This window comes from Salvia miltiorrhiza, chromosome 5 (assembly GCF_028751815.1).
Source record: "Salvia miltiorrhiza cultivar Shanhuang (shh) chromosome 5, IMPLAD_Smil_shh, whole genome shotgun sequence".
In the NCBI taxonomy this organism is placed as follows: Eukaryota; Viridiplantae; Streptophyta; class Magnoliopsida; order Lamiales; family Lamiaceae; genus Salvia; species Salvia miltiorrhiza.
This window is the reverse complement of record NC_080391.1, coordinates 24,307,393-24,372,249: the sequence shown is the minus strand read 5'-3', so window position 1 is coordinate 24,372,249 and position 64,857 is coordinate 24,307,393. Positions and strand designations below refer to the sequence as shown.

Below are 64,857 nucleotides of genomic sequence, written 5' to 3'. Positions count from 1 at the left end.
TTTTAATTATAGTTGTTAAGTGCCAGTTATAATTTATTCAATCACAATCATAGAATATTTTTACTATATATGATTAATTCTATTTGGTGAATATATTTGAAAGATGACTAGATATATATAATTTATAAATTTATCTACGAAAAAAATAATTTAAAAATATACACCATTTATATGGTTATAATATATATATATATATATATATATAATAAAGCACAATTCAATCTAATCAAGTGTTTCTGTCTTACTTCAAATGATGATCGAGTAATATGTTCTTGTGTTGTGAAATCCAAAAGCTCGTTTAATTATATATTCAAGAACCACTATGCTACTACAAAAATTTTGACACTTGGTTAGATGTTTAAAAAATTTAGAAATTAATTATTTTTAAATAAAGTAGTGCTCCCTCCGTCCCGCCGAGCTTGAGGCGTTTCTTTTGGGCAGAGAAATTAAGAAGTTGTAGATTAGTGTTTTAAGTGTGTAGTATAAAAGTGATAAAGTAGGAGAGATAATGTAATAAGTAATAAAGTAGGAGAGAGAATGTGATAAAGTGATAAAGTAGAAGAGAGAATGTAATAAGGGGTGCAATTAGTTTTGTAAATTAGTGCTTTAAATTGCCTAATTTTTGCCGAAAAAGGAAATGACTCAAGCTCGGTGGGACAGCCCAAAAAGGAATACGACTCAAGCTCGGTGGGACGGGGGGGAGTATATTATATTTTCAAAAAATTACATAAATAAAAGTTATAAAAGTAAGGCAATCACTATATATATTTGTTCTTTAATTTAAAAACATTGTATATAAATGATAATGAATCGCAGTTCAATTGATAAGACGGTTCTCATCCAATCTTAAAGTCAGTGGATCGACTCATGCGTGCATGTGTACGTTCCTGAACCCTCTGCCCTTGGCAAAACATTGAACTCTTTGTTTATAGTTAATAATTATTAAAAATTATGAATTAATTATATTTAATAAAGTATAGTTTATTTTCGTCAAGTTACGATATTAAAAAATACAAAACTAATACAATCACTATAGGTAAGTCGTTATTCGTATATATTAAGAGATAACTTTTTAATGCATTAAGAAATCCACAATAAAGTATCAAAAGTATATATGTTGGCGATCACTAAAGGTAAGTCGTTATTCATATATATTAGTGAGCAAGAAAAATATATACTTCAACTGTAGCAATTGTACAAGAGGTGACAATTTGATTTACATGTAGTATTTATTTTTATTTAATATAGTAACATATTTTAAAATTTTTGACTCTATTTTTAGTTAATAAATATAAAAAATTATGAATTGATTATATTTAATAGGGTTAATTACGCCAAAAATCATGAACTATACCCTCATTTTCAACTTTTCCATGAACTTTTTTTTTATCAAAAATTCCCCGAATTTAATGCGTTGAACAATTTTTCCATGACTTTCAAAAATCCCCAAATTGAGTGCTGATATGGCATAGCCGGCGGCGAAAAGAAGCGAAGTTGTTTAGTTGGGGGTAAAACGACGTCGTTTTGAGCCCAAACCTCTCTCTCTCTGTTGGGGGTCGAGCTCGCCGGAAGTCGAACAACAACAGTCGAGCCCAACCATGCAATGGCCGGTGGTGGTGGATCTACGAGCCCACTGTTCGATCTGGGAGACGGCGAATCTACGGGGGTGGTTGGTGGCGGGCGGCAGATCTAGTGATGGTGGTGGGGGAGGAAGGTGGAGAGAGAGGGGGCGGTGGCGTGCGTCGAGAAAATTCATCCCTCCGGTGATTTCTTCTACACCATCCCCATTGTCGCCGCCGTTCTACACCGTCGATTCCTCTTCTCCACCTCCGCCTCAATCACGAGTCACCGGCAGACACCACCTGAATCGGAAACAACCCTAATTGCTCGATCCATGGAAACAACCCTAATTGCTCGACATCTGGAATGGCAGCGACAGCGGAGGCACGGCGGAGGAGGTAGGGTTTTGACCAAGGTGTCTGCTGAAATTGGGGGCAGCGAGCACAACAACGGCGTCCCCTTCGCGTCCCTTCGCCTCCCCGTCTCTCACCGCCGATCTTCGTGTCTGAGATTGAGGGAGGCGGCCCTTCGCTTCACCGGAGAAAATCATGGATTTTTTGTTTTGTTGTTTATTTTTTTCCAAGTAAGAGTCATGTCACCTCGGTATTACCACGTAGGCGCCATGTCAGCTTGGTATTGCCACATAGGCGACAGCTGAGCCCGGAACTTCACCGGAGGAAAAAGTCATGGTAAAATTGTTCAACACATTAAATTCAGGGAATTTTTTATTAGAAAAAAAAAAGTTCATGAAAAAGTTAGAAATGAGGGTGTAGTTCATGATTTTTGGCGTAATTAACCCTATTTAATATGGTATAATTTATTATCCATGTCACCCATGTTCACACAAGTCACAAAGGAAGTGGTTGCGATATTTTGAGATTCAAAATGAAATTCAACAAATTAGAGAGATTATTATTTAAGTTAGAGCATCCACAGTGGGGTGACCTGATAGCTGACCTGATAGAGGGGGAACCACATTGGGTCAAGGAGGCTGCAGTGAGATGGCATGATAGCTGACCTGATTTTTTTAATTTTAATTTTTGTATTTTTTCATTTAATTTTAATTGCACACATTTAAATAACACAATTTACTTAAAATTAAACTTCATTAATTTTAAAAATCCTAAAAATTACATAAAAAAAAACCTAAGACATAATTTAAAATTACTTAATTAAAACCTAAAAATATAATTAAAACCTATCTAGTCTCCACCCCCCCATTTGTCGAGCTAGGATCTTCGCTACTCGTTGCTTGTGTCATTCTAGCTGCTCCGGAGTCATGTTGGAAGTCTTCATGAATAAGATCTGATCGTCGTGGATTTTCCTCTTCAGCTCGTTCTTCTTGGTGTACTCGCCGATCATTTTTTGCAGCTTGTTGTCCGATCTATCCAACCTCTCTGTGTATTGCGGTGGAGGCTCCGAGCTTTGCGACGTCTTCTCCTTTCCCTTCACCGCTCTCGCCGCTGCCTTATTTCCAATTGGCTGGGAAGACGTGATCTCATCTCCCAACACTGAAGTGGTGAAGTCGCCCGTCTCCGATGTCTTCGTCCTCTTTGAGGAATGGGCGTCGCCCTCAAGGTACATGGACTTGAACCTCCAGTTGATTCGGAGCGTCCTCCATGCATTCCAGTAGTTGAAGGGGCCAGAAGTTGGGCTTCTACCTTGGAAGATGACTTGGGCCTTCTGTTGGAGCATGTCGTCGGAATGACCGGAAGGCCACTTCGCGCAAACCTCCACCCAAACATTCTCTCACAACTTCACCTCCGCAACCACTCGGGGGCGAAGTGTCCCTTTATTTGGCGGGGTTTCAAGGCGACGCCGAGGAGGGCGTTCACCCGCTCTAGAATCCAGCCCCCATTAGGTCCCGGAAGGTCTAGAATAGGTGTATGGGGGGAGGGGGGGAAATACACCTATAGGCTATTTTTTAAAAACAAACACAACCTTTTGACTGAAGAAGAAGTTAAAGAACCTTTAGTTACAAAGGTTGAAGACTGATACTGAATCTCTCTTCAGTAAAGAGATATCAGTTAAGTGTGAGGCTTTAACCTATATACGCGAGGCTTCAGTCTTGTTGTAAAACAGAGGAGTGTTCTGAATCTTACTAACTATCCAAATATTTATCAGTTAGACTAATAATACTGGAAGCGGAAAACTTTTCTTTTGAAATAACCTTTGTGATTAACACGTTGTCAAGATTTTGGTTTCACTTTGCAATTAATCAGTTTCAGTTAAAAATAAGTTTGAGCACAGATAGGAAAGTGAGAACTGAAAGCGATAAAAGATAAAGGGATTTTTACGTGGTTCGGAACAAGTTGCTACGTCCACGGTCAGTTGATCACACTAACAAACACTATAGACTTATACTTACAGGTGCACAACAAACCTTACAACTGAAAATCAAATTTTCAATACCAACACACTGGGTTGGATTTCTCGCTCACTCTTAGCACGCTAAGACACAACAATGCCTTTGCTAGTGCTGGCTAAGATCTCTTGGAGTCAGAACACTGGTCTGAACTCCGCACTTTACTCAAACACTCATTTCAATTCGTTGAAAGGAGGTTCAAAAACTACCAACTAGATCACAGAGAACAGGCTCTCTGTAATCGGTAACTTAGGCTTTGGATAAATAAGTATTTGCCTAAGGTTCTAAGAGAATGTATGTAATCAGCAATAGACTAATTTTGGCTTTAGGATTTTCTTCTTCTATTCAAACTTTGGAAGGCTTTGAATGGCTGAATTGCAAATTTGGCAGCGTTTCAGCTTGTGTATTTGAATCGGTGAAGATTGGAGTGATCCTCGAGCTCTATTTATAGGAGAGGTCTTGAATAGATCTGTTGGCGGAGATGGTATTCAAGAATTCATCCATTGTGAGAGTAATTCGAATTTAGCTGAGGCTTCAATCTTCGAGGTTCCTTCTTTGGTGAGAAACGGCGTGTCAGGTATAGGAGCTAAGGCGCCTCTGAAAAGTAATCACCGAAAAGGAACGCTCTGCAAAGAAAGGACGATCCTTTGTATCTCTACATTTAATGCGGCTGTACTTGAAGTGCGTGGCTTCCTTTAAGCTTCTGGAGATTCAGTCCGAGGAAGAATATCAACTAATACTTGACTTTAGTATCAGTCCTCTAAATCCACGTAGCATGCATCGATGAATCAGTTAAGACTGATTCTTCAGTTGAGAAACTCGTTCAGTCAAACATCAGTATTTGACTCTGTCATTTATTGCAAACATTAGTCGAGTTATTCAGTCTTCAGTCTTCAGAACACTAAACAAACTAGAAAGTGATCTCCAACATTTGAGTTAGAAAGGTTCTAGTCTATTACAAAGAAAATCTAAGGATTCTGGTATCATCAAAACTAGGGTTATGATATTTCATTAAGTTCCCAACAGCCCCAATAGGCCTCTCCCTTTTGATCGACACCCCGGACGGCATCGTTCGTCTCCTCTGCCTAAACACGGACAATAAGGTCCGTCTCCTCGAAGGTGTAGGTATGCCGAGCGGCCCTTCCTTCCTCCGGCGCCTTCTCTTTGAAGGCCATAGCCTTCCGCCCACTACAAGAAACTGGGCGATTAGCGACGGAAAATTCCGTCGCTAATCCCTGATTTTCCGTCGCTATTTTTAATCACCGACGGACGGCCGACGGAGGCCGTCTGTCGCCGTAAAATAGGTCGCTAAATCGAATACCGACGGAATTTTGGTCCGTCGCTATTTTAGCGACGAAAATAACGACGGTTCGACCGTCGGCCGAAAAACGACGACGAAATCGTCGTCAGTCAATAGCGACGGAAATAGCGACGGAAAATTCCGTCGCTATTTAGTGACGGACTGAAATTCCGTCGCTGTTTGCTCGCCCAATATTTAACGACGGACGACGATTCCGTCGTTATTTGTCCGCCCAATATTTAGCGACGGACTTAAATTCCGTCGCTAATTTTAAAAAAAAAATAATTTTTTTTTTAAAATTTGCTCTATCCAGTTATCGACGTCCTGTTATACACTTTTATTCTACTATATTATCAATACACCAATCACCAAAAACACAAAATCAATCAAATATTAAAATACTAAAATATCATTCACATATAGTCATAACATAACAAAATATTCAAGTGTTAAGAAACATAATAGAAATAGTCAAGTATTCAAAGTACAGAAACACAACATAATCAAAGAAGGCCCTAAAGGCTCAGACATCCTACACTTTTTTGCTATCTCTGATTTGGCTTTGAATTCATCAGAGTCCCAGTACTTAAGCCAATTAGGCCAGTCATCCGCGTGAATAAAAGAAGGCCTCTTGTTCTTCTTTTTCTTGATGTCGAAAACAAAATCCTTATACCTCCGTGCAGCAACCTCTAACCAAAGCTTATAGACATCTGCCTCTATCGCCGGATCCCATGTGAAATGTTTCTATTCAAACAACAAACAAAATATATTTATAAACACTAACTAATATGTATATGTATTTTGTAAAACAACTTGAATTAAATTATATTCGTACCTTAAATTCCTCAAAGTACGATGTCTTGATTGCAGGTGGAGTGAGTTTCCAATTGAAACCTTCTGGATTTTTAACTTGCTTGAAAATCTTAGTGACTGTGCCTGGAACCATCCCCAAGGGATGTAATTGGCTACAATTAACATTCAAAGTCATTAGTAATAAAACTAACATTTAATAATTCATAAGATTGTGTAACAATAAAAATTATACCCATGTCGTATGACGAGTGTAGTACGTCCAGTGGTGGGAGCCTCTGATGCCGCAGTAGGAACCGTTCTTTGCTATGTGATACTGGACATTGTTTTTAGTATGGAAACGTATATTATCACATTTCCTACACGGACACCTAATTTTTTCCCCATCCATTAAATCTCGTCTACTGCTAGCGTAGTCAATGAAACCTTGAAGACCTCTTTGAAAATCGGGATTCAAAGCTCCATCAGGTAGAAAACGTCGATACATCCACTCACGATTTTCACTCATTTCTACAATTTTGGTTCATTTAAGTGTGTTAGAAATTTTATATCTACATATTTTTAGAGTTTTATTAATCTTTAAGTCTATAGATACTATGATAATATAACACATGTTCAACACAAATTCTATAAATCAAATACAAAAACAAATACGCGGCTCCAAGCCATCACCACAGCAACAAAATGGGATGGAACACAGCCATCCCCCAACCTAATCTCCATTTACTACCTAGATACATGCTCGTCTAATATATACAAATAAAAAAAAATCCTAGATACATGCTCATCTAAAATTTAAAATTTTAACTATGACTACCATTTGAGCCATAGTACCAAAACAAGGGATAATAGAATAAAAACTTACTTGTTTTTTCTTATTCTCGTTGACTTCTTCCTTTCTTCCTCACAAATTAAGAATCACCCTAACAATCTCAACCTGAAAATAAATGAGTCAAGTTATTCATATTTTGACTTTATACAAATTCATTCCACCTCTTCTAGTAATATACATGAGTCGAGCTTCAGTGCACTAATAGACTTGTTAAAAAGTGAAAATATAAAATTAAATTCTTATTATACTTTAATTAATAAAAAGAAAAGTATATTAAAACTACAATTAACTTTATTTGTTAAAAGAAAATGATGAATTTATGAGGAGCAACTCAACTCAATTGGATTACACACTAATAATAGGAGGAGGAGTTAGTAGTCCAACCATTAAGGCTCCTGCTTCAACAGCGGCAGGAAATGCTGATGGATCAACAGAAGAAACACACACCTGCAACACATACAATAAACAAAATTCAAGCATTTCTATCTAATATAAACTAGGAATTTAGACTATGTCCATAGATAAATTGCAATATTGCAAATGAAATAAGATAGATAACTGTATTTAGGAGTGTCATACTCATCAACTAACCTCAAAAACTAGAAAAATCTTACAGCTGAGTTATTACGAAGAAATACAGTTATAGATATTTGAAAGGTAAAAAGAACCGGTTATGTTTAGTCAACATGAATATTGTTCTTTTTATTTTAGTTTTAAACTTTTAATACTTGGAAAATTATTATTGACACAAGTATTTAAAATACATAATAATCAAAGTTTGATTTATTTATTTATTTTCTTCATTTATTTGAAGTAACCGAGAAAATGAATAAATCTTACCGGAAGGGCAGTCAAGCGCGTTGCAAGTCTCACAGGCAATATCTACACGAGTTGCACCTCCCTAACAAGAATCAAAATTGATTTCCGCCTAAATCCAATTTTGTCCCATAAAAACTTGATTTGCAGATTCTGGCAGGCAGATACTAAACAAAAAAAAATTAATTTAATTTAGTTATCATAATTAACAGTTTAAAATTTAAAAACAAAAAAAAAGAGAAAGAACAAGCTCACCTCACCTGAACAGTGGCCGAGCGCGGTGCGGCGGTGCCGGAGCAGCTTCACGTGACCAGACGTCCAGCGGCGGTGGTGGGAGGGACCTTCTCCAGCGACGGCGGCGGCGTTCGACGTTTTGCGGCAGCGGCCGCGGCGTTCGGCTTTCTCCAGCAGCGGCGTTTTCCAGCAGCGGCGGCGTCCAATCGACGGCGTTCTCCAGTGGCGGCGGGGTCCGATCGACGGCGGGTTCCGATTGACGGCCTTCTGCAGCAGCGGCGCCGGGTCCGATTTGCAGTGGGAAAGAGAGATTTTGGGGCGGGGTCGCTTTTGAGGGAAAGAGAGATTTTGGGAAAATTAGAATGAATTTCTCTCATCCCGCGTCTATCTATTAAATAGGGCCCACCGACGGAAATTACGACGGATATGTCCGTCGCTGTTACCGACGGATCCTTTTTTCCGTCGTTACGCTATTTTTAATAACCGATAAATTTTAAAAAAATTAACGACGGAATTAAATTCCGTCGGTATCCGTAAAAAAATAAAAAAAATAAAATTTAAAATGAATCTACGACGGATTTATTCCGTCGGTATAAAATTCCGTCGTTGTTCCGTCGTTATTTCCATCGGAGAATTTCCCGGGAGGTATTCGCGCCATCTTGAACCGACTCTCGGAAAATCCGTCGGTAATTCCGTCGGTACTTAAAGACGGAACATGTTCCGTCGTTGATTCCGTCGGTAATTAAAGACGGAAAAAATTCCGTCGGTGATTCCGTCGGTGTCCGACACATTTTCTTGTAGTGGCCGCCCTCCTTTCTTGGGCTTCGACGCACTGTGGGTGGCCGGCGTCTCCTCATCGTCGCTTGGATGAGGTTCCTCCTTCAAGTTGATACCCGTCAAATCGGGATGATAATCGTATCCTTCGGAGAGGTCGGGAACTCAATTTGAGCTGTACCAATTGGGATTGTGTGGATCCATATTTTTTTGAGAGAATTTGATAGAGTAGATAGAAGAAAATTAGAGAAGATAGGAAAAGATGTGTGAAGAAGAAGAAGATATGAGTATTTAAATAAGAGAGAGAGAGAAAAAGGAAGGAACAGTCAAATAATCGATTTAAATAAAAATGTTTTTTTACAAACGGCAACGGCCGAATTTTCAAATTTCAATTTTTTTTAAATAAGCGCGTGCTCAGCACATGCCTTCTCCACCCAAAATCATGTCAGCCCCGATAGATCGGGGCACACTCGAGACAGGCGAGGCTGCAGTGGGTGACCCGATAGCTGGGTGACTCGAGTCCCCCCTGTCGGATCCCCACAGTGGATGCTCTTAGATTATAGATTCAATGAAATTCTACAATTCTTTTCGTAAGTAGTTTGAATGTATAGTCTCATTAAAACTTTGAAAATGTTGACCACCATAGCTTCATTTATGTTTTTAGTGACATGAAAGAGTGGTGACATTATTTAATTACCTTCATATATAATTTGGGTTTGTGCAAACATATATAAATCGTATATGTAAGTTAATTTTTGGCTTTAAAATAAATTAAATTAAAGTATGTTAATTATAAAAAAAACCCCCCCAAAAAAAAAGCCAGACTCATGCATGTCATGAAAATAAATAGATTCATGTGTATTTACAAAATACATTATAAGCTAGTCAAACTTAAACTATAAATTTATTTAATGAAATTAATGTTCCCAATAAATATATATACATATTTAATTAATGTATTTTTTTTTGACTTGGGGGAGTTGGGGAGGGGGAGCAGTGGGGTTTGAACCCGAGACCTCACTGTTTACAGACAGAAGGTCGCACCGCTTGGTGTGCCATTGGGGACTACATATTTAATTAATGTATTAAAACTATAAAAGGGGTAAAAATATCTTAAACTAATTAATTTTTTGATTTAATCCGGATCAAATTGATCCAAATAGCAATGTCCTTAACCTATTTAACCTTTCTTAAAATCTATCATAATTCCAAATTCAAACACATTTGGAAGTTTGTAAACATGATAATCCCTTTTCCCCGAAATTGATGCTCATCTTTTCCCGAAATATAAAAGTTTTGCCGAAATTGCAAAACACATGAAGTTTTAACTTCTTTTTACCATTATCCCTTTCCGCAATCGCCAATAAATGGATTTTGGTGGCAACTTTTATTAGGAGAGGAATAGGTTCCTACTATTCTCTATTAGAAGGCAAACCTTTTGTTTGGAAGTTGGACTCTATAGTGAGAATGGAGGCTTTCGCAACGTTGCCGGAGGAGACCGTGTCGGAGATTCTGTCGCGTACTTGTCCACTCGACGCCTCAAGATTTGCGACGATTTCAAAAGGCTTCAAATCAGCGGCGGAAGCCGACTATGTTTGGGGCAGGTTTCTGCCGTCGGATTGGCCGGAGATGGTGTCGAGATCAGCAGCTCCAGTGGTCTACAGCTCCATGAAAGACCTTTACTTTAGGCTTTGTCACTCTCCGATTACTCTTGACGCTGGAAGAATGGTATGCATACATTTTCCCTTTGCCAACACTCTTTCATTAATTAGGTTATTTTATATAAATCTGACCCCATATTTAGTTTATCACTTGAAGATAATACATGATGTTTTCTATTTTCCGATAACAAAAATAAATATTAAAAATTACATGATATTTTCTACTACAATTCTGAATTCTTACATTTTTTATGTACCCGGTTAATGGTTATGTTTCTTGTGATATTGTGTATGGACGTTGTGCTTTTGCTACAAAAGGTTTTGATTTCCAATTTTTATTAGACCGTTAATTAGTACTTCATCCGTCGCACGACTCTTGACATGTTTTCTTTTTTGGGTCATCCCACGAATCTTGACACATTTTCAAATAAGGTAATAATTATTACATTCTCTTTCCTAATTTATCACTTTTACTACATTCTCTCTCATACTTTATCACTTATATTACCTCTTATCTCATACTTTATCACTTTTATACTTTATTAACTACACACTTAGAGCACTCCCAGCAGATCACCTAAATGCATCACTAACTCTAAATTTAGGCTAAAACAATTGAAAATGAGATAAAAAATGCATCCAACAGATCCCCTAAATTTGATGGGGCCCACAAAATTTTTTACACCCACTTAAATTTACACGCACCCTAAATTTATTTTAAGCTTATAATTAGTAGGGCCCACACATAATTATTGTTTTTATGTAGAAAATAGGAGATCTGGTGTATGCATTTATAAAATCGAGATCCTAAAATTAAATATGAAAGTTTTAGAGAGGAATATAGGAGCATAATTTTGGGATTTCTGCTGGAAGTGCTCTTAAAGCACTAATCTACAACTCCTTAATTCCCGTGTCGAAACCAAACATGTCAAGATTCGTGGGACGGAGGGAGTATATGTTCTAATTTAAGGAAAAAAAAAAAACAAAATATGGGTAAGAAAAAGAAATTGCAAATGCTTTCCGTAAAAGTTACAAATATTACCTACGAAGACTTATGTTTATGATGTTTAATTACTTTAGTAACAAGATGTATAAGCATATCATCAATCATCTCCCACATGTATATGAGAAAACGGAAACACAGAAAGAAAATTTGGTGATGAACATGTTACATAGTATATATTTCTTGAGAAATTTGATGAATATATTTGTTGAAATCAGATATTCTGGCTTGAAAAAAGGAGTGGTAAAAAGTGTTATTTAATGGGAGCAAGAGAGCTGGGGATCACGTGGGCCGTTGATACCCCGTGGTACTGGGAATGGACATCTCATCCAGACTCAAGGTCAGGTCCTACTTCTCTCACTCTTTATTTTCATCCTAAGCGCTATTCATTTATGCAAATACTCAAAATGGTATATACCCCTTTTTATTTTTTTAATGGAATTAATCATGCCCACAAACTTCAATTACTTATGAGTTAATTGTCAGTAAATACAAATCTTGACACATTTGATTTTGGCACGGAAATTAAAGAATTGTAGATTAGTGTTTTAAGTGTGTAGTTAATAAAGTATAAATGTGATAAAGTAAGAGAGAGAATATAATAAAGTAGAAGAGAGAAGATAATACTCCCTCTGTCCCTGAAATAAGTTCATCTTTTTCCTTTTTGGGACGTCCCCCAAATAAGTTCATCTTTCTTTCTTTTCATTTTTGGACAACTACCCCACCACTAATAATACTTTATTTATTCTTATTTTTCACTTTTTCACCACTCCCAATACTAAATATAACACTTTTTCACTTTTTCACCACTCTCAATACTAATTATAACATACTTATTTTTCTCCACTATCAATACACTTTACCACTTTTCCTTAAAACCCGTGCCGTCCCCAAAGAGTAACTTATTTTGGGGACGGAGGGAGTAATTATTACCTTATTTGAAAACGTGTCAAGATTCGTGGGACGGCCCAAAAAGAAAAACGTGTCAAGATTCGTAGGACGGAGGGAGTATATTTTTGGAATTCGACCTGAGCCGAAAGTTCGCCAATTAATATATTGATTGTCTGAATTCTGATGGCAATCCGAAGGTACCGTTGGAAAACTCTTAACGTTATCTTTCTCATGATACTTATATTTCTGGCTTTTGATAATCGAAAGTGGTGAAAAAATGACATGAAAATTGAGGTCACAAAACTCTATATTTTTTCTTTTTTTCAACCACTTCCGGTGACCAAAACCCAACAATATAAACTTCATTAGAAAGATAACGTCAATAGCTTTCCAACGGTACCTTCAAATTTCCCATTAAAATTCAGACAATCAATTTATTGGCCAACAATTTTTTGGAGTCAGGTCAAATTCCAAAAAAATAAAAATTTATGTATTTTTTGATAAAAAAAAAATATATCAATCTGGTTAAAAACCAAATTTTTGATATAATTTGTGTATTTATAGGCAATTAATCCATTTCTTATTAAATATGAAAGTTTTTGTTCTCTCAAATTAGAGTATGTTGAACTAATTGTGAGAACAAAATTCAACAACTACTGTAAAAGCATAAATGCAGTGAAAAGTAAATTATGGATGCCATGAAATAATTTTATGCTGCAAATTGTCAATTAATTTACGGTCTGAATCCATTATAAAGATGTGAATTAAAATTTACTAAACTTGAAATTCCTCTTAATCAAGTAAAAACAACCATATGATAGAAATCATTTCTATTTAATATTTTTTTTTTTTTTTTTTTTTTTTTTGATCGGTCAAAGTCATGTTAGATGTTAGTAGTTAGTTCCCCATCCACTCCAAGAACCACCTTATCTCTCCATTCACCAAACTCCACCTTATATCTCCAATCACCAATTCGTTCCCAAGAGGGATCGAACCCGGGTCACTTCACTTAAGTGAGGACCCGGTGGCCAGTGGGCTAAGCCCCCTGGTTCTCTCCGTTCCTATTTAATATATCGCACGACTAACTAATATTCTCTCCGTTCCGTGAAACTTGAGCAATTTCTTTTCAACACGAATTTTGAGGAGTTAGTGTTTTGTGTGTTAAGTGTGATATATGAAAAAATGAAAAAAAAATGTATATCATTTAAGGAAAGTGCTCAAGCTTCGCGGGACAACCCAAAAAAGAATACTACTCAAGTTTTGCGGGACGGAGAGAGTAATACAAAGTAATTAGATTCTACTGAGCTAAATGTAACAAATGCTCATACAATATTTCTATCAACCTATCACACTCTAAGATTTACAATTCTCTTGTTCGAGGTGAATCAATTCACAAGGCTCTCACTTAAAATGAACTAAACTAATTAATTGTCAAAGTAAAATCATAGAATAGAACTCAACAACACCTCTATTCAATAATGACTATTGCACTTAGATAAATTTATATCGAATGCAATAAGTTCCAAGTCTTGAAGTTTATAGATGAAATGGCCGCAAAGATATGACAATCATTCTTTATGCTTGAGTTCGAAAGAAAGTACAAACTTGAGCCCAAAATCTTTTTAACTATCTCTCATATGTTCAAGCTTTTGACCAAGTCAATCTCGAATTATTCCTTTCTTATTGTAACCGTATAATATTGCTACATAAAATCAATACCAAACATATTAAAAAAAGAGGTGGTCTCCCGTGAAACCGGTTTCAAGGTGAAATCGGTTTTCCGAATGACACTACTTCAACATACAAATGACACTTTAAAATGTTATAGTGCCATTTGTAAGTTGAAGTAGTATAATTGTGAGACCAGTTTCACTGTGAAACCGGTTTTACATGCATGAGTTTTTGTGTATACACATTATTCATTTGATGATTAAGACAAAATCTGAATAAATAAAACATATAGACTTAATTTAACAAAATATACATCCTCTCACAAATTTACTTTTCAGTAACTGTACACGATTTACGAAGAGTAAACTAATACTCCCTCTTTCTCATTAGAGACTTGATCTGTTTTTCTTTTACGACTGTTTCAATAAATTACGAATTTTAAGCATATCACACGCACAAAACTTCCCCGTATGCAAAAAAGTCATAAAATGCGGGAAATGATTTAATTTGTAGATTCTCAGAAGTTGCTCAGCTTCAATCTGTTTGCTGGCTTGATATCCGAGGCAAGATAAACACGCGAATGCTTTCACCACACACCAAATATGGAGCTTATCTGGTGTTTAAGCTGGCGGAGAGGTGCAATGGGCTGCGATCAGCAAATGCGGTGGTGAGATTTGTGAATGAGGAGACGGATAGTGAAGCTGAAGGAAGAGCCGCCGTGGTGCACCTGCAACGAGGCCGCCGCCGCCGTAGAAACGAAGAAGTTGCAGTGCGGAGGAGTGATGGGTGGATGGAGATTGAGATGGGAAGCTTCTGTAGTGGAGAGGGAGATGAGAGAGATGAGGTTGAGGCAAGGCTCATGGAGATCAAGAACAATCATTGGAAGTCTGGCCTCATTGTTGAAGGCATTCATTTTCGACCAAAGCTTTCTTAACTACTTAATTTCGTTCTATCAAATGTTGTTATTGTTAAATCATTCGAATGAAGTAGATAAACTTTTGGAGAGTTATATTGTTGGACAAAAATGCAATATGCATGTCGACTTATATCAATATATAACGTGCATTGATGTTTTGTGGAAGTCCAATTAAAACGATTGCTAATTAAGTTTTAATTTGTACTATTTGAAGGTGATGATTAGAGAGATCATTAATTCTTTGGAACATATATATATATAGTCAGATGTTCAAGTAAGTACCACTAAATAAAATAAAAATAGAGAATCATTTTCAGTTATTTGATCAATAGAGAACTATTTTCAGCCATTTAATCACCAAAATCTATGGTGGAGGCATCATCTTGCTGAATGAATGCATCACTTGAGTTTGATTAATCCTGGAAGGAGTGGAAATTTTATTTTTTTGAGTGGAATTAAATTTAACAATAAATACATAATTAGTTATAACGATTTTCATGTGCTCACAAAAATTATTGTTCTCACTAAAACCGCACCATATTTTTTGTGAAATCATGAGAATAATGAATAAAACGGTATATAGTGATGAATAACGATATTTAACTGAAGAACCTTATTTCAAAAACATCTATATTTTTTTTAAGTTTGTAAATATTGAAATCTAATTACAATTTGTTTAGATTTTGAATTATGAAGTTTATAAATTTAAAGTGAAAAACTATTGTAATTATTAAAGAAATGTAAAAAATTATTTATTTGAAATACATAGTATAAGTATTTCTTTATCTAATTTTTTTCATGATTAAATTTAATAGAATATCAATGTTGGAAAGATAGATGAGCTAATATATGTATGGAGATTGAGACTTTTATTTAGATGATGAATTGATGAAGTTTAGTATAAATTTAATGTGGGATAAATGAAGAAAAATATAAAAATGCCATATAGTGTAGAATTGAGAATGAAATAAATATTAGTACTAAATTGTGAGAGTGCCATATAGGATAGAGAATAATGCAGAGCTCTTCAGCTATTTATATAATAGATAGATAGATTGAACCAAATCAAAATTGTTAATTCCATTCTTTGAAAGAGAAATTCTTGGACAAAAGAATATGTCATCTTCTAATTAAAATCATGATCATGGTATAGATGAATTTCAATGGGTTTCACTCAAAAGCTTTGGTGGTATGAAGAATGTTGTTACTCCCTCCGTCCACTAATTCAAGACCTACTTTCTTTTTTGGTCCGTCCACCAACTTAAGGCCTATATATTTTTAGTAAGTTTTTATTCATATTTTAATTGGTGGGACCCAATAAACAATATATTTTTTCTCCATTTAACTAATAAAAAATATATTTTGTGGGTCCCTTTCTCCACTAAACCAATAAATAATATATTTTGTGGGTCCCTTTCTCCACCCAACTAATAAAAGTATACTTTTTTCTTAAAACCCGTGTTTTACCTCCTAGGCCTTGAATTAGTGGACGGATGGAGTATCTCATTTTGTATTAATTAATTCTTACTTTTTATTGTAGTAAAATACACATTATTCATTTTCTAAAATATATATATCATCCACAATAAATATACCGTTGGAAAGCTATTGACGTTATACATTATTAATCCTATATAATACAAGCTGCAAGCAACATTATACTCAATAGTCAATTTTAATATCACAAACTCATAATGATATGATTAATATCTAATGCTGCACATAAATCCTCCATCATGTCTTATGTTAAATTTACATATTTTTTTTTTCTTATTTTTCTAATATCTATAGTTCCACATTGACTTTTAAAAAACTTCATTAAATGAAAACTGATATAATAAGGTATTTTTATATCCCAAAGAAAAACTAACATTTAACTAACAAAAATGACTTAGAATAATATAATTTGAAATGCACCACCAATTTAATTAATTTGGTCAAATTATGTTAATTAAAAAAATAATTTATATAGTAACTGTTTATATACTATGATCATAAAAATAATATAAAATAATTATAAAATCTTTGTCGAATTTCAACGAATTACACTATAATTATTGGAATAGGATCATGGAAACGCATGAAAGCTACTGCTCCATTTGATGAAAATTGTAGTACTTTGGTACATTTTTTAATGGGAATTTCCATCTCTATTGTAGTAGAGGAAGTCTTGGTCCCAGCTGGCGGGGTTTCGGCAAGCTTTTGAGGTGTGCGGTCTTAAAGATATCAGACAGAACGCTGAGTTTACTTGGCATAATAATCGACGGGGTGATGAGGCTATTTATGAATTTTAATAATTTTTATTAATTAAAAATAAATTAATTAAAACAATATTTTTTGAATTTTAATAAAAACATAATTAATTAAATGAAAGAAAGCAAAATAAATTACAAAGAGAACTCGCACATAGCGAAAGTCGAGGGCGGAGGTGAGATGGTAGAACCTAGGGATGGCAGTGGATCTTGGACCCGATCCAGATCCGTGGATCCAGATCCGTTTTTATGGATCTGGATCTCAATTTTTTGGACCCAACGGATCCGGATCTGGATCTGGATCTTAGTTTTGAAAATGGATCTGGATCTGGATCTTGGAATTTTAGATCCGGATCCGGCCCAGATCCGATCCATGGATCCGTTTTATTATATATATATATTTTATATTTTATATTTAGTTTGCTAATAATATTAATTAAATTAAAAATAATAAATAAATTATATTCAAAAAAATAAAAACTAAAAGTAATTAGATAAAAGTATTTTGTGTTATATTTTTCATGATGGAAATTAGATGTTGTTGATTTTGTGAAATTTTTTTAATTTAATTTAAAAATAGTAGATCCATGGATTTGGACCCGTGGACCCGCGGATCTGACGGATCTGGATCTGGATCCAAAATTTTCAGATCCAAGGATCTGGATCTGGTACATGAAAACGGATCTGGATCTGGTATTGGCCAGACCCGGTCCAGATCCAACCCGTTGCCATCCCTAGTAGAACCACAGGTCCACAACCCTAGGTCGTAAATTACTTGACTGAACATTGTCGAGTTGTAAGCATATTGTTTAGAAATATTCTTTTTTTTAATATACAATGAATAATATTGTTTGAAATGAAAATCAAATTTTACCGACTTTTTTTTTTTTGATAAATACCGACTTTAATGTTAAACTCATCTATATAATAGCGCTGGAGATGCCTCTCGGCTTATCTTGATTTTGTTGGTTTTGCTTCGTTTGGATCAAAATGTTGTGCAGAGTGTTGGACCAGCACGCACAACAACACAGAGTAAACAGTTGCGGAAAACTTGATGTGACACACTGTGTTTAGGAAACACACCAGTGCACACAGAGAAATATTGCAGTGTAAATAAAAATGGGAGAAGACACAAGGAGATACAAAAATTCTTCAAGTTATAAAGTATAACTTGAAGACGCCTCATGACAAAATGACTAAATCGAGAATGAACAACTCACGTTCAATACCTTTACAAGACTCTAGGTATTTAACACATGACACTCTCACTAAAAAACAAAACTCGGTTCAAGAGTAATACTCCGAAACCTTATAAAATTAAACAACGAGTGTTGACTCTGATGTCATCCCAACATACAGAATCACACTCGTACACAATTGCCCTACATGGCTTGATTTCTCTCTGTAAGCTCTGGTCTGAACTGAGACTTCTCCTTGGTATTTATAGATCTCTCAATCTTGTTCTCCAAGGCTTGAAGTCGTGGGAATGTAGTTGGATAAGTGGTCGTTGATGGTTTGTTGTATAGGCTCCACTTTGTCAACTTCTTTCCTTGAATGTAGGAGCTACTAACCACCTCCTATTTTCTCTCCCTGTTGGGTATCTTCGCCTAGCCAGGGTTACACCACTTGGTTCCCGAACCTCCTGTCTCCCCCACTCGTGCTCAAGCACTTGATCTTCCTCTGCTCGGGGCGACTTCCCTGCTCGCCGCGATTCCGGGGCGACTTCCCTGCTCGGAGCGAATTCTTTGATCGGCAGGGGATTCACGACTCCGCTGGCCTAGCAGCCTCGACCCCGCTGCACTGGAGAACTCCGCTGCGCTGGACTGGACACCGCCCCGTTGGACTCCTCCCCGCTGGAGTCGATTCCTCTGGCGCCTCGGTCCCGCTGGAGTCGATTCCTCTGGCGCCTCTTCTCTGATTCCTCTGGCGCCTCCTCTCTGCAACACACAAAGAAAGGCAGCAAGTAAAAGAGAAACAAGGGAAAGTCAGAGGAAAGAGAAACAAGGAGAGTTAGAGAAAGGGAAAAGGTGTCCTCGGGACACTTTGGCTCAGATTTTCCCACAGTAGGCAATGGCTCTTCCAACAGCTCAATGATCACGGCTCAAAGGGAACAGGAGAAACAGATCAGCACCCCAATCTCGATTGCACAGCCACCAGCAACAGGAATCCGATGGACAGGATTCCGATGGCTTGCACACTCACAAAGTATCACCAAACCAGGAAACCGATGGACAGGAATCCGGTGATACAAGCACTCAATCGAAGCGAAGTTCACACCCACAGTCACCACTCAGGAAACCATGAACAGGAATCCGGCGACACTTCAAGAAGGAATAGCAGAGCCTTCTATTTCAGACGGTGTGAAAACTTCCTTGCCATTGAAAGACTTGTAGCAGGGCTAAAAAGGTGTGGAGGTCATTGGGAAGGAGGGAGGAGCATTGAATTAGGAGGTGGGAATCGAGGAGACGGGCGGCGGAAAAGATGGAGCGGCGCAGATGGGATAGTGGGCTAGGTTTTTGGAAATGGGTCGGGTAGCAGATTTGGGCTAGAGGGGTTAAAGATCATTGGGCCAACTCTCCACATTCCACCTTTGGCACAATGATCATTAAGTCACCAGGGAAGAGCCTGCCTTTGATTCGAGCTTATCATCACAGCCATTTTTACTATCATCCTATCACAAAGACAAGACAATAGAGGGTGAGAGAAATATTAACATATTAATCTCAGTCTCAACACCAGAGACCAACCCAAGGGAAATCACCATTTCTCAAACCAAAAGGTTATCATTGAAGACACAACAGACCACACACACACTCAGCACACAAGGACACAGGACAAGACACAAGACAACAGAAAAAACATGCAGAGCACACAGATCAAAACAAAGCTCAACAACATAAACAAAGACAACACAAGAAAAGAAAAGACAAGGGACAAGCAGCCACAGAGGCTGAACTTGCCACACACACAAGCACAGAGACAGAACAGAGCAACAGACTCAACACAAAACATGGCACACATAAACAGAGCAAAGCTCAATCACAGAGCAGAGCTCGACACACAGAATACACAAAGACGTAAAACAAACTCAGAGCAGAGCTTCAACAGACAGAGCTCTGTCACAACAGAGACACAAAAGGTCATCCAAACTCTTTCTTAGCCTTAAACAACCATTTGCATTCAACAATAGGGCAGTTATCCGGTCTTTCAACAAGAACCCAAGTTTTGTTATTATGCAGAGAGTTTATTTAAGAGTTTATAGCAACAAGCAACTTATTAGGTTCAGCATGCATATTGGATTGATTATCCACCTCAAAAGGAACAGTGGGGGGAGGAAACATAAACTCGTACTTGTTTTGATAAAAAACATGGAAAGGTTCAGATTCTCCACCTCACTTGGAGCATCAGATTGTGAGGATTCAGTCAAACATGGTGTAAACACAAATTTTTGTATTTCAATTTGATAAAATACAAAATGCGTTACAAAGATAATTTGATAGATTTGAAGAAAGATTTATGCGGATTGCAATCTCTAGTTAATCCTCTGATTCTTCTCTTCTATTTGATTCTTGAACAAGCTCGAAGGTTCTTGAAATACTTGTTTTGATGACGCCAATCCAAAGGACTTAAGTCATGATTTTGGATTGAACATTGAACTTGATTTGATTTGAGAACATTCTTAGAATTTGTAAGAATGCCTTGAAGCTTTTGAACTTGATTTCTTTGGATACTTGAAGGTCACTTCAAAGATTTGCAGGAATACTTGAACATTTGAAGAAATACTCGAAGATTTGAAGATCCTTGAATACTTGAAGATTTTGAAGGATACTTGAAGATTTGAACGCTCAAATACTTGAAGATTCGAAGGATACTTGAATGTTGCCTTGAAGATCTTGAAGATTTGAAGGATACTTGATGAATACTTGAAGACTTGATAGAATTCTTGAACTTCTCAATCTTCCACTTCAACTTGTGATACTAGAGAGAATTCCTTATGCTCTTCGATCTTCCGCTCCTTCGAGTTGTGATAATGAGCACCCCAACACCTCTATTTATAGATTTTAGAGATGGGCTTCATGGGCTTTATGGGCTTTGGGCCTTCATGCATGGGCCTTAGGGCCTTAAGTGGCCAATAAGCCCATTAATTCATTTTATTAAATATTAATCATATATATCTATTTAATTAGGAATAAAATCCTATTTAATAAAATAGAAAATATAATTGAATATTTAATTCATGAATTTACACGTGGCACGATTTAATTCGACGACAATTTAATTGTCTACAAATTGCCCCATCGAGACTTGTTTATGGACGAAACGTCTTTGGTAATAGACGAGTCTCGAAATATATCTTGATAGTTTAAACTCTTATCGCGGAGTTCTTGATTTTGAATTTTGTAAATAGTTTATACTCGTATTTAGGAGTTCTTCATTTTCTTTGAATTTATAAATAGTTTATACTCGTATTTAGGAGTTCTTCATTTGATTTTGAAATTTTAAATAGTTTATACTCGTATTTAGGAGTTCTTGAATTTGAATTTTGTAAATAGTTTATACTCGTATTTAGGAGTTCTTGAATTTCTTTGGATTTATAAATAGTTTATACTCGTATTTAGGAGTTCTTCATTTTCTTTGAATTTATAAATAGTTTATACTCGTATTTAGGAGTTCTTCATTTTCTTTGAATTTATAAATAGTTTATACTCGTATTTAGGAGTTCTTCATTTGATTTTGAAATTTTAAATAGTTTATACTCGTATTTAGGAGTTCTTGAATTTGAATTTTGTAAATAGTTTATACTCGTATTTAGGAGTTCTTGAATTTCTTTGGATTTATAAATAGTTTATACTCGTATTTAGGAGTTCTTGAATTTCTTTGATTTTTTTTTTTTTTTGAACACATAATAATCATTATCCAGTTTTCTAACCATTCACTTCCACTTGCACAAAAATAGATTACATTATATATACATACTAGCCCCCATGAAAAAAAGAAGGTCCCCAAATCCACTACCAAAATCAGCATATCCCCACCACTAAACAGCTTTTATCATTAACCCATGCTCCACTAATCAAAATGGAGTGAAGTTCATAGTTGGAAGAATAGCTGGAACTCCACTCTTCGGCGGCTAAGTTCAGGGATTTGGTAGCTATCTCTACCTATAAATAAAGCCTATAGTCTCTTGTGAATAGCAACAACTGCTCTCCTTCTTCTTTCTTTTCTTTATTTCGTGTTCCATTTCTTCCTTTTTTTCTCTTCTGTCGCCGGTGGTTTGTTGGAAACAACAGTAGTAGAGAAGTCGTTGGCAACACACGACCGTGCTTCATCAAGGTAAAACTCCTTTATATAGTTTCTCTTATATTGTTGTCGAGCTTTTAAATTGTGCATAGCGTGGAGAGAAGCGGCAGTGAGAGTGGAGACCATGGGGTTGCGCATGTAGGAGGCGGCGGCGTCGATCTTCTTGGAGTAGTCGGCGGGGATGCCATCCCAGATGGTCCACATTCTGTCGACGTTAGCGTGATGGCAGTAGAACATAGGGTCCCTGCCGGCGGAGTAGAAGTTGCCCATGTCTTCGTTGAACTCGTTGTCGGGTCTCCGACCCACACGTGGATGCCGGTGTGGGACCCTCTCTCGGAAGTGCCTCCCAGGGGGAAGGCGTGCGGCGCGTCTCCAGCCCTGTATTCCGATCCACTTCATTTCCAGCAATGGAGGTTCCCACGATGCCGGAAGAGATCGTATTCCGATCCAAGCTACCCGACAAATACATTCCGAAGCATCTCCCGTTACACTCATACTGCTTCGAGAACATCTCCAAGTTCAGCTCGCGGCCGTGCATTATCAACAGCGCGACGGGCGACGTGTACACGTACGAGGAGGTGGAGATGACGGCGCGCAAGGTGGCGTCGGGGCTGAGCCAGGTTTGGGTCGGTGATGCCGCTGTTCAGGGCCAGATCCACCACGGCGGGGCGGCGGTGCAGTTGGTTGCGGTTCTGGTCGTAGAGCGCGGAGGCGGTGTTGTCGAAGGGGATCTTGGGATGGCGAGCATCGTGGTGGATCTGCATAGACTTGATGTTAGGGGCGGTGACCTTGCAGAGGGGGCACTCCAGCTTGGCGTGGCCGCCTTTCTCTCTTGCCCGTGCGATTGGCGAGGCCGGCCTTAGCGCCGCCGCGATTGGTGGTGGCGGCGTCGAGTTTCGCAGCGAGTTCCTTGGCGGTGTGCTTCTTCGGCTTAGCTTTCTCCAGTCATGGTGGTGATGGAGAATCGAGCGCAGCAGCTGGATCTTGATTTTTTTGGGGGCGAAAGAGATGGGGCTGTGAGGAGGCGCGGTGTGAGGAAGAAGAGGGGGAGATGAGCTTCTTTTAGTGGAAAAAGAGATGGGCCTCCTTTTTGGTGAAAAAATAAAAATAAAAAGTTTGGGCCTTTTTGTGAAGGATAGTGGGTTTTTTTTTTTTTGTGAAAGGAAAAAAATGGGCTTTCATTTTTAATGAGAGATGGGCTTTTATTTTCTTTTGTTTTCTCAAGGAGTAATAGATGGGTATTGGGCCTTCCTTTTGAAAGTTTAGGAGTGGGCCGATTTTTTTTTTTTTTTACCCCTTCTTTTTTTTTTTTTTTTTTAATGATTGAATTTCTATATATATATATATATATATATATATATATATATATATATATAATTCAAGGAGTGGTGGCCTTTTTTTTTTTTTTTTTTTTTAAATGATTAAATTTCTCCTTTTTATTATATATATATATATATATATTTATATATATATATATAATTCAATCTTGCCTCCTTTTATCTTGACTAGAATTTAATTCACATTTTATTTAAATGCAAATAAATTTCTAAGTCTGGATGTGTTGCTTCCTTGCAGTGTCACGATGGTGGTCTTCAAAGATATTGTGGTCAAGGGTCAAGACTATTTGCTGATTTTGAGTGATGATGAGCAAGAGACGGAAATGGGCATGCATCTAAGAGTATTTCCGGCATTGATAGGCCACTATGTGAAACCTTGGCCCAAACTTTTGAATTCTCTATATCAGTCGGAATGGACCAGCGAGATCAGTTTGAACAAAGCGTCGAAGGCTCATACATTGCATCCGGCCCGTCCTTGGCAAAGCAAGGAATCCAATTTTCTATTGACTTTGAGGCGAAGGATCATCGATAAAGATGCCAAATGGGGAAGGGTTACAAGCTTTCGTGGGGAATTTCATTTCTTTGAAGGCTATTGGGAGTGGACTGAAGATATCCTTAGCCGCTGCGGGAATGAACTCCGAGTTGTTGGTATCTATGATGCAGTTTATGCCTCTCTTTTCACTTATGATTGCCAGCCCGAGATGGTTAAAGCGTTCTGTGAAGCTTGGTGTCCTGCGACGAACACCATTCTCACTTCATCTGGCGAGATGTCTATTTCTCTATGGGATTTACAGTATCTATCAGGGCTTCCGTGTACCGGGACACTGTATGATGAGGTTGTACCCTGCGCGAAAGAGATTCTTGGCAAAGATCAGTTTGGCAACCCGTTCATTCCCTTGAGTTGTAGATATTTACTCTCTGCTTACTATTCTCTTAAGTATCGTGATGGCAAGGATCCTGAGAGCTCAGTTTCTATCGATGAATGGATCAAATTTTGGTCGAAGAAAGCTTCAAAGTATTCTCATCCTCCTGCTCGCAGGGCAAAGAAATCTCAACGCCCCAAATCGACTCATAATCCGAGTGGTTCATTTGAAGCGCATCAACCATGGTCTTCTGAAGAAAGGGCTCCATTCATCGAGCTTGATGCTAGTGACAAGTATCACACCACTATGTACTTGGCAGCTCATATAGCTTGTTGGTTGTGTATCTTTGTTTTTCCAGATGGTGATGCCATGTCGATTAGACCAACCTCTTTCAAAATGGCAAGTTTGATGGCGTGCAAACAGAAAGTTGCCCTTACAGCTCCAGTTCTAGCCAGCATCTACAAAGGGTTGAACACTATCTCTAGTTCTATGGAGCCTTCTCTTGTCCTGGTGACGCTACCCTTTCATTTCATATATGGTTGGATAGCGCTCTATTTCAACACTCACATTCCCCTTCCAAGAAGCCTTGGTGTCGCCAAGATGACTCTATACTCAGGCGAAGGAGCTGCGAAGTATTATCTGCCTGTTGCGTGCCGCGAACGAATTCAGTCGTACAATTCGATTCGTTGGAATTGTACCACATTCACCAAGGAAGATGACATTTTCTATGTCGATGGTGAAAATACAAGAGAGATTGAGCAATGCTTCTTCATGGCTATTCGCTCGAGTTTTTTGGTTCGCCGGCTGGATGACCACTTCATCGTGGAGTCTTATGGTCCTCACCGCTTCAGCCGTCAATTTAGTTATTACCAAATCGTACCCAGCAGCCTTACTCAGAACATTCGAAGAACATCTTTGGAAGAAGGTCTCAACCTTTGGCGCATGTGTTTGCTGCACAGATCGCGATCAAGGGCATGTTTTCCACGATCTTCTTTGGACATGAAGATACATTGTTCAGTCGACTATAAGACTTGGTGGGATAGGACGTACGGTTTTTCTTTTGAAAACAAGATCTCTTCTCCGGCTCATATCACTTTTAAAAGAAAAGATCAGGAAGAAGCAATCAACTCCAAAGATGGAAAGAGGAAGGTCGTCTCTACCACCCTCATAGCTGATTCTGGCAGTAGCAATTCTGAGCGTAATTGGAAAAAGAAGAGAATTGCGGGGTCCTCAAAACCGGCCGAGGGTCACGTTGAGGAAGAGCCAACTCTAGTGGATGCCGATGTGAACAAGGTCTTTCCTCATCTCTTATCTTCTTTTCGTATTGATATATAATTTCACATTCTAATTGCATCTTCTTCTTGCCCTTTTGTAGACTTTGAAAGAAGTGTTTGGAAATAATCTTGAGAAGGGCTCACCAATCGACTGTGTATCCATTGAATCCAATAAGTCAAACGAGATTCCTTGTCTTGCTAAACAATCCCGCCCCCGACCAATGCCATCATGTGGGGCGCCTTCCGAGTTCAATGCCACACGCATGATTGATGATGAACTCAAGTCGTGCTGCAGGATCATCTGGGGAAAGCTTCGTGACAAGGTTGAGAGAACCAAAGTCGAGTTTCTATCGGCGCTTGAAGATGAGATACGGAGTGGCATTTCCCGTATGAAGATTATTTGTGGTCTTGACCTTTTCAACCTTGAAGATAGTATTGATGAACTATTCTCCAAAGCCACAGCTTTTGATAAAGTAAGGTCGGCTTCTCATGAGATCAATGAAGGCCACACACTCAAAGTTCGAGAGGTCAAGGTTCGTCTTCAAGAGAAGTTTGCCAAAGAGAAGAAGGATGCTGCGAATTGTGATGCTTTAAAAGCGGATCTTGATGAGTTGGAGAAACGCAAGAAAGAATTGTTGGTGTCTTTGGAGCAGCGAAGCCTGATACTCAAGACTACTCGTGGTGAGATCAAGGTACTCAAGGAAGACCTGGCCAAGCTTGAAGAGGCTTCGAGAAATGATGAGGTCTTGAAGAATTTGGAAGCCTTGAAGCTTTCACTAGAGTCTATGCAGCAGATTTTGAGAGATCAAGACCCTTTTGCTTAGTATATTGCATTTTTATCATTCTTCTTTTGATGATTCTCATTTGGTTTGTCATGGATATTTTGACATCTTCTCCCAATGCTTGTGCTTCTTTTGATGACTTGATTTCTTTGCTATTCTTGGAATGAAACGTCTTTGGCTTCTCATAATCAACTTAAATCATAACTTGATGATATAAATCGAAAAGAGTCAAACATAACTTATGACTGAACTTAGAAATTATCTAAGCTGCCTACGTACCCTTTTGAAAGGGATCAAGTCAAAACGTAGTTCATAGGATCAACATGTGTTTGAGATTGGGTGCCGTGCACAGTTTATACTCATGCGGGCCAGGAGTAACATGCAGTTTAGGCTCGTGCGTCAAGGAGCTGTCTTCATACACTCCATTTTGTTGCTTTTCTTCATCTGACTCACCTTTTTTTTTTTTTTGGCTTTTCTGCTTTTCAATTTTTTTTTTTTTTTTGGCTTTTTGTGCTTTCCATTTTTTTTTGGCTTTTCTATTTTTTTTTTTTTTGCTTTTCTATTTTTTTTTAATTAAACTATATACATATGTACATGCTTAAACTTCTACCACCTTTCAAGGATAGTAACGTTTCAGGAACTTGCCGTTGATAGGCCCAACTCTGACGTTGTCATCAGAAAGAAGCCTGTATGCTCCGTTTGTGTAGACTTCCTTGACAACATATGGGCCATCCCACCTTGATACGAATTTGTTTCCAACACGATGAGTGACAACGATTGGCCTCCTTACAGCGAGGACCAGATCTCCAACTTGAAAGGAACGCACTCGCACCGTCTTGTTGAAGGACTTTGAGAGGCGAGCTTGGTAGCATTCCAACTTTTGCTGAGCTTCCAGCCTTTTCTCATCTAGAGCTTCGAGTTCCTCCAGACGCAAACGTGCATTTTCTTCTTCAGTTAGCCCTTCCTGGATGGCCATTCTCAAAGAGGGAATTTGTTGCTCGAGAGGGATGACGGCTTCAACCCCATATACCAAAGAGTAAGGCGTTGCCTGCGTGGGAGTTCTATAGGTGGTTCGATACGCCCACAATGCTTCCCCAATGCGTTCATGCCAGTCACGCTTTGATTTTGAAACAATTTTCTTCAACAGATTGCACAAAGTCTTGTTGAATGCCTCAGCCAACCCATTTGCCGGTGCATTATACATCGATGACTTCCGTTGCTTGAAGCCGAATTTTTCACAAAGCTTGTTTATCACCGTGTTGCTGAAAGGTGTTCCATTATCAGTTATGATGTAGCGAGGAACTCCATAGCGATAGATGATGTTGGTCTTGATAAACTCAGCAACGGTCTCTTTCTTCACTTCTCTTAATGGTATCGCCTCAGCCCACTTGGAGAAGTAATCGGTCGCTGCCAAAATGTATAAATGCCCCCCTGATGATTTTGTCAATGGACCAACAACATCCATGCCCCAGGCATCAAAAGGCCAGGACGCAACCGTGGGGTGTAGTGGTTCGGGCGGCTGATGGATGAGGTTTGCATGAAATTGGCAAGCTTGACATCTTTGTGCATAATCTTGACAATCTTTCACCATGGTTGGCCAGTAGTAGCCCATCCTCTTGATTCGGAAGTGCGGCTTTGGACCTGACTGGTGAGCACCGCAAATGCCAGAATGCGCCTCTTCCATGGCTTTAGCAGCTTCCTCACTACTTAGGCACCTGAGAAATACTCCATCAAAAGACCTCCTATAAAGCGTCCCTTTGAAGAAAATGAAACGAGTGGCGCGCCGTCGAATGTCAACCCTTCGACGTGGATCATTTGGTAATTTATCATACTTCAAGTAATCGACCAACAGCTGGCGCCAATCTTCCTCCTCAATTTCGAAGACCTCAACAAGATGACTTTCAATTTCTTCGCATTTCTCTTCTTCAAAAATAGGTGGTATAACCCATCTTTCACACACTGGAATTTGAATTTCGCCACTGATCATAGCTATGGTAGACGCGAGTTTAGCCAAGGCATCTGCTTGCTTATTTTCACTTCTTGGAACATGTTCGATTTCCACATCTCCAAGCCACTCAATGATCTTGCGAGCATACTTGACGTATGGCAATAATTCAGGTTTCTTCACTTCATACAGTCCAAGTATTTGATTAACCACCAATTTAGAATCACCATATACTTTGAGGTGAGATTGCTGCATATTCAACGCCATTTCCAAACCGAGGATCAGGGCTTGATATTCTGCTACATTGTTAGAGCAATTCTCAATTAGAGTGAATGAAAATGGCAGCACTTGACGTTCTGGTGTCACGAACACGATCCCGGCACCAGCACCTTCTTTATGAGATGCTCCATCGAAAAACATCCACCATGGTAGGGCGACATCGATTACAAGTGCATCTTCATCCGGGAGGTCATCACTTAGCTCCCATTCAGCCGGAATTGGGTGGTCTGCTAAGAAGTTTGCCAACACTTGTCCCTTCACAGCCTTTTGAGGAACATACACAATCTCAAATTGTTGCAGTTGGAGGTACCAACGTGCAAGCCTGTCAGATAAAACAGGTCTTGACATCACAAACTTTAAAGGGTTTGCCTTGGATATAAGGCGGACAGTGTGAGCTTGGAAATAATGCTTAAGCTTTTGGATGGAGAAAATCAATGCCAAACACAGCTTCTCAATTGGAGCATATTTCAACTCATTTGGTGTCATTGTTCTGCTCAGGTAGTATAATGCATTCTCTTTTCCACCTTCATTTTCTTGCGCAAGCAGAGCTCCCATGGATCGTTCTTGAGCAGCAATATACAAAATCAAGGGGCGTCCTGGCACAGGTGCTGCTAATACAGGAGGCTGCATCAAGTAAGATTTGATATTCTTGAAAGCATTTCTACATGACTCATCCCACTCGAATGGTATACCCTTCTTCATAATTCGGCTAAATGGTTGACACCTTCCAGCTAAATTTGAAATAAACCTTCGTAAGTATGCTAACTTCCCTTGCAAACTTTTCAGGTCATGGATATTTCGAGGTTCGGGCATTTTTAGTATGGCATCAATCTTTGCTTGTTCAATTTCTATCCCTTGATGGCGAACGATGAACCCAAGAAATTTTCCAGACTTGACACCAAATGCGCATTTTAGTGGATTCATCTTCAACTGATGTTTTCTCAATCGCTCAAAAACCATTCGTAGATCTTGTAGGTGATTACTTTGTTTCTTAGACTTAACCACCAAATCATCTACATAGCACTCAATATTTTTGTGAAGTATATCATCAAATATCTTCTGCATGGCTCTTTGGTAAGTGGCACCGGCGTTCTTCAACCCAAATGGCATCACTTTGTAGCAATAGATTCCTTTCGGGGTTCGAAATGCTGTTAACTCTTCATCATTTGGTGACATGCGAATTTGATTGTAACCGGAAGATCCATCCATGAAGGTTAATGCTTCATGCCCAGTTGTGGCATCGATCATCAATTCGGCAATTGGCAATGGAAAGTCATCCTTGGGACATGGTTCATTCAAGTCTCTGAAGTCAACACATACACGAATTTGCCCATTTTTCTTTCTCACTGGAACAATGCTTGAAATCCATGTTGGGTATTTGACTTCTCTAATAAAACCCACATTGATGAGTTTGTTCACTTCAGCTTCAATTAGAGGAACTAATTCTGGTCGGAATCGGCGCTGGGCCTGCTTGACTGGTCGTGCATCCTTTCTAACGGCTAAATGATGAACAGCTATCTTGGAGCTCAACCCCGGCATTTCCTTATAAGACCATGCAAAGATGTCTTTGAATTCTTTGAGCAATTCGATATATGAGTATTCCTCATCAACGGTCAGCAACGCGCTGATGTAAGTGGGTCGTGGATCTTCAATAGTGCCCAAATTAATTTCTCTCAATTCATCAACAGTAGTCTTAACTCCTTCTTCAAACTGTTGAGGAGCTATTTCGGCGTCTTCTTCTTCAACAACCACTTCTTCACATGAGGTGATATGGTTTGATGTAACAATATCTTTGCAACGCACTTGACCTTGAGTAGTATGAGAAATTGGATTGTTAGCACCATTAGTAATGTAGTAAGATGAAGCCACACTCTCTCTATCTTCATCGTCTTCGGCATCCCGTGTAAAGATGATTGTCTTCATTTTGGCCTTCAATTCTTTTCCACATGATATGAGCAAAGTGGTACACCTCTTCATACGAGAAGGAATCGAGCTCCTTAGCTTTTCTGTTATGTCCAATTCATTGGCCCTTTTTGTCACGTCCTTTTTCCATGACTTGCCTTTGCCAAGCCTTTTAAAGACAGATATTCGTTGAGCTTTTCTTTCATCCAATCTTTTGAAAACAGAAACCCTTTGGGTTCTCCGATTGCTTGAAGATTTCGGGATTTGCTTGGTGCTAGCATAGTTAGCAGTGGCTCTCTTGATGGCAATACGAATGGGGCTTTGCACCATGTATCCCAAGCCTGCCTTGGGATTTTGGCTTGTATTAGCAGTTTTTCTTACATGAGACTTTGACGTGGAGCTTTCTTGGGGATTGTATCCAGCATTCACAAGGAGTTTGTATGCCTTCGGACCAAAGTGTTTTGAGAGTTCTTTGTCTGAGAGATCTCCATGTTCTGTTGCGCCACTTTGCTTTGGTTGGACAAAATCTTTGAGTGGCTGAGGAATGGGCTTTTTGGCATCAATCTTAGTCAAAGGGATGGTGAAACCTTCCATCTTTGGGCGAGATTCTTTCTCTTGGCGGGATCCTGACTCCTCCTGTGGTACATCCCTTTCCACCATTGTTGCTTTAGTTCTTCCCAAATAGAATTGAGCATCGGCGAAATGTGACTCTGCTTCTGTGAAAGGTTTGTGATCACCAACCACTTTTCTTACGGTGCCATTTTGATAGTATTTGAAGCATTGATGCAATGTAGAAGGAATGACACCATTTTCGTGAAGCCACGGTCGCCCTAGAAGCATATTGTAGGATGTCCTTGCATCAATCACATGAAGCAACGCCGTGGAGTCCATGTCCTGCATTTGCAATCGTAGCTTTATAGTACCAAGAGCTCTTTGCCCTTCATGGTTGAAACCTTGAATCATCAATCGACTGTTTGACAGCTCTTCTGCTTGGATTCCCAATTGCTTCAAAGTCCTTAGTGGCAAGATATTGACTGCCGAGCCTCCATCGATGAGAATTCGATTGACCTTCTGCTCCTGTGTATAACAACTTACGAACAATGGCCTGTTATGAGGTTCAGATCCAAGTTGCAAGTCTTCATTGGAGAATGTGATTGCCAATGCCTCATTGTCTTCATCCATGTTTATCTCAAGTTCTTCATCTACTTGATTGGATGTATCATACAGGGTTCCAATACCTTCTATTATGTCATTCAAGTCGGTGGAGACCATATTTACAGTAGTAGCGTCTTCTTCAAGAGATATTTTCCCTTCTCGAGCTAACCGCATGACCCTGTCTTTGAAGATGAAGCAATCATGTATGGGGTGCCCAACCAGACGATGGTATTTGCAATAATTTGGATCGTCTGTCCTCCCTGCTTCATTTGGTCGCTTCATTTCTGGCAACTCGATAAGCTTTTCTTTGAGCAGGTCATCAAAAATTCCTGAAACATCAGAGTCTAAGAAAGGGTATTGCTTTTGTTGCATTTCTTTCAAGGTAAGTCTTCTTTGCCCCATGTCTCGGGAAGAGTTCTGATTGTCTCGTAGAGCATTCTGGTTGTCTTCCTGATTAACTTCTTTCTTTAGAAATTTCACAGAAGTTGCTTTTACTGCCATAGATTCCTTCTTTGGTGCTTTGTCATATGGTTTTCCTCCTTTCTTGAATTCTGGCTTGAATTTGCTAGACTCCTGGATTGGTGGTCCTTCGATCCCTCTTGCCATCATGCTCAACTCCATATCATGAGCTCTAGTGGCTAGTTCCTCGAATGTTCTTGGCTGGATTCCTCGCAGAATATATTGCAAGCCCCAATGCATCCCTTGAATACACATTTCGATGGCAGATGATTCAGACAATCGATCTTTGCAGTTGAGACAAAGGTTTCTCCATCGGTTGATGTAGTCAATGACTGGCTCTTCTTTGAATTGACGTGAACTTGTGAGCTCCACCATGCTGACAGTTCTTCTAGTGCTATAGAAGCGGTTGAGAAACTCATGCTCCAGTTGTTCCCAACTATCAATTGAGTTTGATTCTAAGTCGGTGTACCAATCAAAGGCGTTACCTTTCAATGAGCGAACAAACTGTTTGACCAAATGATCTCCATAAGTACCAGCGTTGTTGCATGTTTCAATGAAATGAGCCACATGTTGTCTTGGATTTCCTTTGCCATCAAACTGTTGAAATTTTGGTGGTTGATAGCCAAGAGGCATCCTCATACTGTCAATTCGCCGAGTATATGGCTTGGAGTAAGTTAACGATGACTTGGAGCTTCCATCGGAGTTATTCTTCATTGTTGCTTCGATGAACTCTTTGAGTTGGTCAATGGGAATGAGGCCACCAGACGAGAAGAGAATGTCTTTTCCTGAAGGCCTTTTTCCATCACTCTTTGATTTGTCTTTGGAGATTTCTTCATCGTTATTCTCTCCATCTTCTTCGCTTTCTTCGCCTTCCCTATCGTTGTTGGCGTGGCTTGAATCTCCTTTTTCTCCTTTAAGCTTTGCAATCTGGGCATCTTGCTCTTGGATGTGCTTGGTTAGAGATTCAACCATCTTTGTCAAGTTCAAGAGTTGTTCCTCCATGGTGGAAGTGTTTGTCATCATGACACTTGCATGGAGTTGATAATTTTCAGTGGGGAATGTGAAGCTTCTCTCAAAGTTGTCATCTTCTTCATGGATAGATGGAAGACGGGAGGTCGACTTGGACACCTCTTGCATCAATTTTGCTTTGCTTCGCGTGATCACACCGATGCTTTCCGAAGAACCTTTAGATGAAGCTGGAGCAGTTGCATTTGGTTGAATGGACATTGTTCAAGATTTTTGGTGAAGAGTAGAGATGAGAGGTAGAGAAGTCCCACCGGGCGTGCCAAAATTTGTAAACACAAATTTTTGTATTTCAATTTGATAAAATACAAAATGCGTTACAAAGATAATTTGATAGATTTGAAGAAAGATTTATGCGGATTGCAATCTCTAGTTAATCCTCTGATTCTTCTCTTCTATTTGATTCTTGAACAAGCTCGAAGGTTCTTGAAATACTTGTTTTGATGACGTCAATCCAAAGGACTTAAGTCATGATTTTGGATTGAACATTGAACTTGATTTGATTTGAGAACATTCTTAGAATTTGTAAGAATGCCTTGAAGCTTTTGAACTTGATTTCTTTGGATACTTGAAGGTCACTTCAAAGATTTGCAGGAATACTTGAACATTTGAAGAAATACTCGAAGATTTGAAGATCCTTGAATACTTGAAGATTTTGAAGGATACTTGAAGATTTGAACGCTCAAATACTTGAAGATTCGAAGGATACTTGAATGTTGCCTTGAAGATCTTGAAGATTTGAAGGATACTTGATGAATACTTGAAGACTTGATAGAATTCTTGAACTCCTCAATCTTCCACTTCAACTTGTGATACTAGAGAGAATTCCTTATGCTCTTCGATCTTCCGCTCCTTCGAGTTGTGATAATGAGCACCCCAACACCTCTATTTATAGATTTTAGAGATGGGCTTCATGGGCTTTATGGGCTTTGGGCCTTCATGCATGGGCCTTAGGGCCTTAAGTGGCCAATAAGCCCATTAATTCATTTTATTAAATATTAATCATATATATCTATTTAATTAGGAATAAAATCCTATTTAATAAAATAGAAAATATAATTGAATATTTAATTCATGAATTTACACGTGGCACGATTTAATTCGACGACAATTTAATTGTCTACACATGGAAAGGTAAGTTCATTAAACACTACATCCCTACTGATGAACGTTCTAAACCCAGGGATAGACCTATCCCACAACCTATAGCAGTTGTTCATGATGACAAAGAGACTCAAACAGCTGCAAGCAGCAACACTCAAGACAATAGCCTCAAACAACAGTCAACAAGCAACAACCCAGAGCAGATCTCAACAAACACCAGAGCTTACACAGCCAATCCAGATAAGCCCCTCTCTCCCTTGTTTTCCAGGATACTCGCACGAGGAGACCCACAGGGGAATCCAGACGAACTGGACCAAAACAAGGGAGATCTCACTCGGCTTGGAATGCCAAGGGTTTATCGAGATTTCAGGCAACACGCGGAAGCACAAAGCAAGTCAGGATTGCAAGATACCAAGATCTCAGCAAGTAAAACATGCAAAACACAAACAACAGCAACAACACCAACCCTAGAATCTAGGAGTTTCAAGATTCAGCCAATTTACCAGAGCTGGATTCCCAGGTAGGGGAAAGTCCAGACTTACCACAATCCTAGCTCGTCGGGAGCGAATCGGCGCAGCCCGAAGGGGCGGCGGGGTGGGTAAGATGTGTTCGGAGGGTGCCCTGGCTAGGTCACCGTGGCTCTGATACCACTGTTGGGTATCTTCGCTTAGCCAGGGTTACACCACTTGGTTCCCGAACCTCCTGTCTCCCCCACTCGTGCTCAAGCACTTGATCTTCCTCTGCTCGGGGCGACTTTCCTACTCGCCGCGATTCCGGGGCGACTTCCCTGCTCGGAGCGAATTCTTTGATCGGTAGAGGATTCATGACTCCGCTGGCCTAGCAGCCTCGACCCCGCTGCACTGGAGAACTCCGCTGCGCTGGACTGGACACCGCCCCGCTGGACTCCTCCCCGCTGGAGTCGATTCCTCTGGCGCCTCGGTCCCGCTGGAGTCGATTCCTCTGGCGCTTCTTCTCTGATTCCTCTGGCGCCTCCTCTCTGCAACACACAAAGAAAGGCAGCAAGTAAAAGAGAAACAAGGGAAAGTCAGAGGAAAGAGAAACAAGGAGAGTTAGAGAAAGGGAAAAGGTGTCCTCGGGACACTTTGGCTCAGATTTTCCCACAGTAGGCAATGGCTCTTCCAGCAGCTCAATGATCACGGCTCAAAGGGAACAGGAGAAACAGATCAGCACCCCAATCTCGATTGCACAGCCACCAGCAACAGGAATCCGATGGACAGGATTCCGATGGCTTGCACACTCACAAAGTATCACCAAACCAGGAAACCGATGGACAGGAATCCGGTGATACAAGCACTCAATCAAAGCGAAGTTCACACCCACAGTCACCACTCAGGAAACCACGAATAGGAATCCGGCGACACTTCAAGAAGGAATAGCAGAGCCTTCTATTTCAGACGGTGTGAAAACTTCCTTGCCATTGAAAGACTTGTAGCAGGGCTAAAAAGGAGTGGAGGTCATTGGGAAGGAGGGAGGAGCATTGAATTCGGAGGTGGGAATCGAGGAGACGGGCGGCGGAAAAGATGGAGCGGCGCAGATGGGATAGTGGGCTAGGTTTTTGGAAATGGGCCGGGTAGCAGATTTGGGCTAGAGGGGTTAAAGATCATTGGGCCAACTCTCCACACTCCTTTTATCTCCACTCTCTCTAGTAATCACCCGACTCATTTGTCCTCTCTTTGACTTAGTCGAATACCTACAAAATACACGTGAAGAAGGCAAAACAAACCAAAACTTTAGGAAAGTTTTATGGAGTTAAAAATTAACTCCAACAAACTCCCCCATTTTGCCTTTCTTCACAAAACCAATCTCCATGAAATCTCCCCCTAAACGGATGTTCTCCCCCTGCATTTGAACTTCCTGAAAGAGTAATTTGCACCATCCAAAATTGGTGGTCGCATAAATCCCAGATTGTTGGACTCCATGTTGAAGCAACTGTTCTAATAACAACGAGGATCACACTCAGTGTGTCGAGTGACCGCTCTGATACCACTTGTTAGTGTTGCTTATGCTGGAACAAAATATTGTGCAGAGTGTTGGACCAGCACGCACAACAACACAGAGTAAACAGCTGCGGAAAACTTGATGTGACACACTATGTTTAGGAAACACACCAGTGCACACAGAGAAATATTGTAGTGTAAATAAAAATGGGAGAAGACACAAGGAGATACAAAAATTCTTCAAGTTATAAAGTATAACTTGAAGACGCCTCATGGTAAAATGACTAAATCGAGAATGAACAACTCACGTTCAATACCTTTACAAGACTCTAGGTATTTAACACATGACACTCTCACTAAAAAACAAAACTCGGTTCAAGAGTAATACGCCGAAACCTTACAAAATTAAACGAGTGTTGACTCTGATGTCATCCCAACATACAGAATCACACTCGTACACAATTGCCCTACATGGCTTGATTTCTCTCTGTAAGCTCTGGTCTGAACTGAGACTTCTCCTTGGTATTTATAGATCTATCAATCTTGTTCTACAAGGCTTGAAGTCGTGGGAATGTAGTTGGATAAGTGGCCGTTGATGGTTTGTTTGTATAGGCTCCACTTTGTCAACTTCTTTCCTTGAATGTAGGAGCTACTAACCACCTCCTATTTTCTCTCCCTTTATCTCCACTCTCTCTAGTAATCAGCCGACTCATTTGTCCTCTCTTTGACTTAGTCGAATACCTACGAAATACACGTGAAGAAGACAAAACATACCAAAACTTTAGGAAAGTTTTATGGAGTTAAAAATTAACTCCAACAGATTTCATTTCTTGAACTGTTTCTTTACACGGTGAACTAAATGAGCCGAAAAGCCGCTTCATCTGCATTTCAACTTATTCCAAGAGGAATTTTGGTTAAATCTTCGCATATATCCACTACTTTCCCCCCTTCACTCACGGATTCCTGTTCAAATTTCCATAATATCGGCCACCCTTTCTCGCCGAAACCTGCAATAGACTTCAGCTGTATCAATAAACTAGATGATGCTCTCTGCCTGTTTCAACAAATGGTTAGAATGCGACCGCAGCCATCTGTCCGGGTATACAACAAACTGTTGACTGTTATTTCTAAGATGAAGCACTACTCCGTTGCACTCAACGTGTTCGATGAAATGCGTCAAACGGGTGCTCCTGTAAATGAGTTCACTATGAACATCTTGATTGATTGTTGTTGCCTTTCAAATCGGGCACACTTCGGGTTTGCTATATTGGGCAGCTTCTACAAGCGCGGCTACGAGCCTGATGCTACCACATTCAGCACTCTGATAAAAGGGCTGTTTTTGGATCACAAGGTTGCTGAGGCCGAGAAGCTGTTCAAAAAGATTCTGATTTTGAAATTTTGTGAGCCTAGTGATGTTATGACTCTCACTGTGATTAATGGGCTCTGTAAAGCCGGACTTGCTGCTACTGCGCATGAGTTGCTTCGTAGATTGGCGAGAACTAGGTGGAAACCTGGTGTTAAGGCTTATAACGCGGTGATTGATACCTTGTGCAAAAGTGGAATGCTGGATGAAGCTTTTGAGCTCTTATCCGTGATGACTGAAAAGGGTATTTCTCCCATTATCTCCACGTATAATCCGTTGATTCAGGTTTTGTGTGATGTTGGCAAATGGGAAGAGGTTAAAGACTTGGTCAATAAAATTCGAAGCTCTGGAATCTCTTTAAATGTTGTTACTTTCACTATAGTGGTGAATGCGTTTTGCAAGGAGGGAAATGTAGGAGATGCTGAGGATCTTATTGAGATTATGATAGGACAAGATATTCGTCTAGATGTTGTCACGTGCAATGCAATTATAGATGGATATTGTTTACAAGGGAAAATGAAAAAAGCAGAGGAGGTGTTTGATTCCATTGCACGTAGAGGCCTCAAGCCTTCTATCATTACCTATAACAGCTTGATCAACGGGTACTGCAAGAAAGGGAAAATGAATAAAGCTTGGGATCTTTTTCATGAGATTCCTCGTCAAGGTTTGAAGCATACAGCAGCTACATACAACACCATGATACACGGATTGTTTGGGGAACGTAGATTTGAGGATGGCTGGAAGCTTTTCAATGACATGGAAGCTCGGAAAGTAGCTCCAGATTTAATTACTTACAGTATATTGTTGGACCATTTGTGTAGGATGCGGCAAATTGATGAAGCATTCTCACTTCTCCATACAATGAAGGAAAAGGGTTTTACTCCAGACAGAGTTACATATGGTACTCTGATTCATGGATTATGCAGAAGTGGACAGCTTGACTCTGCTCTCAGTGTTTTTAATGAACTCCCTTCTATAGGTTTGCAACCCAATATTAGAATATATAACATGATTCTTGGATCACTCTGTCAAGAAGGATTTGTGGAGGACGCTAAATGTCTGCTTGCAGAGATGGAGAAAAGTGGGTGTGCACCAAATAGCGTAACATACAATGTTATCATCCAGGGCTTGCTAAAGAAAGATGATGTATCTGCGGCAATGCTGTTCTTGGAAGAAATGTGCGAAAGAGAATTCTCTGCAGATGCTGCTACTGCATCCATATTGCTTGATCGAGTACAAGGGAAAAATGAAGATGGTATTCTTTTTGAAATGATTAAGAAAGCTGTGCCTAAAGGAATTAATGAAGGATGATGATATGGTTCTTTTTATATGCTGCACATTTGTATTTTGAGATAGCAAGAGTGAAGCTAAAGCTATGAAGCAATTTTTTAAGAAAGAGATCAATCGCCTATGGACTTTCCATGTTTGGAGACAATGCTGCACAAACCTTAGCTCCCTCATCATATTTTAACTTCCTTGTTTGAAATCTTGCTATTCAGAGGATATATTTTGAATCTTTTTCGATTCGGAGGTGGCTCAACTTCTAGATTTGTGGAAGCAATACATCAGAGCCAAGATAAACAAATAAGTTTTGCCCGGCATATCTTATTCTGGAATTCACTGAGAAGCATGAAGAACAACAAACAGCGAAAAAACCATCAGAATCTTTTCCGGTGAAGCATATTGTTGCTCGAAGGAGCAACATCAGATTGTGAAGTTTCAAGCAGACATCAGCAGATCAGATGGATGGTTTGAAATGCAAGTGGACGAGTGGGGAGATAATCGTTGAGTTGAAGGATGCCAGAGAAGGCAGTTTTAGTGGCCTCATTGTTCGAGGTATTGAGTTTCGACCTCTACAAACTTGAGGATTTCTTGGCTGACAATAAATATACAAGCACCATAATTTTACAGTCTCCAAAAATCAGTCGTAGTTGAATTTTATATGTTATTAGTATTCCTAACTGTAAAAGATATTGAAAGTGTTCGTCTTATCCTTCCGATGGATATTTTGATGTTATCTATATCTATATGTCAATGCAGTTCATGTAGTCATGTGCAGGCTAAGACATTACTAACGCTGTTAGCATATTTTTTTCGGAGTTTGGGGATGGGGGATTGATTTTTTTTTTTTGCATCATAAATAGTTGCACTTATATGGTGCTTGTTGTGTGAAGTGTTTAATTATAAATAAGGTGGCCCAACCTAGTCCCACCTACTTTATTGTGCTAAGCTTGGATTAATCGGGCTCAATTGACACCTCTTTGTTTAGTGGGTTGACGAAGACTTCACTATGCTCAATTCCACTAGGAAATTAATCCAATCATTCTAAGTGGAAGCAATGTTTTCTCAAAAAGAAAGGTTAGAATTCTTTACTGAATTGGGATGGGTAAGAACTACGACAACTGGGAAAGGCTGGTGAAGGCTGTCTCCCGCAGGGAGGAAGACAAGCTATTAGCATTGACTCATTCTGTCTCTGCATCATCATCTTCATCTTCTCAACTCAGTTTTTCTTCGACGTCTCAATTTGCCCCAGACGCATGTAAATTACCAATGGAATATTCCGATTTAACAGTTGATCGCAAGGACTGGAAGGCGATGCTTCCACCTGGGGAACGGGAAGTAGTATGGAGATCATTGTCAATGGTAGTATTTTCATCATCTTCTCTTTTAATTATTATTTACGCCTTGAGATAAATATTATGTGTTGGACTTTGATAACAGAGCTTTTTTCTCGACGGAAGGACCGGAAAGAATTGTTTCTTGCTCGGAGCTATGAGCCTCATATTTGGGTTACGAGGCTTTGACGATTTTTGGAAATTTAACCCGCATCCACAATCCAGGTACTCCACCATGCTCGCTTTCCATCATTCTATGCTTCCTTGTTAACATACACATTCATGGGGTGTTTTCTGCTTAGTATACATAAAAATTATTACTATATGGTAATCCATTGTTCACTAAGATAGATTGGAAGTCTAGGATATCCTAAGTCTAGGTCCTCGATAATTTGTATAATTTGAGCTGATTTGCTTAATTTATATCTGATTAGAAAGGACAGGATTGGAGAAATCCTAGTGACAAAAATACTCAATCATACAAATATTCAGGTACTCAAAATTGACTTGAGCCAAAATTACTCTAGATTGATTTTGTTAAGGAGGAAGCCTAGGCTCATAAGGCTAACCTAATCCAACGTGACACTTGGAACGGAGTTCACCCAATTGAACAATATATCATAAGGCTAAGTTTTGTCTAATCAACCAAACCTAACACCCCCCATATAATTATGATTTATGAAAATGGATGAAACACAAGAGAAACGTTACAGAGAGGTATGCATATTTTGCAGATTTTCATATTCAGCTGAGCTCGTAGATTCGCAGTGCTTTTACATCCAAGGCAATGTAAAGACAAAGATGCTGTCATCAGAGACTTGTTACGCTGCGTACTTGGTGTTTGGATTTGCGGAGACGTATGCAAAGTTGTATTCAGCAGTTTCGATCATTAGAAACTTTTACGACGAACCAGGTCACAATCGACTACTTTGTTTTCTTTCATTTCGACTTCTATTGGTTACAATGTTTATTTTGTTTTATCGTGTATTTAAATTTAAATGAAAAAAAAAAAATCACAAGCTCGATTCTAAAGTTGGAGTCAGACCCTAAAAACCATTGATTTGGGGTTGATATCAGCATCAGGTGGCGGATATCCAGAGGAGCAAGCCAAGATGGTGAAGTTTCAAGAAGGAAATGATAGAGAAGATGGATGGATGGAAATACAAGTTGGAGAATTTTATGTTGATTTGGAAGAAAATGGGGAGGTACAAGTGCAGTTGCTCGATACGAGTGGGAACACAAAGAGCGGCCTCATCGTTGAAGGCATTGAGCTTCGACCTTTCAACTCAATATAGACTGTGCAATTGGATCTAAACATTTCGTATATCACAAATTCGAAGATTACTTCCAATATCATGTGTCTATGGATGTATAATTTTCTTCAAATTATATTTTTGTTGGAATTTAGTTTTTGTTGTGGCCTTACTCTATACATGAATATTTTTTCAAGCCCATTATTGTGTATCGTGCCGGTGCAAATACTAACTCTGACAAAAAACAAAAACAAACATTACCAAATGCTTTTGGTTCTTGATCTTTGAGTTCCTTTGCTTGCAGAAACGCTGGAGTTTCATCTTTGAAGGTTTCTTGCATCCCATGTAGAAACGCTCTCAAAGTTACTTACATGCTCTTCCAAATCCTTTGCCCAAGTTTCAACCATAGGGTTGCAATCAGCTACTTGAATTGTCTCGACAGAGGTAGACAGATCGCGCGGGAGCTCTTCCAATTGGTAGCAGTGTTTGATGCACAGACACTTGAGGTGTATGAAACACGCTGTGGTGAATTTCCAACGAACCAGATCAGTGTCTTCAATTAAAAGAAATCGAAGTGCATACAAATCATCGTCATCCATTTCCCACTCCGCTCCTTGAAAGGCATAGCATCGCAGTTTGAGCACCTCCAGATTCTCCAACTGGCTAATGATCTTCATATATTCCCACGGATACCCGAGCCCGCTCAAGCTCAGCTTCTTAAGACCTGCTGGGAACATTGAACGGGGAGGCGCGCTCTCCACCGTCAACTCAGGATTCACAACCACACATTTCAATGATTCCAGCCCACGCAGACGGGATATACGGTTCAAGCAGCGGAAGGGATCGCCTTTCTCATCAGGCTCCAGCTCAATCCGAATCCCTAATCTCTTCAATCTACAGACTTTCCTGAGCACTTTCTTTGTACAACTACGAGCGCCCACGCCTACGAGTGTCGAGAGATTCTGCAGAACAGCACCGTGATCAGGATCTGGTAGGTTGCTCCCTGCAATCTGAAGGTGTTTCAGTTCTTCCATATCCCATATTTCCATCGGTAGATACGAAGAGTTTTCAGATGATATGATGCTCAGATGCCGACTTACAATGAAAAACTCAAGGTTCCGTAGTTTGGAAATGCAAGGAGGGATGCCCCCATTGTATGTAAGAGCAAGGTATCTTAAGCGGTATGAGTTCACTACTTCAACGGGGAACTCGTAGAGACGAATTGCAAGAGCATCCATTAACCTTAGCAACCTCAAACCAAAACAAACGGGGACAGGATACTGATGAGACGGAGCAGCACATAGCAGAGAACGTGTAGCTGAAATGGATGCAATCGAGTCGTGCACATCTTTGATGCCTAATAAGCTGCTATTTCGAATGCATAATCTGCGTTGGCCCTCCATATTCTCATCTTTTATATCAGCAAGAGTGGTGAAGGCGTGAAAAAAATTGTTCTGGATTGCCAAATTATTGGATAAATGCCAGAAAACAGAATGGAGGCTGCAAGCCTTGATCTTGAAATTAGAACTCTTGTGGGCAGCCATGACTAGATTTTGGTTTTCAAGCTCTAGCAAGCATTCTGCAGCGTAGTCTTGTATGGTTTGGCCTAAATTTGGTTCGAGAAATCCCTCAGCAGTCCAGAATATGATGAGCTTGGAGCTTGGGATCACCTTATTCTGAGGGAAAATTCCAATATAGAGAAAACACACTTTCAAGTGTCGAGGCAAGTGGTTATAGCTTGGAGCTAATATCTTTGAGATATGATCGTATGCAGCCATGAAAATTGGAGAATTTTTCTGCGCTACGTTGTTCCAAAATGCAGCTGTTTTCTCTACAGGAGATAGGAGGCTAGCGACTGTAACGATCATAAGAGGAAGACCTTCACAATTGTCCACAATCTTTTTCCCGGCTTTCTCAAGATGAAAGGGGCATATATCTTCTCCAAATACATTCTCACAGAAAAGATCCCAACTTTCTTCTTTATTCAACAACTGCACTTTATAAACAGGATCACTTACTCCAATTTGTGCTACTTTTGCTAGCCTAGTTGTTAGCAAGGCCACACCCTTGATGTTTGGGAATAGCTTTTTCATGTAATCCAAGGGCTTTATGCTCCATACATCATCCAAAACAATGAGACATCTCTTATCCAATAGTTGTGCATACAAACTCATACGTAATTCCTCATCTCCTTTTATCTGATGTTTATCAAGGTGGGGACATATTTGAGCAAGAAGATCTACCAAGATTTCTTGAAATTCATATTCGGGGCCTAAACTCAGCCATACGTGGTGGTCGAAACAACACCGTACCATCGGATCTTCAAAGGATTCGTTAGCGAGCCAAGTCTTACCAATACCAGCCATTCCAAGGAATGAGATAGTCGACATTTTAGGGAAGAACATTTGGGGGAAAATCTCCATCTTTATATTTTCTATATGTCTAGAAAAGTCAATCAAGTCATCAAGTAGACCTCTCTCGTCTTCATCTAGAAATGAGTAACTCGAACTAGATAGATCTTCATGGATTTTAGTTATCTGGCAAAAAAAGTTGAAATCATGAATGATGCAAGAAATTCTAAAAATCAAACCACCAAAAACAATGAATGCATCTTCTTTGCATGTTTGTGTTAGCAAGCATCCGCAGCCGAGGGGCTCACTATTTAAGAGCCTCTTCTCCACAATCGGCTCATTACCCCCTGACTCTTAAATATTACTTACTTCGTCCACGAAATGCGTACCCATTTTGGGATGTTACGGATTTTAAAAAATGTATTTGATGTAGTGGGTGGAATAACGGTCTCAAATTTTGAGAGTATTAATTAAAAAGTTGTGTGGAGTACATTTGTCAAAAATGAAAATGAGTACTCATTTCGTAGACTGATTAAAAAGAAAATATGGGTACTTATTTCGTGGACGGATTAAAAAGAAAATATGGGTACTCATTTCGTGGACGGATTAAAAAGAAAATATGGGTACTCATTTCGTGAACACTACAACACCAAGGCTCCTACAGTTGTCCACAATCTTCTTCCCGGCTTCCTCCAGTTGGGTAGGGCACGGCTCCTGACCAAACAAATTACTACGAAACAGAAACCACCACGACTCTTCATCGCGACAGGCCATGTTGTAAATCATAAACCTGTTTCGAATTTCAAGCAGCTGGCTTTGCTGCCTCGTCGTAGTCAACACCACTGCGCTTCCATTTTCTTCCACTGGAAATGAACTCTCCAGAAGCTTCCAAACCTCTACGTCGCGTACGTCATCCATCAAGATCAAATATTTCCGGCCTTTCAAACTCGCGTACAAAAACTCGCCGATTTCAGCTTCTCCTTTCCCGATAAGCAACTCATTGGGTTCATTTATTTGAGCAAGAATGCCAAGAAGGATTTCCTTGCACTCGTATCTGGGGCCCACGCGGACCCTCGCGCGGCAGTCGAAGCAGTGCTTCAGATCTTCGAAAACGGCGGCGGCGGCGACGGTTGCGCCGGAGCCGGGCAGGCCGTTGATCTGGAAAATTCCGAAGTCGTTAGGCCTCATTCTCTGAGTAAGATGATGCATTACCCCGTCGTAATCGACTGAAATTGTACCCTTTTGCGCATCAGATAGATCAGCGTCGTGTTCTTGCTCAGGCGAAAAATGGCCGATTTCTGCGACGGAATCCTTGGTGATCTTATCCACCGTTTTGCAGAAGGATTGGATTCCTTGACTTATTTCTTCAGAGTTTTGGCAGCTTGCAGATATTTCTTTTCTCTTGTTCGTTTCTCGGCGGAGGAAGTGATTGGAGTCGTGGAATTCGAGCAGATCTTCTAGTTTGTGCGTTTCCTCTCTAATTTGTTCGTCCACAGCATCCAGATTTTGGGTGCGGCAGTCGTCCAATCTTTTGAGAAGTTGTTGTAGGGATATAGTTTGGTTGTATGCATATTTCAAGAGTTTTCGAGTGTTGAGGAATGTGTGATGAGAAGAGTGGAGAAGGCGGTGCAGTGTTTGCTTGAGAGAAATCACAGCAGGATAAGCCATGGGATAACTTGTGGTCGACTGTCAATTTTATGGTGATGGAGTAAACTGCTCATAAGTTGACAATTTTATAAAGGACTACTAAAAAGAAATTGTGACCGTAATGATTATGTATACCAAGAAAAGTTCAAAAGATTGAGTGCAAAATTTGTGCTATATATTATACTCCCTTCGTCCCGCGAATCTTGAGGCAATTTTTTTCGGCACGAGAATTAAGAAAATACTAGTATTTAGAGTGTTACGTGTGATAGGTCAAAAAGTGAAAATGTGAATAAAGGGATTTTGTTTTGTCATATAAGAAAATGACTCAAGATTCGTGGGACGACCGAAAAAAAAAAGTAACTCAAGATTCATAGGACGGAAAGAGTATTATTCTACTATTTTTTTCACCTCAAACACAGAAGATATATATATTATTACTATAGTCTATACTTTGCAGATTTCACAATTTTTTTTTAAAAAAAGAATGCACCCAGTTGAGTAGACTTTTGAAGTTAATGGCCCCTGCCCTATGTAGATGTTGAAGTTGAATAATCATGTGTCATTAAATTAGTTGCGATTAGACTTTTGAAGTGAATGCCCCTTGCCCCTCCACATAGCAGCCCGAACCAAGTGGCATTGCTTTTGTAAAGTAAAATTCATTCGGTTCTGTCGAACCAGATCGGTTAGTATATATTAATATTACTTTACCTAGTTTATGGGCATTTTGTGATGAAAGACAGAACTTGGAAGCGTTTAGGTGTGGGGTTTATGCTGCCTAGCGTGAAATCTATATATAATATAAAATACCAGTTTTTTTCCCACCAATTTTATGGTATTTTTGCAATTACAACATGAATTGAGGACAATATTTTAGAAATTAAAAGAGAGAGGGGAGAGATGAGAGAGAAAACAATAACTAAGATAGAAGTTACGTACAAATAAGAGCATAAATAGAAGAGAACACAAATCAACATTTTTTTTCAAATTTTCTCTTTCCTCATTCCAATTCTAAATTTCTCTCTCTTCTATTCTATTTTTCATACTTCTTTGATTTTCTAAAAATCTTCATATTTGATTTACGAAAATATATTCAATATGTATCTCAAATTAAAGATCGTGATAAGATCTTCAATTTGATGTCAAATTCAATAAATATGAATTTGAAATAAATAAGTTATTATAATTTAAAATTTTAAAATAATTATTTTTCCCTCTCCTCTCTTTTTCTACATTTTTTTTTCTCTTTATTCAGCTCAAGTTGTTATTATATTATCTCTATTTGTATCTCTTTCTCCTACAAAATTTATTTCTCTTCTCTTTTTCTTTGATATATAAAAAAAATATTAAGTTTATTTGTTGAATTATTTTATCAAACATAACATAAAAATATTTAAATTAAAAATTTTAATAAAAAATAGGATACACTATTATCAACAAATATCGAGACAATATTATAAAAATATTTATTAATTTTAATAGAAAATAATAATCAAATAACAAAAAATTATCTGTAAATTTATTTATTATTATATAATAATCAATTAATTTAAAATTATACTCCTACTCATTAAGTTGATAAAATAATTATGATACACTATTTTAAATCAAATACAAATATTTAAATTAACATAATTTTTTGTTAATAGTTAATTTAATTCATAAATGATGATATTTTTATATAATTTAGAATTTTAAAATAAAATAAATATTTCATGGCCCGTGCACCGCACGGGAGGAGCGTATTAGTTATAAATAAGCTACAGATAGGTGGACGTAAGATTTTTTGTGAAGCACATGGATTTGTGTAATGTTGAGGTAATGCCTGGTCTTGAAAGGTTCCATGTTACTCACTTACCTCTATGATTTCTTTCTACCGTCGACCCAACTTTTACCTATGAGTGTTTCGTTGACCAAGAAATTTACGGATGAGAATAGTCTCTATAACCTTTTTTTATGAAGGTGGTCGCCTTGAAGGTGTCAGCGTGTGATTGAGGAAGGAGGCGTGGCGTGAAGTTGGTGTGCAATTAATTGTGGGTTGGTGGGACCGTGGGAGGCACATGTAATTCACTTTGGGTCAAAATTTAAAATACCCACCTTCATAACTTATCTATCAAAAATACTCACTTTCACAAAACACCTATCAACCATATCCCCTCATTATTAATGCCAAAACTACCCCTCAACCAATACTCAACAAATCCATCAATAAACCATTTCATGTTCAAATTATCAAAAATCAATTAAGACATAATCAGGCCCAACATGCTTCCGTACAACTTCTAAATAATTCAAATCATAAATCAACAGTATACCTTTTGTCGACTGGTCACCTTCCGGAGCTTTTATCGCGTTTTACGGACTTCTTGCCTCCACGGCCTTCGTCCAACCACACACTCGCAAGTGATGGTTGCAACCTTCTTCCTTCACTGTGTTCCGGCTTTCGCCGAATGGTCACCTTCAGGAATCAGTTTCCCTCCTTTACTGTGTATCGACTCCAAATATTTTTGTTGAAAAATGAAAAGAAAATATTTTTACTAAACCGGAATAGTTGGACAAAAACTAAGCGTTTATAGAGGAATTATATAAAATTTAATTTATTTCATAAAATACTCCCCAAGGGAGGAGACTAACTTGTTTTAGCTACTCATAGTAGCTAATCCTTGTGTACATAAAAATAAAAAGGAACTAAAACTAAAACGAAAAACTTTGAAAACTAAAATTAAAAATTACAAAGATAATTTCTAGAGAGAGGAAGTGGTGTGTGAAAATGTTGTGAATTTTCCGATGCCTCTCTTCTCTCCAGCACTTGGGTTTATATAGAGGTTTGAACCCCTCTATTATTGCTTGGTTGTTGGCCTCGGATTCCATCTTCGTGGCCAGCTGCTTTGAATGTGACATCCACCTCCTTTTGTTGGCCATTATTGCCGACACTTGTTAGTGGCATCACATGGTGCTGGACCCTTGCCTTATCGTCTTGTGATAATGCTGGCAGGGGCCGGCTGCTTTTCCTTCCACTCACTTTTGTCCTGGAGCGTTTGGTGAGTGGTCTTCCTGTTCTTCCACCCACTTTTGTCGTTTCTTTTGTGGGTGCGATCCTTGCTGTGAATCACATGATTCACAAAGTTTTGTCGGCCACCTTACTTTTTTGGTGCCCGAGGTGTCCTTCCCTTTGGAGTCCGATGCTTGTCATGTTCATCAGACCTGAACCTCCTTTTATCCGGCTTTGGAAAGAATCCTTTGCCGAATTCTGGCTCCTTCTGCGATGAGCATTGATCGCAGATTTTATCGTTCCAATGGCCTAGATGAGCCATATTGCAAAACTTGCGACGAGTCTCCTGGCTCCCCGCAATCCTGTTCTTCCAAATCATTTGCCGTTTCTTCTCGAAGGATTCTTCGGCAAAAGGAGTTGTTGTTCCTGTCATTGTATTAACTAGGAACGTTCCCAGATCCGAGCTTTGATAGAACTTGAATCTGGACTTCATTTTGTCCATCTCTGTAAGACAGACCCATAGACCCCATGCTCGTCTAGTGGAGATTTGATCCTCCGTGAATGTTGAGACGATTGCGGCCTGGAAGTCGGGAACTTTGATCCTGTTAAGGGCTCCCATATCAGGTCTCCGAAGCTTAATGAAGTGAAAAGCTTCACGGATTCCTTTTCCGACTGGCTCTGGTGCTGCACTAAAACAGTACAATTCCAGAACATCTCCCCTTTTGAGGGACTCGTTGTTCTCCCATGTGTCGAACACCGTTTTCTGGATCCATTTTGGTAGACCCTTGATTTCGGTGAAGGCTGGGGCGGTGGTATAAACTGAGGCCAAAGCCCCAAACTCATACCATTCCTTGACATCGTTTGGATTGGCTCCTGGAGTCGTCCAAACCCTTGGATATTTTCCGGCAACATCAACCCGGCAATTTCCCGGATTAATGCCCTTCCTTATGAGAAGTTTCTCCCACCTGTCCTGGTACACCTGCCAAGAGGGAGAAATTTCAATAAAGTCAGTATCAACCTTAACTTGGCCTGTCATGGGCCTAAGATTGATCTCTCCCTCTTTTACCCCAGAGGTGGAGGGTTGACATGTTGATTCAGGGTGTGACCCCTTAACAACATCTTTTTCTCGAGAGTCTGGCTGTGAAACCATTGTCTCAGGACTTGTGCTAGGGGTACTTGAATCCCCTGCTACAGGTAATCCGCCCTGTACGGAAAGCATTGCTTTAGCCCGATTTTCACGGACAGCGCGCAAGAGCGGCTTGTTGGTTGCTTCCTGAAGATTGAACATCTTCATGAAACAGACATCGATTTGGCTAGATACTTTGGCTTCGTCAGCCGCTTGTATCTTTCCTGCTTGTTTGGTATGTAGCACACACTTGTGCCACTCTTGTTGTAGCAGCTCTAGACTTTCAAAGAGCTGCCCCTGTATTGCCTCGATGGCCTCCACTTCAGGGAGCTCCATCCCTTGTAAGGAAATCTGCAAGAACATTCTGATCAGATTTCAAAACGACAATATCATAATCATAATATTGGCATTCTGCTTGCCATCTAATCAATCTAGCCTTTTCAGGTTTAGATTCAATCTTTTTAGTTAAGAAAGCTTTAACGTTAGTGTTATCTACTTTCAAAACAAATTTTTTAGCAAGTAAGAATAGCGGCCATTTTTTGAACGCCTTCCTAACTGCAAAAAACTCTTTCTCGTTTATGTGCCATCGCACAGTCTCGTCGTTGGAGAAAAGACCGCTACAATATCTGCAAGGTTCTTCTCCAAAAGGGGTGATCTTTGTGAGTACTGCTGCCCACCATGAATCACTCGCGTCGGTGTAGAGGACCAAATCATCCTCGTCTTGTGGTATCGAAAGTTTCGGGAGATTTTTGCAAATCTCTTTCAACTTCTTCATACCCTCTCGATGTTCCTCCTTCCATATGAATGGAACATCTTTCTTCAGTAGTGGACTGAAGACCTTTCTGTGTTCTGCAAGGTTTTTGATAAACATCCCTGCAAAATTGACAACTCCGAGAAAACTTTGGAGCTGCTTCTTCTCCTTGAGATCCTCTGGAAAATTCTGGACCTTCTCCACAATATGATCTTGTAGAATGATTCCAGATTCATCGATCTCAATCCCCAGAAACTCCATCTTTTGGGTGGCTATGACTGCCTTCTTTTCAGACAGCACAAGTCCTTCTTGTTGACAAACATCCGCAAAGATCTCCAGATGCCTGATATGTTCATGAATGTTCTTTGATGCAATGAGAATGTCATCAATATAAACAAACATAAACGAAGAATAATCTTTGAAGAGATTATCCATCTTCCTTTGGAATATCTGAGGCGCGTTGGCTAGCCCCATTGGCATGACATTCCAAACATAATGTCCTTGAGGAGTTGAGAAGGCTGTGAACTTCTTACTTCCTTCCTCCATGCGAATCTGGTAGAAACCTGATTTGCAATCGAACTTTGAGAATACCCTTGCACTTCTGATGCAGTTGATAAGGTGTTCTCTGCTTGGGATGAAATATCCGTCAAACTCAAGAATATCATTAATTCCTTTGTAATTAATGACCAGTCTTGGTTTTCCTCGCTTGATCTCCCCATGATTTCTCACCAGAAATCCCGGACTGCTGTAGGGTGATCTTCCTTCTTCGATCAGCTTTAAATCAAGGTGTTCCTTGATTATTCTCATCATATCCTGTTGATCTCGAGGGTTCATCAGGATAGGTCTGAACCTTACGAACTCATGCTCCTTTCCAGTTTTAACTTTCAAGGTTGCTCTGAGCTGGTTCTTGTCCCACCATGCCAAAGGATTCTCATGGTAACACCTCTGAATCCTCCTTTTGACGTCGGCCATGGACACATGTTCTTCTTCCTTGATATCTTTGTGTGATATCAGGGATACTTTGAGGATTTGAGTTTCTTCCTCAGAGAGATTTGGGAATCCCTCAGTTCTGCATTTGAGCAAAACTTCTCCGAATCTCCTTTGATCCTTCATCTGGGGTCGCCGGAGTCTGCCATCATCACCACGCTTGCTGCGGAATTTGATTGGCATCGATCGATGAAAAGCTCCATTGAGCCTTTGCACAATGATTTTGTGGTCACAATTGGTTGTGAACACTAGCCTTCTGGCCTCATTGTCCTGTATGTACCTCTTGAAGCTTTGCAGAAAATTATTTCCAAATAATATATCTGCTCCGGTATCATGGAAATAAATTGGTGGAGTTTTGACCTTGTACCAAGGTGTCTGTCCTGCTCCGCCGATTAATATTTCCGTTTGTTTTACTCCCTTTGATAAGAGTAAAATCTTTTTGGAGAAATCCCTTCCTGCAATTCGAGGTAGATCTTCTTCAACTTCTGCTGGAAAGACTCCTCGTTTTGCTGTACAGATTCCTGCTCCCGAATCCACATAAGCAGCAAAATATTCTGCTTTGTATTTCTCGTATATCATCCCCACAGAGATGTATATTGAGAATGGACTTGTCATTGGATCATCACTCTTTGGCGTCCAATGGTGATCTCCATTCCTCCTGATTTCCATGACCATGGTTTATATTTGTCAAGGAAATCTCGTCCTAAGATCAGGACATCTGCTTCTTGTCCGGCTTGGCCTTCGGTCTGAATTTCAAAACCTCCAACCTCCAGAGTTCCGATGTATCGGTTGTCTCCTGGATTTGCCAGATAATACAACGAACTACAAGGAAACTTGTTTTCCCTGCTTGTTGTATCAAATCTTGTGGAAACTTGTCTCCATCCTTCGGGACATTTGAGCTTGATTCTCATGTCCGGAGCTGGTGTTTCCTGGATCGCCCTTCTCTCATATGATTGAGAGAAACTCCTTGTTATAGGCCCTGAAGTTAGCCTATTTCCTTGGAATGATAGCCTTGGTGCTCCTAGTCTGAGACTCTGAGTATGGCTAAGCACCGGCTTGTCTCCAATATCGATGTCGATTTCTCCGATCTAAGGAATCTCCACTCGATCTTGACTGACTGCCTTGGCAACCTCCTTGAATATTTCTGGAATTTCAATATATTCTTTTCCCAGAAATAACTCCGTGTGATGGGAATTTGATAGGGCATACGAGACTTGATAAGTCAATGAGTATGGCCTATTTCCATCTGTCAAATATTCCTTCTTCTTATAGTCCTGATATAGAGTCAGGGCTCGGCTGAAGGATGAATCTTGCAGATTATAAGCGATTTGTGGATAGAACTCGGTTATAATCTTCTTGGCATAGAGATTGCCTGAAAAAGCTCCAAGAACTGCTTCTTTAGCATCTCTGATCCTTTTGTCGCAAAGTGCGACGTCAATTGGTTGGTCTGTCCCTGGGGAAAGGGAAGATTTGATTACCAACTGAATTGCTCCAATATGAATCCATTTCATCGTACATGCGACTTCTGGCTTCATTTTCTTGAGATCCTGCTTAATCTCTTCGGCTGGAACCAGCTGGATTTCCACCTGGTTACTGGTGATTTCAATTGGAAGCGCCATTTCTTGGCTAGTGACGCCAAAATAGACATGATGCTTCCTCTTGGTTGGAATCAAGCTATATAAAACTCGATTCAATCTTCCATTGGAAAACCCTTGATAGGTTTGAACCTCTTCGGTCTCCTTCTTGAGTTTTCTCACGAGCTTCTTCACCACTTCTTCTTGTGGAATCAGAAAATGGCTGGTAAATCCATTCTGATCCTCCTTCTGAGTGTGGTGAACCTCTTGCTCTTCTTTAGTCTGACTCGTCTCCGGTTGATCCATCGGTCATCTCCGAATCCTCAGAACTAAAGACCTCTTCTTGCTCATATATACTCTCATCAGAGGATATATCTTCGAATTGATACACGGGTATCAATTCCTGGTGGTAGATAGCGTCTTCGATATCCGGTGTGGATTCGAATCTTCTTATCTGCCTTTTCTCGTTGTCTGGGCAATTGGTTGAAATATGCCCCTTTGCACCGCACGACCAGCAGTTGCAATCCTTGAAACTTTCATTTGCTTTGGCCTGAGTGCGCCTGAAAGTTTTTCTCGCCGGGATTCTCTTTTGATTTGAGAATCGGTTTCTTGATGGTCCGCTCCGTTGTCCCGACCTGTAGGAGCGCGCCTTCTGTCTGGTCCACATAGTTCTCGGCTTCCAAGAACTCCTTCTGGACTTTCTTTCATAGGGTTGATACCTATGTTTCTTTCGGCTTTTCCTTTGATACAGCAACTCAGCACCAATCTCTGTTGGAAGATCAATGTTGTCGCACATCAGTGGAGATTTCTTGTTGAGTCTCCTCAATCTCTTGAGATTCCTCTGGTCTGCTGCCTTCTGGCACCATTCGGACAGCTTCTTATGGACATAAGACATCCTCCTCGAAGCACTGTCAAGTGGATATCCTCCTGGTGAAACATACTCATTGATGAGCATTTCCCTCCATGGACTTGGAAGCTTTGGAAAGAAAAGGTCCATGGCCGTCTGATCTTCAACTTCCCCCATATGGACATATAGGGTGTATAGACGCAGAAATTCATTGAGAGCTTTTGGCTCTAGCACTATCAACCTTAGATTGTAAAGTGCCTGTTGATATTTCTTACGCTTCTCCTCTGCGGATCCTTCGAAGAAACCCATTCCCAAGAAATGGATTTTGATTTGTTTAGTAATTTCCTTAATGATGTCATATAAGGACGTGCTACTAAACATCTCCTCTCTGGTTGGAACTTTAAGTCCTTCCCAGTATAATTTTGCCATCCCTGCCAAGCTAGCTTCGAAGACTCTGGCAAATTCTTTTTTGTCGTAATCGATTGTGGCAATCACGACTTTTAATGATGAAGCCCATTCGTCGATGAGACCCTCCCATTCTTTGAAACTGGCTTCGTCAAGGTTGAGAATCAATTCGTATGGATGGATTGGTTCTAGTGTGACCTTTCCTACAGGAGTATCCTGCATCTGAGGCCTCCGTCGTCTGGTTCGTTGGAACTGGCTCGCATCGTCTTGAGCTGAACCCTTTTTTGACGGATCTCCTTCTTGAGGCTCAGTTTTGGGCGCCTCATCTCCTTGGTTCATCTTTAGATCAACCATATTGAGGTTAGCAAAAGATTCTGCTAACTCTTGTAGATCTTCTAATCCGATTCTGTCAAGGCTAGCCATGATATTTGCCTTTCATGATTCGGATTATGTCCTCCGGCTGCAACTCTTTGGGTGTTGCATCGAATAGAGATGTAGACGTCGGGTCTTTGGACCATTGATTCCGAATTTTTCCGGAACATGGTTTTCGCCTTTCGATCTCCTCCATTCTTCTCTGGATATCACGCAAGAGGGTTAATATTTCCTCTTGTTTGAGTGATATTCTGCTTAGCTCCATCGGTAGATCGTACAGCTTGACGCCATAATATTCCACCGTTTTTTGGATCTCGCGCAAGTTGACGTTGTCGAAAGAACTTGGCTCGATCTTTTGGTAGCTTGGAAAAGCTACTCCCGCCTTGTCTTTTGGTTCCATCAGTCATGTGACCAATGGGCCTCCTCCATGTTTTGTTCAATCCTTGTTCTGGCTGAAGCCATTCTCATGAGATTCTCATGATAGAATTGGATACTCGCGATGACCTCGCGAATAAACTCGATGTCTCCTCCTCGTCGTAAATTGGTAACGAGGACTCGATTGTTCCATTTGAGATCGCCTAGTAGGCGACTGGTTTCTATCTCCAGATTCTGGAGAGAGTTCCTGTATTGTACACATCTCGGACACTCGTCCGGATCCATAATTTTCAGTGGAGTCTCCTCCCACATGGGTTAATCATAAAATAAATTAAAAATAATATAATTCCTCTATAAAAACCCGCTCTGATACCATTTTGAGAAGCGCGGGATCAATTTGAACAATTACCAATTTAATCTTTATTTGCTTAACAGTACGTGGCGTTGTCTCACAGTCCAGACCCAGTTTACCGAAGTAACCTATCGGGCACGAGGAAAGTTTCCAGCCGATATACTAGTCAAGCTTAATTAGGCAAAAGATGGGAGATAAAGAGAAATTAAGTATAAGGGTAGAAATGGTATTTCACTATGAAGTGGGTATTTTTCATAGATGTTTTATATAGGTGGGTAGATTTGATAGATGTATTATAAAAGTGGGTATTAAAAACCATTTGCCCATTCACTTTATACATTAAATAGGATTTTGTATTTTATTCACCGAAATTATTCTCTCTCTCTTTCTTTTTTTTTTTATAAATTATATATATAAATAAATAAAGAATTTTAAAGACGAAGAATTAAAATTCAGGACCTCAGATTTTGAGTATTAACCTTCTAACGATTAGGGATGGCAGTGGATCCTGGACCCGGTCCAGATCCGTGGATCCAGATCCGATCAATTTTTTGGATCCGCGGATCTGGATCTCATTTTCTAAAACGGATCTGGATCTTGACATTTGAGATCCGGATCCGACCCAGATCCGACCCGTGGATCCGATTTAATTAAAAATATATTATTTATTTTTTATATTTATTTTATTAATAATATTAGATATATTAAAAAATAAAAAAAAATAGAATTAACTTTGAAAACCTAATTTCTAATTCATCTCTTCTCTCCCTCTCGGTCTTCTCACTCCCCGCGCCGCCTGACCTCCATCTCTGCCCTCTGGACTCACTCCCATCTCCTTCACGCCGCCTCACCTCCATCGCCGGTCGTCTTCTCCGATTCGCTCGCGCGCTTGCCGCTAGAATCACGCTCGCTCGCTCGATCCCTGCTTCGCTACCTGCTTCTCTCCCTCCATCACCCGCCGCTGGAGTCACGGCTCGCTCGCTCGCCCGCCAGCAGCAGCGGCAGTGCAGCACACTCCAGTTCGTGCAACTCCAGCCGCCGTTCCAGTTCGGCTCGCCGCACTCCACCGCCGTCGCCGCCTCTGTCACTCCAGTCCGGCTCGCCGCACTCCACCGCCGCCGCCGCCTCTGTCACTCCAGTTCGGCCGCAGCCTATCTGTCACTCCAGTTCGGCTCGCCACACTCCACCGCTGCCGTCGTTCAGCCATGAGCTTGTCTACCACAGGATGCTCTGAATCAAAGGTTAGATTTTGATTTTGAGCATGTTTATATTCGAAATTTATATTCTGATTTGAGCATTGCTGTTTGTTTGAGCTTGCTATTAGCTTTTGTGTTTTGTGCATGTTGGAGAAACAAAATTCGAAATATATGAATGTTGATGTTCGTTTGTGTGGCTACGTTGGAACACTCCAACACCAATGCCTTTCGTTTATGATTTATGAAAGTTAGAGCAGGAAATTAGGGAGGGGATGATAGTGAATTGTTTATAAAACTTCCGCTGTTTTACTCTTTCTTTTGGATTATGATTATGAAGTTAGAGAATTCTGTGGAAAACAGAAATCGGTTTGAGGTGCTGGAGGGTATGGAGTTAGAGAAGGAAGACAATATGGAGTCCTTAATGAAACCGGTTCAGAATCGGCCCTTGGATACTGCTCAAGCCTGCAAGGAGGACACTGTTGTTTTGGAGGATTCTGACAGATCCGTGGATGAGGAGATCATTGCTGACGATCGCGAGGCCGCTGGCTCGGCAAAGCGACCTCAGAGGGAGGACACGGCCGGGTCTGAAGATTTACAGTCAGCCGTCGTTCCGTCCATGGACATGGCAGATGTTTCTGCATCCCGGTCGGTCATTGAGCCTACACTTTCTGTTCCGGAGAATTGGCTAGTCGTATTAGCAAATTAGAGGAGCAGGTCAGTCAGGGGATGCAAATGCTCGTTCACAACCCTAAGCGTCGACCGGGTCGACCTAAAAAGGGTATAGAACGTATGCAAGATCCGCCGAATCCAATTGACAGTATCAAAAATCGGCTCAGGAATAAGGGCGCCGTTCTTGACACTCCGTTACCAGTGGAGTTCTTGAATAAAGTGCCAAAGGCTCAGTCTGGAGGAGCGCTTGTGGTCCGTTCTTCTGCTTCAGACGCAGCTAGAGCTATGTCAGTTGTAGTTTCTAAGAGATGGGGAGATATGCTGGATGACGACGACTCGTTCTACGAGGAAGATCATTTCCTCTCTTAGTGTTGTTTTGGTTTTTCGTTGCTTTGTCGTTTTCTTTCGTTTGAGCTCTCCTTTTGGAGGCTCGGCCCTTAGTCTGCGTTTGTGCTTTCAAGGGTTTTGTTCTTTTCTTTTTCAATAAAATTTCTATTTCAGCAGATTATGAAGTTAGAGATTTATGATTTGTTTTGTTTTTGTAGGAGAGTGAAAATAAGTTGCTGAAATAGAAATTTTATTAAAAGGAAAGAAAGACAAGGGTCAAAACAAAAGCAGGCGTAAACACCCGCGAGAAACCACGGGTAAACGAAAAACAAACAAAACAAACTATGAGAAAATATTTAGAGATTCATCCTCATCCAAAGAGTCGTCGTCGTCCAACATATCTCCCCATCTTTTAGAAGCCACCGCCGACATAGCTCGAGCAGCGTCGGAAGAAGAATGAATCACAAAATTTTGCAGAGTCGCACCTCCATCCTGAGCATGTTGTACTTTATTCAAGAACTCCACCGGCGACGAAGAGACAATACCTGCGCCCTGCAAAACGGCACCATCCGCACGACTCTTACTCATCTCCATACCATTCTTGATTATACGCCGGAGCCGGTACTTTATAGAGGAATCGGAAACCCTCCCCTTCTTGGTAGTACCCTTTGGACGCCCACGGCCGCGAGGTATGGGAGAATCCTTCATCATCGCCTTTTCTGGCGTCCCCGTCAAAGCTAGATTCACCGAGTCAGAATGATCAACCGCCGGAAGAGGCGCCCCATCCGAGGACTCATACTGATTCGGACCAATAGTCTCCGCAGAAGAAAGGGCCTGATGCAGGTGATGGGGAGATTGCTGATCGCCAGTTGCTTGAGCTGAGTTGGAAGGAGTCAGGGCATGCGGATTCCCATCAGCCTCACTTCCCTGAGCTTGTGGTTCAGCGGTTTGATCTGAGCTTTTATCCGGTATATCCGTATCCGTATCAGCCTCTTTTCCCGAGACCACAAGAGCATCAAAGGAATTACCATTCCTAGTCGGATCAGTGTGAGGATCGGCAGCCTTGTTAACACTCCTAGTCGGATCAGTAGAAGGGGTATGCTCGACTCTATACCATCTCGAAGTCTTGCGAGCTTTAACCTTCTTGAACTCTTCGCCCAGATTAGTGTCCGGAATCGGGGAAGAATTATTCTCAACAGAAGAGTTTTTCCTACAATCATTAGTAGTATGACCAATGATATGACAAGAATGACAATAGTAAGGCAAATTTTCATACCCGAACTCAACCTCAAACGAGCGATCACCGCATTTTACATCAATATAGTCGGGAACCTCAGCCGTAATATCCATCTCAACGAGCACGCGGGCAAAATGACCTACGAAGGCATTCGCAGATTGGCCATCAATCTTAATAGGCGCTCCCACATGAAGAGCGATGCCAGAAATCACTTCAGGATGCCAAAATTCGTGAGGCAAATGAAAAATACGGATCCAAACTTGAGCTAAAGTGGCAGTTGCTTTGTAAGGATCGAAGAAAGGTACCCAAGCCTGAAGGCGAAGCATCCCCGAGCGAAGACGCCAGGAGGGTTTGGCATTAGCAGCCGCAAAATCCAAGGCCGAAGAAAAACGTATCGTAAAGTATCCCTTGCCAAGAGGAACAATATGCCAAGGATCGTTGGTCTTCCAAAGAATACCGAGTTCTTTATGCAGGTCATAAGCAAATCTAGGCGAATCTCCCTTATGAAGAAGCAGACGACCATGAAGAGCGTGCTCAAATTTCTTAATCTGACGTTGATGGAATTGCGGCGAAAGAATCAGGCAAGGTTTGTCGTCCACAATGGATGGCTTGAGCGCCGTGAAATTGTGAGCGGGAACATCCGCAGGGCGCATGAAATTTTGTGTGAGAGATGAAGCATACGAAACCCTAAAAGGGTTCGGTTCAGGAGGTGGTTTCGGCATGTCGTTCCCAGCCGTCTGAGACACAGGCTGTTCCGGGCCATTCAAAGTAGGCTGCTCCGTTCCAGAGGCAATCTGATGCGCTGCGTTCTTCAACTGCTGCGGCCGGGTCATTGAAGGAGCCCTAGGCTGTTCCAGACGTCCCAAATCACTGGCAGCAGGAATATTCGGACGAGAAAAGTTATACGACACCGGTGGAAAATCAGATTGGTGCGAGAAAGAGACCATGATGCCGGGCTGGAGAGAGATCCGGCCGACAGCGAGAAATTCCGGTAGAAACTAGGGTTCTTGGCGGCAGCGCCATTTTTTCGCGAGAGAGAGTGAAAATAAGTTGAATGAAGAAGAGTTTGTTGAACAACTTGTGAATGTGATTGTGCTTGAAGATGATTCCACCAAGGCTAAAGTCGTTGAGACCACGGAAGTGAAAGTAGAAGATGGTAAAACGGCCAAAAAACTTACTTCTAAAGCTTGGGATCACTTCTAAAACTTACTCATGCATTGAGATTTGTTTATTTTGATATTTTGATGACTTGATTTTCATGATGGATATTAAATATTGTTGATTTTGTACAATATTTTTCATGATGGATATTAAATGTTGTTGATTTTGTGAATTTATTTTTGAATTTAATTTGAAAACACTAGATCCATGGATCTGGATCCACGGATCCGTGGATCTGACGGATCTGGATCTGGATCCAAAATTTTCAGATCCGCGGATCTGGATCCGGATCTTGATCTGGTATATGCAAACGGATCTGGATCTGGTATTGGCCAGACCCGGTCCAGATCCGGCCCGTTGCCATCCCTACTAACGATAAGTCAACACACGCACACAAAATATAGAGCTTTACCCACTACTACGGGTGTCTATTCGGGGCGGGGCGGGTACCCTACCAGAAAATTTCGGGTACTCGACCCCGACTTTTTGGCGAAACTCCCACCCGATACCCGTCCCGCCTCTATCATCGGGTATCCTAATACCCGACGCGGGTACCTAGCGCGGGTATTAGGGTACCCGCATACCCGCCTGTTTTTAATTTTTTTTTTCTGATTAATTATATGTAAAGGTTATTGAAGTATTGATTCTCTCGTATACATTATATATATATCAATATGGAATGGGATCAAAATCTAATTATTATACTTATTAAAGCTTTTAAACTTTTTATATTTATATACTGATATATATACGAGGATATAAATATATAATCTATTTTTGTTTTTTCTCTCATATATATTGTGTTTTATCAGATCATACATATTCTGTAGTATCCGCTCATCTCATAGGGACTAAACAAAACAATAAAATAAATTTGCAACGTGTGTGTATATATATATATTGTATTATTAAATTATCCTAATAATTCAATTATTTATTAATCATATAATTACTACAATTCTATAAATGTTATGTTAATTTTGCATTCCACTAATATCTTTTAAGTCGATTATATTTCGATGAATCTACCAGCATGTAGTAGTTGGTTGTAAATAATAATAATAATAATAATAATAATAATAATAATAATAATAATAATAATAATAATAATAATAATAATAATAATAATAATAATAATAATAATAATAATAATAATATTTTGAGTTGAAACAAAATTAACAATTAATTAATTACCTGTAGATGGCTCTTGACATGAGAAATCTGGAGCCCTTTAACAGCCATCATCGCGCAGAGGGAGAGAAAGAAAGAATTCACGTCTGGTCCGTCTGAGTCTGATTAGTTAAAATTGAAGTTAATATGGCAGTAAAGGTGGCATTTATTACAATCAAAATAACATTATTTTGCTACAATATATATTAATAAAAATTAAATCAAGAAAAATATTTAGATTTAGTCAAAGTGATATGTAAGCCTTGTGAAAAAAAATCCTAAAATTAGGTTCTTTGTTAAAAAAAATATACTCCCTCCGTCCCATTAGGCTTGTCTCATTTATTTGAGTATGTTTATTAAGGAGAGTATAATTAATGTAGTAAAAGTGTGTAAAAGTGTGGGACCATATTGTTTATAGTGTAAAATCATTACTAATGGAGGTGTATTGGTTGTAGAGTCTGTAGGAATTTTTTGGACTTTGAAAATTTGAGGGTATTCAATCCAGACTTTTAAAAGTCTTTAAAAATCTAGAGGTATTCAATATGATTTTTAAAAAGTCATAAAAAATTCTTAGGTATTCAAAAGTTTGTTGATTTTAAAACTCTATGGATTTTGATGAATTCTCATTCAGAAGTACAAAGAGAAAAATCTCACATCATCACACGAGATTTATGTGGATTCTTTCACCCAGAGCGGAGCTACACTATAGAATGGTGGGGCGATTGCCCCCCTCCCCCCAGTTAAGTTATATTATAAAAGATTTCGTCTGACTTCTTCAATTTCTTATCCAAGCGAAGCCCCAATATATATTCAATAATCTAATTAATTTACTGAATGATCATTATTAACTATGAATTTTATAAAAGTTAATTTTTCTAAATTTGTTCTAATTCACAATTTTATTTTATTTTATTATACTTTTCTAGCTTTCCATAGAGTCTACACCAAATCGATGAAAATCCATGAAAATCAATAAAAAAAAGTTAGCTCAACTCTGCATAGAGTCTATGAATTTCCTTGATTCACAAAATTCATGGACCTTTTAAAATCCAAAAAAAATCCAATAGAATCCCAAATTAATACACTCTCCCCCTAAATATAGAAACATGACAAGATCAATGAGACAGATGGAGTAAAAACTATCAGTCCGCTGAGTAAAAACTAGACAGTTGAAGAGCAGGAGATGTGACGTCTCTGATAAAGTAGCCACCAAATAGGAATGACCTCTGCAGAGAGGGATGATCCTGAGATCTCTGCATTTAATGCGGTTGTACTTTTGGAGTACGTGGCTTCCTTTGAACGTTGGAAGTTCAGTCCGAGAAAGAATGTTTAACTGATACTTGACTTTAGTATCAGTCCGCTGAGTCCACGCGGCACGCATTAAGTAATCAGTTCCGAACTGATTCTTCAACTGATACTTCGTCCTTCAGTCTTCAGAACCGCAAACTAACTAAAAACGAACTCTAACACTTGAGTTCAAACAGTTCTAGTCTATTACATTAAGACATATGGATTTTGGTATCATCAAAACAAGGATTAGGATATTCCACAAAGTTCCCAACAGTTATTTTTGTGTGTGGAAGAGAAAAAATGGTGGAAGATGGAGGCTAGAGTTTGGGATTGGAGTGTTGGGGGTTGTAGAATTGAAGATCAATGTCAATTCCCCCATTTTTGAAAGTTTAAGGAGTGTTGGGGGTGAAAATCCTGTCTAGGGCCCACAAAATGACCAATTCCGTGTTATGCCAAAAGTCATGGCCATGACCGCGGTGTAGGATCGTCGATGAGCTGTTGGAAGAGCCTGCGGCCGCGGGTACCTCTGGATGATTTCTGGAATGAGATGCAAGCGATATTGAGCGATGATCGTAGATGATCTTTACATAATAGAGCTATAATTCTTTATTCTTATCCATATCTTTGTGGTAATCTTCTTCTTTATCGGGCATATGATAGTCTTCAAGATAGAGTCAAATCATGAGAAAACAGGGCTGTAGGACTGCTAAAAGCAATGTTATAGGTGAAATTAGACCAAATCCGCTTTGATCTTTCAATCTTCAAGGGATACATTTTTTTGTCCTCATCAATAGGAATTAGGAGAATTTGAGGAATTAGGAATTTAGGATATTTAATTTGTTAACTTGTTTTAGTTTTAAAAATTAAAACAAAATATAATATTTTTATATATTAATTCAGTTAATTGGTTTTAACCGATCGGGGTTAAATCGATTAACCAAATTTCACAGTATTCTATAACCAATAACTAAATCGATCAGTTAAATTTCAGTTATCGGTTAACCGATTAACCGAAATTTTGATTCGATTACGGTTATAATCGAAAAATGGAACCCGTTTTACCACCCCTATTTAGGGGTATAAACTCAACAAAGTTCTTTTTTCTCTAGATTAGAAAAAACAAGAAAAACTTGTACTATTTGATATATTTTTTTTTGTTCTGAGCCGATAAGCCCAAACTTTTGGGTCCACCACACCACACAAAGGTGAAAAATATACTACATCACACGCATGTGGGAACACTACATATACATGAAAAATATACTACATCACATGCATGATGGACCACTACTGGTGAATCAAGGACCAACACCTAATCTAAAACGATAAGCATAAATTATACCTAGTTTGATTAGCTGAAGAAGACGAAGAAAACAATTAGAATTTTAGAACACAAGGGAGAGTTTGCTGCTGTATTCGAAAATGAGAGATAACGTAGAGTACAAGGGAGCACGTATGTTCTATTTATAGGTTACAAATGAAGGGTAAAACGGTAAATTCGTCTGTGGTGCGTGCGCCTTGCGTGTTTGAGGGTAGAATGGTAACTTTGCCTTCACGCGGGAGACTTCCCCGCGCTTTCTAGTGACTCCGCTGTTGAAGAGTATTCCTCTGGCGAGAGCAGCTTCTCTGACGGATGTAGCTCCTCTGGTGGAGATGACTTCTCTGGCGAGGGTGATTCCTTTGGCGAACATGATTCCTCTGGCAAGAGCCATTCCTCTGGTGGGTGAGATGTCTCTGGTGAATGAGATTCCTCTGGTGGGAATGGTTCCTCTGGCACGTACGACTCCTCTGGTGAGGATGATTTCTCTGACGGGTGTGCTTCTTCTGCCATACTTGTTCCGCTGGTGGGGCCGATTCCTCTGATTTGCATCATTTCCCTACTCTGCATATATCACTCCTCATCAACCACTCCCCCCTCTAGTCTGGTTGAACCGGGTATTCTTCGTGTTCAACCAGTGAAGTATTGTTAAAGCTAGCGATGTGCTGTTTTCTTTGGTCCCTGCAAATCATGAAGACACGAGAATTCTAATATTGTAAGAAGATAAAGGTAAGCCCTGTAAATTGTTCTCTGGCATTTTTGCTACTCCCCCCTCTGGTCTGACTAGTTCGCTCTAGAACGGTGCAACTAGTCAGAGGATTCGTTCGCGTGGATGACATCACCAGCATTAAATGCCCGTCCCTTCTACAGTGCTTTTTCCGTATCCCGAGGTTACTTTTTTAGCCTTCGCGTCTTTTCGCCTCCCCGTAGAAATCCTCGACCGTCGATTGCTTTTTAGGGTCACGTGTCGTTCATCCCGTATACTGATGGTTGCCCGCGTATGTTACATATTCAG

The 64,857-nt window shown here is 39.8% G+C and overlaps 8 protein-coding genes across 15 annotated transcripts; 4 read left to right on the top strand and 4 right to left on the bottom strand.

The window, feature by feature from the left end:
* Positions 1–5,596: 5,596 nt before the first annotated feature.
* On the bottom strand, positions 5,597–8,388 carry LOC131024171 (uncharacterized). Of its 7 annotated transcripts, XR_009101680.1 has the most exons (7): positions 7,939–8,382; positions 7,708–7,850; positions 7,252–7,314; positions 6,901–6,972; positions 6,271–6,545; positions 6,061–6,190; positions 5,597–5,969 (listed from the first exon to the last, which is right to left on the bottom strand). XR_009101680.1 is itself a non-coding variant. In XM_057953674.1 (2 exons), exons 1-2 carry the CDS (start codon positions 6,229–6,231, stop codon positions 5,697–5,699), a joined length of 444 nt encoding a protein of 147 aa, XP_057809657.1. In that variant the 5' UTR covers positions 6,232–6,894; the 3' UTR covers positions 5,597–5,696. The 7 variants fall into 7 exon arrangements, 1 of the variants encoding a protein (XP_057809657.1); XR_009101682.1 differs by having other exon boundaries at positions 6,061–6,545; positions 7,708–7,768; positions 7,944–8,388; XR_009101678.1 differs by having other exon boundaries at positions 6,061–6,545; positions 7,939–8,387.
* Positions 8,389–9,946: 1,558 nt separating this feature from the next.
* On the top strand, positions 9,947–14,998 carry LOC131024170 (F-box protein At2g02240-like). Its single transcript, XM_057953673.1, has 3 exons — positions 9,947–10,419; positions 11,574–11,695; positions 14,431–14,998. The coding sequence occupies exons 1-3, from the start codon at positions 10,159–10,161 to the stop codon at positions 14,849–14,851; spliced, it is 804 nt and encodes a 267-aa protein (XP_057809656.1). The 5' UTR covers positions 9,947–10,158; the 3' UTR covers positions 14,852–14,998.
* A 7,312-nt stretch (positions 14,999–22,310) lies between these two features.
* On the top strand, positions 22,311–26,822 carry LOC131024169 (uncharacterized). The gene is made up of 3 exons (XM_057953672.1): positions 22,311–22,419; positions 23,962–25,879; positions 25,962–26,822. Exons 2-3 carry the CDS (start codon positions 23,969–23,971, stop codon positions 26,682–26,684), a joined length of 2,634 nt encoding a protein of 877 aa, XP_057809655.1. The 5' UTR covers positions 22,311–22,419; positions 23,962–23,968; the 3' UTR covers positions 26,685–26,822.
* A 436-nt stretch (positions 26,823–27,258) lies between these two features.
* LOC131025694 (uncharacterized) lies at positions 27,259–31,731 on the bottom strand. Its single transcript, XM_057955484.1, has 2 exons — positions 31,291–31,731; positions 27,259–31,212 (listed from the first exon to the last, which is right to left on the bottom strand). Exons 1-2 carry the CDS (start codon positions 31,729–31,731, stop codon positions 27,259–27,261), a joined length of 4,395 nt encoding a protein of 1,464 aa, XP_057811467.1.
* Positions 31,732–37,109: 5,378 nt separating this feature from the next.
* Positions 37,110–40,530, top strand: LOC131024167 (putative pentatricopeptide repeat-containing protein At1g12700, mitochondrial). The gene is made up of 2 exons (XM_057953668.1): positions 37,110–39,666; positions 40,100–40,530. The coding sequence occupies exon 1, from the start codon at positions 37,327–37,329 to the stop codon at positions 39,139–39,141; it is 1,815 nt and encodes a 604-aa protein (XP_057809651.1). The 5' UTR covers positions 37,110–37,326; the 3' UTR covers positions 39,142–39,666; positions 40,100–40,530.
* On the top strand, positions 40,213–41,899 carry LOC131024168 (F-box protein PP2-B10-like). 2 transcript variants are annotated; one of them, XM_057953670.1, is made up of 4 exons: positions 40,213–40,473; positions 40,552–40,670; positions 41,180–41,358; positions 41,529–41,899. In XM_057953670.1, the coding sequence occupies exons 1-4, from the start codon at positions 40,213–40,215 to the stop codon at positions 41,738–41,740; spliced, it is 771 nt and encodes a 256-aa protein (XP_057809653.1). In that variant the 3' UTR covers positions 41,741–41,899. The 2 variants fall into 2 exon arrangements, with proteins under 2 accessions (XP_057809653.1, XP_057809652.1); XM_057953669.1 differs by having other exon boundaries at positions 41,523–41,899.
* Positions 41,900–42,015: 116 nt separating this feature from the next.
* On the bottom strand, positions 42,016–44,121 carry LOC131025693 (putative late blight resistance protein homolog R1A-10). Its single transcript, XM_057955483.1, has one exon. The coding sequence runs from the start codon at positions 44,119–44,121 to the stop codon at positions 42,016–42,018; it is 2,106 nt and encodes a 701-aa protein (XP_057811466.1).
* Positions 44,122–44,676: 555 nt separating this feature from the next.
* Positions 44,677–45,717, bottom strand: LOC131025691 (disease resistance protein RPP13-like). Its single transcript, XM_057955482.1, has one exon. It carries the CDS (start codon positions 45,715–45,717, stop codon positions 44,677–44,679), a length of 1,041 nt encoding a protein of 346 aa, XP_057811465.1.
* Between the last annotated feature and the right edge of the window lie 19,140 nt (positions 45,718–64,857).

Coding starts and splice junctions, on each gene's coding strand:
- LOC131024171 (XM_057953674.1), bottom strand. CDS start 6,231: ATGTTAGTTTTATTACTAATGACTTTGAATGTTAATTGTAGCCAATTA. Junction 5,970..6,060: donor CGTACTTTGAGGAATTTAAG/GTACGAATATAA, acceptor TTGTTTGAATAG/AAACATTTCACATGGGATCC.
- LOC131024170 (XM_057953673.1), top strand. CDS start 10,159: ATGGAGGCTTTCGCAACGTTGCCGGAGGAGACCGTGTCGGAGATTCTG. Junction 10,420..11,573: donor CTCTTGACGCTGGAAGAATG/GTATGCATACAT, acceptor TGTTGAAATCAG/ATATTCTGGCTTGAAAAAAG. Junction 11,696..14,430: donor ACATCTCATCCAGACTCAAG/GTCAGGTCCTAC, acceptor TTTAATTTGTAG/ATTCTCAGAAGTTGCTCAGC.
- LOC131024169 (XM_057953672.1), top strand. CDS start 23,969: ATGGTGGTCTTCAAAGATATTGTGGTCAAGGGTCAAGACTATTTGCTG. Junction 25,880..25,961: donor TGGATGCCGATGTGAACAAG/GTCTTTCCTCAT, acceptor GCCCTTTTGTAG/ACTTTGAAAGAAGTGTTTGG.
- LOC131025694 (XM_057955484.1), bottom strand. CDS start 31,731: ATGATTCAAGGTTTCAACCATGAAGGGCAAAGAGCTCTTGGTACTATA. Junction 31,213..31,290: donor CTCAGCCACTCAAAGATTTT/GTCCAACCAAAG, acceptor TTTGGTCCGAAG/GCATACAAACTCCTTGTGAA.
- LOC131024167 (XM_057953668.1), top strand. CDS start 37,327: ATGAGCCGAAAAGCCGCTTCATCTGCATTTCAACTTATTCCAAGAGGA.
- LOC131024168 (XM_057953669.1), top strand. CDS start 40,213: ATGGGTAAGAACTACGACAACTGGGAAAGGCTGGTGAAGGCTGTCTCC. Junction 40,474..40,551: donor TATGGAGATCATTGTCAATG/GTAGTATTTTCA, acceptor CTTTGATAACAG/AGCTTTTTTCTCGACGGAAG. Junction 40,671..41,179: donor AACCCGCATCCACAATCCAG/GTACTCCACCAT, acceptor CATATTTTGCAG/ATTTTCATATTCAGCTGAGC.
- LOC131025693 (XM_057955483.1), bottom strand. CDS start 44,121: ATGGAGATTTTCCCCCAAATGTTCTTCCCTAAAATGTCGACTATCTCA.
- LOC131025691 (XM_057955482.1), bottom strand. CDS start 45,717: ATGGCTTATCCTGCTGTGATTTCTCTCAAGCAAACACTGCACCGCCTT.